The sequence below is a fragment of the Talpa occidentalis genome, unplaced genomic scaffold (assembly GCF_014898055.3).
Source record: "Talpa occidentalis isolate TD23 unplaced genomic scaffold, MPIMG_talOcc4v2.1 talOcc4.3, whole genome shotgun sequence".
NCBI classification, from domain to species: domain Eukaryota; kingdom Metazoa; phylum Chordata; class Mammalia; order Eulipotyphla; family Talpidae; genus Talpa; species Talpa occidentalis.
In genome coordinates, this window is record NW_023603184.1 from 1,014,481 (window position 1) to 1,072,275 (window position 57,795).

At 40.0% G+C, this 57,795-nt stretch overlaps 4 protein-coding genes across 4 annotated transcripts; all 4 read left to right on the forward strand.

Annotated features, from left to right (window-relative positions):
* Positions 1–9,508: 9,508 nt before the first annotated feature.
* On the forward strand, positions 9,509–10,447 carry LOC119254347 (olfactory receptor 5B3-like). Its single transcript, XM_037521456.1, has one exon. The coding sequence runs from the start codon at positions 9,509–9,511 to the stop codon at positions 10,445–10,447; it is 939 nt and encodes a 312-aa protein (XP_037377353.1).
* A 12,567-nt stretch (positions 10,448–23,014) lies between these two features.
* Positions 23,015–23,953, forward strand: LOC119254349 (olfactory receptor 5B3-like). Its single transcript, XM_037521457.1, has one exon. The coding sequence runs from the start codon at positions 23,015–23,017 to the stop codon at positions 23,951–23,953; it is 939 nt and encodes a 312-aa protein (XP_037377354.1).
* An 11,922-nt stretch (positions 23,954–35,875) lies between these two features.
* Positions 35,876–36,814, forward strand: LOC119254350 (olfactory receptor 5B3-like). The gene has a single exon (XM_037521458.1). It carries the CDS (start codon positions 35,876–35,878, stop codon positions 36,812–36,814), a length of 939 nt encoding a protein of 312 aa, XP_037377355.1.
* Positions 36,815–48,547: 11,733 nt separating this feature from the next.
* LOC119254351 (olfactory receptor 5B3-like) lies at positions 48,548–49,486 on the forward strand. Its single transcript, XM_037521459.1, has one exon. It carries the CDS (start codon positions 48,548–48,550, stop codon positions 49,484–49,486), a length of 939 nt encoding a protein of 312 aa, XP_037377356.1.
* Positions 49,487–57,795: the final 8,309 nt, after the last annotated feature.

Below are 57,795 nucleotides of genomic sequence, written 5' to 3' on the forward strand. Positions count from 1 at the left end.
TTGTTGATGACACATTATTGACCAAAGACTGTCTTGCAGATTTGGAAAAAGCTGTACTCTTCTGTGGACACACCTGAAAACGTGTGACCTGGGCTGAGCAGCACTCTGTTACAGTTCCTATTTCTTTTTAAGGTTATGAGTACAACATGCTACACTCCTCATCAAGGGACTTGCAGAATGATATATATATTGTATGGTGAAAAAACCCTGATGAGGTGGAATTTAAGGAAAATGCATAAATCAGGCTAAATTTCACCTTCCACACAACACACGTCACTGAAATGTTCTGTTTCTCACCATTCAGATATCCAGCAAACAACCAAGACCCATACATTGGCAACAATGTCTTGGTGTGTGACTGTGGGCTACTAGCGTGTAAAAGGGGCTAGAGAGTGGACCTCCTGTTCTGCCTCTCTTAGTGCGGAAGTCTCTCCCTTGATCTGTCTGCCTGACTGTGTGTATGGTCCCCTGTCTCATCATGAAAGCTCTGCAAACTCTACCCAAGGCTCCAAATTTTGTGCTCCTCTACAAGAACTGACAGTAAAACTGGCCTGGCCTAAAATGGCTGTGAGACACATGGCCTAACTCTGTAATAGCTCCCTCTACACTAGACTCTACATTCCCAGACGACTAGCAGTGACATGGTCTTCATTATAACATGATCCTTACACTTAAATATGTGTGTTGAAGAGTAGATTCTCAGTAAAATTTGACAACTGATGCATGAAATAAAGGTTGGAGTTTATTGTCCCATGTGCTGATTCTTTGAACGACTGATTATAGTACTTCCCCTATAACTTAGATCTGCCAGACTTCAATAATACTCTAAGCTATTGAACAGGATTGCTTCTTAGAAATACAGCTCAAGACTGTCATCTCAAACCACTTCATGAGCTGAACCTCATTTCATCATTAGAACTCTTCTATGAGGGTACCCAATATTATTACCCCTCCACTTATAGGTGGTATATTGAAGTGTAGAGAGATTAAACTACTTGGCCAAGATCGTCCTGTAAACCTTGTCAGAACTAGCACTGAAAGATAGTTCTCCATGACAGCGCAGCTCACACTTGTGACAACCACACTTGAATACCTTCATAAAAGCGATAATTCTGCCTGGGGTGTTGTTAGTGCGTATGCTGTGCTAACATACATGTAAAGAGGTATGAACCTATCCCCCTAAATCTTATAGTGTAGTAAACCTCAACACAGTGTTATATGTCACAGCAAAAATAATAGTAATATTAAACATTCATCTAGAAAATTAAAGATGCTGAAATGATTTTAAAAAAGAGCTAAATAAAAACTCTAAAAACATGCAAGGAGAAACCCACATGGCGAAACAGACCTCACGTGCCTTGTCAATGCTCCCCTCAGCAGTGTTCTGTCCATCTGCCTGTACTGCGCCCTTCTCTGTTTCTGGTGAATTCTCTCACACTCCCATGCCTCTGATCTGTACTCCAGGTCTTGTATAAAAATAAATAAAATCTTTAAAATTAAATAAATAAAAATATGCATAACAAGTAGTGCATTAAAAAGTGCTCATTATCACTTACCATCAGGGAAGCGAAGAATAAAACTTCCATGAGACACCAGCTCACCCCTGTGAGAATGGCCCATTTCATAAAGACCTGAAACATGTGATGATGAAGGTTTGGAAGAAAAGGGACCTCATGCAGTCTTGTTAGGAATGAGTCATCCACAGTGTTGTAAAACATTGTTACCTCAATAAGAAACACAACTTTCCTGAAGAATTTAGTGAAGTTATAGGACAAGAAGAGCTTGCAAAAATCAGATGTTCTCTTCTCAAGCAATGAACCCTGACCAAGAAATTAAGGAAGAAATTGCATTCACAATAAATCTGAAAGAGTAAATAAACCATTGAGAGATAAAATTAACCAAAGATATGATTGAACTGTACTCTGAAATTGTTGAATAATGTTGAAAAGAATTTTAATAGATCTAAATAAATTTAAAATACCTCATGTTTAAGGTAGTTTTTACTATTGTTGTGAGTTGTAGAATTTTGTTTCATAAGTTATCTAGAATAAAGACTATTCTTTGTAAGATGTAGTCTCTGAATCTGCAATTTTACCTGTGATCCTGAGTAGTGTGACAGGTATTTCTCTGAACTCCACAATTGCCTCACCATTTCCTCACTCAACATTCACTCATAAGCATTTTATGTATTTTCCAGAGTTCTAACAAATTTCATTCATAAGTTATTTGCTTGTTGTTTCAGAGATCTGTAAAGAGGTGGACCCTTGAAACATACTAATTGCTTTTTTATGCCTTTCTTTTTAAAGGACACTGATTATTACATTTGGGCTCACCAAATAATCCAGGTAAATACCTCATTGTAGTACTCTTACTCTAATTACATATGCACAGAACAAATTGATTTCTACCAAAAAATGTACAAAGACGTTCTGTCTCATGCAATATTTACAGAATCCAGGAACTGACCTGACATGTGTGAGAAAGTTTATTCAGCCCCTGCTGATTCCTTTTCACAGACTCTTCCCCATGCCCATCACCCAGGGGCCTGGCCAACTGCAGGGCTCCCTCTGGGTGCTCATGCAAGTCTATGAGGCTCCCCATCCACAGCTGCACTGTCCACACATGAAGCCTCTTCAACCCCTGTAGGGGGGGAGGGATAATGGACAGTAATAGGTCTGCTTCATGGCACCCAGAATGACACAGGCCAATTCTTTCTAAGTCCATGCTCCACAACTGAAACATGACACATTGTACCCATAAAATGCGCAGGCGCATGTAGGGAAGCAGATGTAATGTTTAAACACCACTATTTTGTGACCCACACTACAGTAAAGTTTACTCACAGTAATGAACATTTAGAACACCTGATGTGTGTTAGATACTTTCTCTGGTTTGTCTGTATGGGACCTGCAAATCTTGACAATTCATGGAGAATGCCTAATGCAATTATCTCCGTCTCACACATGAGAAGCTGAAGTTAGATGACTACATTATTTAAACAATTGATGACAAGTCACCTTTTACACAGAGCAAACTAGTAACCACCCCACACGCCTGCAGGTGGAAGCTGTGATTCTTCAGTTTGGGAGTATAAGTTTAGAGATCACTCAGAGGAAAGATTGGATCTATGGGTTTTTGTGAAAAGGAAAAAGTTTTCTAACCATGATTATAGTGGTAATGCAAATTGAATGATAAAACAAACTGTTAAAGGTACTCAATAAGACATCTTCCACAAAGATCAGAAATGAAAATAAAGTATAAGTGAAATTAAATTTTAACACAGAAAGTTTCTCGTGCTGTAATATTTACCACAACCAAGATATAAAAGAAACCCAAATGCCTCAAAAAAAGACAAATGCATGGAAAAGATGTGGAATATTTACACAATGGAATATTACTCTGCAATCAAAAAAGAAAAACTGATGCCATCCATGGCAACATGAATGGAGCTGGAAGGGATTATGCTAGCTGAAATAAGTCAGAGGGACAAAGATAAATATCAGATGAACTTACTCTTGTGGTATACAGAGGAATCAAAAAAAGTCAAGAAAAAGTCAAAACTAGCAAGCTGACCATACAACAAAGGAGAGGAATAGAGAGCATTCAGAACAGCAGAGGAAGAAGGGTAAAAACAAGGAATGGTGGTGATGGTTCATGAGTAATATGGTGGTGGGAGAACTATGGTGACTACAATGACGTAAGGAAAAAGTTTTCATTAATAATTATTTTTTTAAATAAAGAACCTAGCGCTCAAAGATGTGAAGGTTTAAATTAGAATATGTTTGCTATTGGGAATGTAAAGTTTTGAGACGCAGTTTTAATTTAGGTTTATTCACCACAGTTTCAAAAACAGCTCCCTCATGTTAACCCAATGAAATAAAAACTTATGTTTGTACAAAAATTTTAGCTAGGCTTTTATATCAGCTTTGTTTATAATCACCTGACTAGAAACAACATAAAAGGTTCTCAACAGAAGTAAGCAGAAAATATAAACATAACATTCACAACAAGGACTACTACTTTGATTTTAAAATTCTACTATAATAAGTCCTTTATCATGAGTGCTGTGTGCAAAAATTTTCTTCCAGTTAGTGGGGTTTCTCTTTGTTTTGGTTATTGTTTCTTTTGTTGTGCAGAAGCTCTTTAATTTGATGTAGTCCCAGCTTTTTATCTTTGCCTTCACTATGACTGCCTTGGGTGATGTGTCTGTAAAGATGTCTTTGAGGTGCATGTCGTGTAGTGTTTCACCTATATTTTCTTCTATGTGTTTTCTGGTTTCAGGTCTTATGTCTAGTTCTCTAATCCATTTTGAGTTGGTTTTTGTGCATGGAGTGAGGTAGTGATCAAGCTTCATTCTTTTGCATGTAGCGACCCAGTTTTCCCAGCACCATTCAATGAACAAACTTTCTTTGCTCCAGTGCATATTCTTTGCTCCTTTGTCAAACATTAGTTGACCATAAATCTGTGGGTTTATTTCTGGGTTTTCTTTTCGGTTCCATTGGTCTGTGTGTCTGGTCTGGTTCCAATGCCTACAAAGAGCTGACGAGACTCAACAGAAACAAAAAAAATAATCCAGTCCAAATATGGGCAGAAGAGCTAAAAAGAAACTTCGACAAAGAGGAAATACAAATGGCCACCAGGCATATGAAAAAACATTCAACATCACTTGCAATCAGGGAAATGCAAATCAAAACTACAATGAGATACCATCTCATACCAGTGAAAGAGGCACATATTAAAAACACTAGCAACAACAAATGTTGGCGAGGATGTGGAGAAAAAGGAACTCCCTTGCACTGCTGATTGGAGTGCAAACTGGTCCAACCACTGTGGAAAGCTGTGTGGAGATTCCTCAATCTACTGATGATAGAGCTTCCATATGATCCAGCCAATCCACTCCTATATATTTACCCAAAGGACACAGAAACATTAATTCCAAAGAGCACCTGCACCCCTATGTTTATAGCAGCCCTATTTACAATAGTTAAGCTTTAGAAACAACCCAAATGCCCAAAAATAGATATCTGGATCAAGAAGATGTAGTACATACACACCATGGAATATTACTCAGCATTCAAAAAAGATAAAAACATGCAATTTGCAGCAACATGGATGGCGCTGGAAGGGATCATGCTCAGCGAAATCAGCCAGAAAGAAAAAGAAAAATAACAGATGGTCACACTCATAGCAGGAATCAAGAAAACCTAAACAAGGGATGAGGAAAAAGAATAACTATAAGAAATAAAAAATCACAATCAACAAACAACTATGAACCAGAGACACACTATCGGGGGGCAGGGAATGGAGGGATTGGGGTCAAAATAAGGGGGTTGCAATTGTATGGGGAATATAAAAATAAAATTAAAATTAAATAAAATAAAATTCCACTAAAGATGCAGGTGACAATGTGCATGGACTTAAGGGATTTGTGTTAAGTGAAAAATGCCAGATTCATATGCTATGGATTCTAAGACTCTAGTGAAGGACATTCTTACAATGGCAAAATTATATGAAGTAAGCACGTCAGTATTTATGGCAGCACTAACATCAAAGAAGCCGAGGGACCAAAACCTTTGGAAATACATTAAGACATGAGCATACTAATATCTGCAACTGATTATTAAAAAAGAAAATAATCTGAAAGAACAATGCAAACATGTCTTTACAACATAAAATTATGTGATGTGATTACAACAGGCAGTTTAATTATTGCATCATTTGGAAAGTACAGTGAGGAGCCTCAGGTACCCACATAGGGGACGTCCCCTGAGAACATCATGTCTTTATAATCCACTCTCAGTCCCCAAGCACGGACCCGCGGTGACTTTGGTAGCCTTGTTTACAATGGCCAGACTTTGATCCAGCCCCTTTGAACATCATGTGTTCATCTGAATGCTGATGGTTTGTACATGCAGACCTTCCGCGGATCTCTGGATTTCCTACAAACTTGCAGCCATGGCCAAGGAAACACGACAAGATAAAAATGATCCTGAATAACTGAAATGAAAACCCCTAAATGTTTAAGTTGTTTTACATACATTGGTTTGTGACTTGCAAATACATTCCCTTGGCCTGCAGGAAAGAGGAAATGTTATGATGGCTATTTTATCAATAAGGAGGAAGCAGTGACCCTTCCAAAACCACAAGAGAACACATGGTAGATTCAGGACTTGAACCCATGTTAATGATTTTTCCTCCATCCTTCCTGCTCTAGAGACCTTGGAACCTGCGCCACTGCTGCACAGAGCTTCTCCAACACAGTCTGTGTGTTATTCCCTGGCTGGATTATTATTACACTCTCCGGGATTGACTGTCCTTTGCTTTCCAGCGAAAGGTACGATTCTATATTCAATATGCTTTTAATGAAAGCTGTAATTCATGCAAATGTTGTGGGGCAGATACTGTGATTTGTTGCACACACATATAAATATTTACAACAATTTCATTGAAATCTGAGATGAAACTGGGGAGTGTCAAAACTTCCACTAACACAAACTTAGATGATGCTAGGGGACCACACTGCTCCCTACAAAGAATGAGTGGAGTCGGGGGAATGTGATGCTGTGATTAGACAAAATTTCATCTAATCCACTACAAATCAACATTGACGATAAAAAGAAATCAATCCAGGATTGTGAAATGACTTGTTGAGACTGAAAAGGAACCAAAGTGAAATAGCAAAATCCAAATTGATTTCAACATTTTCTGCAGAATGGCGTCCTTACTGTTTCTGTCTTATCCGCACATGTGGACAGTGTGTAATGAAACATTGAACTTTTGATTTGGTCAAAATAACTCTGACTTGAATCTTCTGCTAGCTGTGTGATTGTAGACATGACAAAGTTAAACAAATTCTCAGTCTTTGATGGTGAAACCAAAATAAGAACGTCACCCATGACACCCAGACTTACAGGCACATATACATGCAAAGCTCTTTGCATTGTTTATTGCACATGTATGTGTTACCAGGGCTTGTGTACGTTTGCAAAGGCAACGCGTTTTGTGCTAGGCATCTGAAGTGAAGTCGCCCGGGCAGAAGCTAAGGGATCACAGACAGCATCTGAGGCGGCCCTTCCAAAGGCAGCTGAGTCAAATTCGATAAACTAAAATACTGGCCCTACAATAAAATATTCAACAACATAATATTTAGCTTAAAAAATATATGTAGCTTGGGGCCTCCCCTGTGGCACAGTGGTTGAGCGCTGGATTACGAAGCTGCCACAGCTGGTTCGATCCCCAGCTGCTCCCCGGCCACGGGGGGAGGGTCCCACATGGTGCGCAACCTCTCCTGTGGCCTGCTGCTCCCCTCAGCAGTGTACTTCCTTCCTTCTGCCTGCTCTGCCCCCCGCTCTGGCTTTGGTGAATTCAATCACCCTCCAGCGCTTCTGACTGTACCCAGTGCATGTATAAATAAAAAAATAAAATCTATAAAAAAAAAATATGTAGGTGACAGGCAAGCCACAAACTACACTTTCGTCCTCCATCTCTGAGATTCAAATATGGGAGACAGTGATGAAAACAGAATGAGTGTAAGAAAGGAGACTCCAAGGCACAGAAATTGACCATAGATCTCAGCATCCAGGAGTGATGGAGGAATTCAAGGGGAGAGATGGGGGTGGAGCACAATGGACTATGGTGGAGGACCATGATCATCCCGTGGTTCCAGAACCACCGGGACCACACCTGAGCAAGGATGCTCTATTGTGGGGGAAAAAATGAACAAGGATGTAAAACAATGGCTGTTCAGTTAAGAAAAACAGGAGACTTAGAACTGACTAAAACATGGATTCCAAGGAGTAAGTTAAGAAAGGAGTACTATATAAAAGAGAAAGCAGCCAGTGGTGCAGGGGACAAGAGTTCAGGAAGGTGTTGAACATCTGGTGCCCCTGGAGTGTGAGAAGAGGCAGATTAAAGAGGGAGGCTGCAGGACTTCAAAGCTCACTCATGCCTGACGCCCCGGGTGTTTCCCGAAGCAACACAGAGGCCATCCTTCAGGTTAATAATACTTTCTGGCTCAACCCTTAGGCTACACACTCGATATGTTAGTCATGTTTACACATCATCTCACTTAATACTCACAGTAGTACCCTGAGTTAGGTCTCATTTCTATCTTCTTTTCATAGACAGATAAAACTAAGTTGGAGGACTTAGGCTAGTGTCATTATTCCAGGTAGTATATGGGGGGCTGATAAACAACTGTTTCATGAACACAGGTTCCAGCCCAGCGCTGAGTCCTCCCTCAGAGGCTCTCCACTGCTAATAAGCACATGCCCTTCCTACACCTGCAGCCCACCACATCCTGTGCTCAGAAGTCTTCGTTACTTTACTGTGGATCCCCAAACACTGAGTTTTGCACAGTGGGCATGATGAGTAATCGTAAAACAGTTTTGTCTAATTTAATTGAAATGTAGGAAAGAGGATCAGACTTGGGAAACAATTACTCTCAAGTCTCAGTTTAAACATAAAAAAAATAAACATATTAAAGAATTAAACAGGTGAAGTGATCCACAGTGATTCCCTATTCTCCAGTTTATAATTCTAGAAAATTTATACATGAAATTCTGTATTGAAGTTCACATATTAGGTTCGGAAAGTTTGAGATACGCACCCTTGCTGTAATGAAACAATGACTGAAGTATAAAAACATTAGGTTTCCTAAATGTATCCATGGTTATCTCTCTATTCCTTTATTTGTTCTTGCTTTAGGACATCTGATTTCTAAACAACCCCCATGGTGAACACCATGGAAGTGGCCGAGTTCATCCTCCTAGGAATGACCAAAGTCACAAACCTCAGAGTCCCACATGTAATGGTCTTGACTCTTATATATGCCATAAATGTCATCGGGTAACTGGGGATGATCCTGTTGATTCTTTTGGACTCTCACCTCCAAACGCCCATGTACTTCTACTCAGTAACCTGTCTCTGATGGACTTCTGTCACTCTACAGCTGTCACCCCTATAGTCATGGCTGGGTTGTTCATAGTTTAATCTAATTAATTAAAATGTAGGAAAGAGTGTGAGACTTGGGAAACACTCCAACCAGGAACAAAATTTGACTTCCCAATGACTATATGTGGAACCATGAATAAATGACTCATTCTCTTGTACCTGACTATGAAAAGGAAATAATGACTACCCAGCCTGAGAAATTGTTGAGAGGAACCAGTGAACACAGCTGTAGCCTCCAAAGTTTGTCTAAGCAAAGCTGAGATCTCATTGTATATTCCAGAATTGCACAGTGAGACTTTTTCACTAAAATTTCATGTCTCAGTTTAAGAATGAAAAACTGGTGAGGTCATCCATGGGAAATCCTTCATCAAGTTAGAATTCTAGATAATTATAGATGAAATTATGCATTGATGGTCATGTTTTAGGTACAGAGAGTCTGGAGACACATACTCTTGCTATTATGAAATAATGACCCTGGCATATAAGCATTTATGTTTTGTTGTAATTTTGACATCTAACTCTCTGTTCCTTTATATCTGATTTCTAAACAGCTTCCATGGAGAACACTACAGAAGCAACCCAGTTCATCCTCCTAGGACTGACCAAATCCACAAAACTACAAATCCCACTTGTAATGATCTTCATTCTTATATATTCTGTAAATGTCATTGGGAACCTGGGGATGATCCTGTTGATTCTGTTGGACTCTCGTCTCCACAAGCCCATGTACTTCTTCCTCAGTAACCTGTCTCTGATGGACTTCTGTTACTCTACAGCTGTCACCCCTACAATCATTACTGGGTTATTCATAGGAGACCTGGTCATCTCCTACAATGCATGTGCTGCTCAGATGTTTATTTTTGGAGCCTTTACCTCTGGGGAACTTTTCCTCTTGGCTGCAATGGCCTATGACCGCTATGCAGCTGTGTGCAAACCCCTGCATTACACCACCATCATGCCCACAGGTGTGTGTGTAGCTCTCGCTATAGTCTGCTATGCTGGTGGTTTCCTGAATGTCTGCATCCATGTTGGGGAAACATTCAGTCTCACGTTCTGCAGTTCCAATAAGGTCCATCACTTTTTCTGTGATATTCCAGCAGTCATGTCTCTCTCTTGCTCTGATAAGCATGTTGCTGAGATGGTTCTTGTTTATGTAGACATCTTTGCTATATGTTCTCCTCTTTCAGTTATCTTTGTATCGTACATGTTCATTTTTATCACAATCTATAGGATGCCCTCTACTGCAGGCTATCAGAAGGCTCTGTCCACCTGTGCTTCTCACCTCACTGCTATCACCATCTTCTTTGGGCCAATCATCTTTATGTACTTACAGCCCAGCTCCAGCCATTCCATGGACACGGACAAAATGGCATCTGTGTTTAATACAATGGTCATCCCCATGCTGAACCCCATAGTCTACAGCCTGAGGAACAAGGAGGTCAAGAATGCATTCAAGAAGCTGGGTGAGAAGACAAAATTGTCTCTTGGATTTTGACTTTAACATTGTGTGGGGCATAATTAGCTTTCATGCCTCTCCATCATCTTCATGTACTGACTTATACTTTACAATATACCTAAGTCCTGAGGTGACGTCCTCACCATTTCTAAAGGCTAATGTCTAGAAAGCTGACAAAAATGCACGTCTAACAGAATGACACAAACTAAGGGGAAGCACAAAATGTGTGTTTCTACACTTGAAAAATACAAATTGAGGATATTTGCCTTATTCCCTTGTTCTGCATGTATTTACTCTGCCATGGGCACTAAAACCAAATGGGCACATCTAATTAGGAAGAGTTAAATGAGAGTATTATTTTTTTAAAGATTTATTTACTTGTTTATACAAGCACTGGGTACAGTCAGAAGCATGGGAGGGCGAGAGAATTCACCAGAGCCAGAGAGGGAAATAGAACAGGCAGAGTGATGAAATACACTGCTGAGGGGAGCAGTGGGCATGGCAGGAGAGGTCTGTCATGCCATGTGGGACCCTCGCCGGTGGCTGGGGATCGAACCGGCGTTGCAGAGCCTGCGGCGGGTTCGCAGCCCAGCACTCAACCGCTGTGCCACCAGGGGAGGCCCAAATGAGAGTATTATTTTTAACAAAATTAATTGAACTATTGAATTGTGATAGTGATATATAAATTATATCACAGTATGTTTAATTGAAAAGTAATATAGGACTCCTAAATTAGGGAGAAAGGGATACATTCATACTACTCCGTATTAATTTCATTGGCATAATTTATTGAGAGACTATAGACTTAATATCATACATGAATCAAAAATTCTGATTTCTTGAGTCATTTTGTGAGCTTATATTTTCTCATTATACCTTTCAAAAGGAAAATAGCCACAGCAAATACAAGGAAGAAAAGTACAAGGAAGAAAAGTACAAGCATTTGCAATTTCTTCCTAGATGACTCCTAATTTGCATACATTGAAAACATGCAGTGAAACACTAACAATGTGTTTAAAGTCTACAAGTGCTTCTGATGGTTAACCTTGCTTATAAAGCTTAATTTAGGCTGTTTCCAAAGCTTAGCTTAGCAGCCCAAATGCCCAAAAATAGATGACTGGATCAAGAAGATGTGGTACATATATACCATGGAATATTACTCAGCATTCAAAAAAGATAAACACATGCAATTTGCAGCAACATGGATGGCGCTGGAAGGGATCATGCTCAGTGAAATAAGCCAAAAAGAAAAAGAAAAATACCGGATGGTCTCACTCATAGCAGGAATCTAGAAAACTTAAATAAGGGACCAGGAAAAAGAATAACTATAAGAAAGTGAAAATCAAAATCAACAAAAACTATGAACCAGAGACACTTTTTGGGGGGTTGGGGGCGGGAGGGGAGGGATTGGGGTCAGAATGGGGGGATTGCGATTGTATGGGGAATATAAAAATAAAATTTATTAATTAAAAAAAATAAAATAAAATAAAGCTTAATTTAGTTAAGTTTCATTGTATCTTTTCACTCCTCCAGTTTGTTGCACAGCTCATTCACAATGATTTTTTTTTTCAAAATTTCCTCACAACTCAAATCAGCGATTATGCCCTTGCGATTTTGTTCTTTCTGGCTCCTAATGTGGACTGTGAAGGTTCTGCTTCAATGACATTCTATCCCAGATGTTGTCTACAATAGCCATCTTCAGTAATGTTCAGCACCCACTACATGGATTGATATTTTGTAAGGATAGTGAGAAAATCAGGCTGTTTTTTGCCTTCCACACCATAGACAGCCCATACCTGTAACCACTGGGGCACTGTCCTGGGCCACTTTAGTGCCCCTCATTACCCTGTATCAACAACCCCGATGGGGGATGTCAGGTAAATGATGTATCACTAAGTAGCCAGGTTGGGTGAAGCTGAGAGCCAACAATCCCAGAAAGAAATACAGGTAACTATTAAGCAACCAAAAAGGGTCTCAAAAAAGACAAGTAAGCCTCTTAAGGTCAGTAAGCCTCTTAAAGTTACCCATGTCCAAATGTGAGTGGATCTGCTGAGAGCCGGTGTAGGTCATGCCAAGATACATACATGACCCAATGCATACTTAGCGTTATGGATACAGGTGTGAGAGGACCAGCAGTTCACTGCCATAAGGAGGGAGCTACAGTGAAGGGAAAATCTGGGGACTCCAGGGCCCAGGCACATGACCTGTGTCTGGAGGATTATTTGCTGCCAACCCCAGACTGGAGGAGGCCCTGTGTACTTTGGATTGGATAAGGGCCAAGGGACACACCCACAGGATTGGGTGGGACTGGAGGCCACATGTGGAGCTTGCTGTCCACTGGTGCCCAACCAATATGCAAAGGGTTTTAGACTTAGTAGATATGGGGGCGAGTATACTCTGTTATATGGGAACCCAGAGAAATTTCAGACATCTACTTGTTACACCTGATGGCTATGGAGACCAGAGTGTCAAGGTGACAGCAGTGAAGTGATTCCTGGGGATTGAGCGATTATCCCCAAAGGAGTATGAAGTGTATGTGTTGCCAATCTTGGAGACATGCTGTAGGAGGATGTACTTTATGGCTTGTGACTGGAAACCACAGCTGGAGAATTTTGCCTTGGGATACGTGGGCAGAAGGATCTGTTGCACTTGCATGCGAGTGTCCACCCACACAACTGCCAGTCCAGAGGTGAGTGACCAATACTAAACAGTATCGGTTGCCAGGTGGCCACAGAGAGATTACAGGCACAATGACAGAGTTGGAGAAAGGGACATTGTGTGTGCTGCCCACAACCTCGATAATTCGCCTGAGTGGCTGGTGAAGAAACCTGACAGCTCTTGGCATATAAAAGTACATTCCCAAGGAGAAGAGAGTGGTGCTACACTTGCATGCGGCAATGTCTTCACTGGCTGAATCGATGGGCTGTCTGAGTCACGAGCTGGGCACATAGCACTTTCTAGCTTCTCGGGCTAATGATTTCTTTTCCATTACTCCAGCACCAGAGAACTAGGCCACTTTGCCTTCACTTGGGAAGTCCACAGTGGACATTCACTGAGTTTCCTCGGGGTCACCTGAAAAGTCCTACACTGTGCCAGGGGCTGGTGGCAACTGACTTGGCCTGGTGGGAGAGACCATCCTTGGTGCACTTGTTCCATCATGTTGATGACACCTCATTGACCAGAGACTGTCTTGCAGATTTGGAAAAAGCTGTACCTCTCCTGTGGACACACCTGAAAACGTGTGGCCTAGGCTGAGCAGCACTCTGTTACAGTTCCTATTTCTTTTGCAGGTTATGAGTACAGTTTGCTCCACTCCTCATCCAGGGACTTGAAGAATGAGACATATATTGTATGGTGAAAAAACCCTGATGAGATGGAATTTAAGGAAAATGAATAAATCAGGCTATTTTTTACGTTCCACACAACACAAATCCCTGAAATTCTCTGTTTCTCACCATTCAGATATCCAGCAAACAACCAAGAACCGTACATTGGCAACAATGTCTTGGTGTGTGACTGTGGGCACCAGCGTGTAAAAGGGGCTACTGAGTGGAGCTGCTGTTCTTCCTCTCTTAGTGCTGAAGTCTCTCCCTTGATCTGTCTGCCTGATTGTGTGTATGGTCCCCTGTCTCATCATGAAAGCTCTGCAAACTCTACCAAAGGCTCCAAATTTTCTTCTCCTCTACAAGAACTGACAGTAAAACTGTCCTGGCCTAATTGGCTGTGAGACACATGGCTTAATCTGTAATACATCCCTCTGCACTAGACGCTACATTCCCAGACGTCTATCAGTGACATGGTGTTCATTATAACATGATCCTTGGACTTAAATATGTGTGTTGAAGTGTAGATTCTCAGTAAAATTTGACAACTGATGCATGAAATAAAGGTTGGAGTCTAATTGTCCCATGTGCTGATTTTTTGAACGACTGATTATAGTGGTTCCCCTATAACTGAGATCTGCCACACTTCAATAGTACTCCAAGCTATTGAACAGGATTGTCTCTTAGAAATCCAGCTCAAGAGTGTCATCTCTAACCACTTCATGAGCAGAACCTCATTTCATTTTTTGAACTCTTCTATGAGGGTACACAATATTATTACCCCTCCACTTATAGGTGGTATACTGAAGTGTAGAGAGATTAAAATACTTGGCTACGATTGTCCTGTAAACCTTGAAAAAACTAGCACTTAAAGATAGTTCTCCACGAAGCGCAGCTCACACTTGTGACAACCACACTTGAATACCTTCATAAAAGCGATTATTCTGCCTAAGGTGTTGTTAGTGGGTGTGCTGTGCTAACATACATGTAAAGAGGTATGAACCTATCCCCCTAAATCTTATAGTGTAGTAAACCTCAACACAGTGTTATATGTCACAGCAAAAAATAATAGTAATATTAAACATTCATCTAGAAAATTAAAGATGCTGAAATGATTTTAAAAAAGAGCTAAATAGACACTCTAAAAACATACAAGGAGAAACCCACATGGCACAACAAACCTCTCCTGCCTCACCCAATGCTCCCCTCAGCTGTGTTTGGTCCATCTACCTATACTGCTCCCTTCTCTGTTTCTGGTGAATTCTCTCACCCTCCTGTGCCTCTGATCTGTACTCCAGGTCTCGTATAAATAAATAAATAAAGTCTTTAAAAATAAATAAATAAAAATACGCATGGCCAAGTAGTGCATTAAAAAGCACTCATCATCACATACCATCAGGGAAGCACAGACCAAAACTTCCACGACACACCAGCTCACCCCTGTGAGAATGGCCCATCTCAAAAAGACCTGAAACAAGTGATGATGAAGGTTTAGAAAAAAAGGGACATCATGCACTCTTGGTGTGAATGAGTCATCCACAGTGTTGTGAAACACTGTTACCTCAATAAGAAATACAACTTTCCTGAAGAATTTAGTGAAGTTACAGGGACAAGATCGGCATGCAAATTCAGATGTTCTATTCTCAAGCAATGACCTCTGAAAAAGAAATTCAGGAAGCAACTGCATTCACAATAAATCTAAAGAGTAAATAAACCATCGAGAGATAAAATTAACAAAAGATATGACTGAATTGTACTCTGAAATTTTTGAATAACTTTGAAAAGAATTTTAATAGATCTAAATAAATTTAAAGTACCCCATGTTTAAGATAGTTTTTCTTAGTCTTGTTGTGAGTTATAGAATTTTGCTTCATAAGTTTTCTAGAAAAAAGACTATTCTTTGTAAGGTGTACTCTCTGAAGTCTGCAATTTTACCTGTGATCCTGAGTAGTGTGTCAGGTATTTCTCTGAACTCCACAATTGCCTCACCATATTCTTCACTCAACATTCACTCATAAGCCTTTGAAGTATTTTCCAGAGTTCTAACAAATTTCATTCATAGGGTATTTGCTTGTTGTTTCAGAGATCTATAAAGAGATGCACCCTTGAAACATACTAATTGCTTTTTTATTCCTTTCTTTTTAAAGGACACTGATTATAACATTTGGGCTCACCAAATACTCCAGGTAAATACCTCATTGTAGTACTCTTACTCTAATTACATACGCATAGTACAAATTGATTTCTACCAAAAAATGTACAAAGTAGGATCTGATTTATGCAATATTTACAGAATCCAGGAACTGACCTGACATGTGTGAGAAAGTTTATTCAGCCCCTCCTGATTCCTTCTCACAGACTCTTCCCCATGCCCATCACCCAGGGACCTGGCCAAGTGCAGGGCTCCCTCTGGGTGCTCATGCAAGGCTATGAGGCTTCCCATCCACAGCTGCTCTGTCAACACATGAAGCCTCTTCAATCCCTGTAGCTGGAGAGGGATAATGACAGTAATGGATCTGCTTCACAGCACCCAGAATGACACATGCCAATTCTTTCTAAGTCCATGCTCTACAACTGACACCTGACACATTGTACCCAAATGGACAGGCACATGTAGGGAAGCAGATATAATATTTAAACACCACTATTTTATAACCCACACTGCAGTAATATTTACTAAAAGTAATATTGAATATTTCAGAAAACCCAATGTGTTTTAGATACTTTCTCTGCTTGGTCTGTATGGGACTTGCAAATCTTTTCCTAGGAGGATGCCTAGGAGGATGCCTGAGGCAATTATCCTAGGAGGATGCCTGACGCAATTATCTCCCTCTCACACATGAGATGCTGAAGTTAGATGACTGCATTATTTAAACAATTGATGCCAAATCACCTTCTACATAGAGCAAACTAGTAACCAACCCACACGCCTGCATGAGGGAGCTGTGATTCTTCAGTTTGGGAGTATAAGTTTAGAGACCACTCAGAGGAAAGATTGGATCTATGGGTTTTTGTGAAAAGGAAAACATTTTCTAACCATGATTATAGTGGTAATGCAAATTGAATGATAAAACAAATTGTTAAAAGTACTCATTAAGACATCTTCCACAAAGATCAGAAATGAAAATACAGTATAAGTGAAATTAAATTTTAACACAGAAAGTATCTCATGCTGTACTATTTACCACAACCAAGATATGCAAGAAACCCAAATGCCTCAAAAAAGACAAATGCATCAAAAAGCTGTGGAATATTTACACAAAGGAATATTACTCTGCAATCAAAAAAGAAAAACTGATGCTATCTGTGGCAACATGAATGGAGCTGGAAGGGATTATGCTAGCTGAAATAAGTCAGAGGGACAAAGATAAATATCAGATGATCTTACTTATATGTGGCATACCAAGAAATCAAAAAAAGTGAAGAAAAAGTCAAAACTAGCAAGGTGACCATAGATGAGGCATACAACAAAGCAGAGGAATAGAGAACATTCAGAACAGCAGAGGAAGAGGGGTAAAAACAAGGAATGGTGGTGATGGTTCATGAGTATAATGGTGATGGGAGAACTATGGTGACTTACAATGATGTAAGGAAAAATATTTTATTAATATTTATTTTTTTAAATAAAGATCCTAGTGCTGCAAAGATGTGAAGGTTGAAATTAGAATATGGTTGCTGTTGGGAATGTAAAGTTTTGAGACACAGTTTTAAATTATATATATTTACCACAGTTTCAAAATAAACTCCCTAATATTAACCCAAATGCAATAAAAACCTTTGTGTGCACAAAAATTTTAGCCAGGCTTTTATATCAGCTTTATTTATAATCACCAGACTAGAAACAATATGAAAGGTTCTCAACAGAAGTAAGTAGAAAATATAAACATAACATTCACAACAAGGACTACTACTTTGAAATTTAAAATTCTACTATAATCAGTCCTTTAGCATCATTGTTGTGTGCAAAAATTTTCTTCCAGTCAGTGGGGCTTCTCTTTGTTTTGGTTATTGTGTCTTTTGTTGTCCTGAAGCTCTTTAATTTGATGTAGTCCCAGCTGTTTATCTTGGCCTTCACTATCACTGCTTTGGGTGGTGTGTCTCTAAAGATGTCTTTGATGTGCATATCACGTAGTGTTTCACCTATATTTCCTTCTATGCATTTTATGGTTTCAGGTCTTATGTCTAGTTCTCTAATCCATTTTGAGATGGTTTTTGTGCATGGTGTGAGGTAGTGGTCAAGTTTTATTCTTTTGCATGTAGCAACCCAGTTTTCCAAGCACCATTCATTGAACAAACTTTCTTTGCTCCAGTGCATATTCTTAGCTCCTTTGTCAAACATTAGTTGACCATAAATCTGTGGGTTTATTTCTGGGTTTTCTTTTCGGTTCCATTGGTCTGTGTGTCTGTTCTGGTTCCAATACCTACAAAGAACGGACGAGACTCAACAGAAACAAAGAAAATAATCCAGTCCAAAAATGGGCAGAAGAGCTAAAAAGAAACTTCTACAAAGAGGAAATATAAATGGCCACCAAGCATATGAAAAAACGTTCAACATCACTTGCAGTCAGGGAAATGCCAATCAAAACTACAATGAGATACCATCTCACACCAGTGAAAGTGGCACATATTAAAAACACTAGCAACAACAAATGTTGGCGAGGATGTGGACAAAAAGGAACTCTCTTGCACTGCTGATTGGAGTGCAAACTGGTCCAACCACTATGGAAAGCTGTGTGGAGATTCCTCAATCTACTCAAGATAGAGCTTCCATATGATCCACCCAATCCACTACTAGATATTTACCCAAAGGACACAGAAACATCAATTCCAAAGAGCACCTGCACCCCTATGTTTATAGCAGCACTGTTTACAATAGCTAAGCTTTGGAAACAACCCAAAGGCCCAAAAATAGATGACTGGATCAAGAAGATGTGGTACATATACACCATGGAATATTACTCAGCATTCAAAAAAGATAAACACATGCAATTTGCAGCAACATGGATGGCGCTGGAAGGGATCATGCTCAGTGAAATAAGCCAGAAAGAAAAAGAAAAATACCGGATGGTATCACTCATAGCAGGAATCAAGAAAACTTAAATAAGGGACCACAAAAAAGAATAACTATAAGAAAGAAAAAATCAAAATCCACAAACAACTATGAACCAGAGACACTCTATGACCGGGGCGGGGAAAGGAGGGATTAGGGTCAAAATAAGGGGGTTGTAATGTATGGGGAATATAAAAATAAAATGTAAAAAAATAAAATAAAATTCCACTATACATACAGGTGACAATGTGCATGGACTTAAGCTGAATTATGTTCAGTGAAAAATGCCAGATTCATATGCTATGGATTCTAAGACTCTAGTGAAGAACATTCTTACAAAGGCAAAATTATATGAAATAAGCAGGTCAGTAATTATGGCAGCACTGACTCCAAAGAAGCTGAGGGACCAAAACCTTTGGAAATACATTAAGACATGAGCATACTAATCTCTGCAACTGGTTAATTAAAAAAGAAAATAACCTGAAAGAACAATGCAAACACATCTGTACACCATAAAAATGTGTGATGTGGTTACCACAGGCAGCTAGATTATTGCATCATTAGGAAAGTAGAGTGAGGAGCCTGAGGTGCCCACATAGGGGACATCCCCTGAGAACTTCATGTCTTTATAATCCACTCTCAGGCCCAGTCCACAGACCCGCGGTGACTCTGGTAGCCTTGTTTACGATGGCCAGACTTTGGTCCAGCCCCTTTGAACATCATGTTTTCATCTGAATGCTGATGGTTTGCACATGCCGACCTTCCTCGGATCTCTGGATTTCCTACGAACTTGCAGCCATGGCCAAGGAAACAAGACAAGGTAAAAAGGATAGTGAAGACATGAAATGAAAACCCTTAAATGTTTAAGGGGTTTTATAGACATTGGTTTGTGACTTGCAAATACATTCCCATGGCCTGCAGGAAAGAGGCAATGTTATTATGGCTATTTTATCAAAAATGGGGAAGTAGTGACCCTTCCAAAACCACAAGAGAACACATGGTAGATTTAGGACTTGAACCCATGTTAATGATTTTTCCTCCATCCTTCCCTGCTCTAGAGACCTTGGAACCTGCAGCACTACTGCACAGAGCTTCTCCACCACAGTCTGTGGGTTATTCCCTGGCTGGATTATTATTACACTCTCCGGGATTGACTGTCCTTTGCTTTCCAGCGAAAGGTAAGATTCTATATTCAATATGCCTTTCATGAAACCTGTAATTCATGCAAATGTCATGGGGCAGCTACTGTGATTTCTTGCACACAATGTAGGTATTTTCAACAATTGCCTTGAAATCTGAGATCAAACTGGAGAGTGTCAAAATGGCTTAGCGGTTGAGCGCTGGGTTGCGAGGCTGCCCGCAGCCTCAGCAGAGCCAGTTCCATTCCCGAGCACAGGCGAGAGCACCACAAAAAAAAAGAAAAAGAAAGAAAGAAAAGAAAAGAAAACTTCCACTAACATAAACTTATATGATGCTATGGACCACACTGCTCCCTACAAAGGGTGAGTGGAGTGGGGGGAATGTGATGCTGTGATTAGACAAAATTTCATCTAATCCACTACAAATCAGCATTGGTGATAAAAAGAAATAAAACCTGGATGGTAAAATGACTTGTTGAGGCTGCAAAAGGAACCAAAGTGAAATAGCAAAATCCAAATTTATTTCAACATTTTCTGCAGAATGGCATCCTTACTGTTTCTGTCTTATCCGCACATGTGGACAGTGATGTAATGAAACATTGAACTTTTGATTTGGTCAAAATAACTCTGAAACTTGAATCTTCTTCAAGCTGTGTGATTGTAGATGCGACAAAGTTAAACAAATTCTTGGTCTCTGATGGTGGAACTGAAATGAGAACATCATCCATGACACCCAGACTACACACACTTATATATACAAAGCTCTTTGCATTGCATATTGTACATGTATGTGTTAACAGGGCTTGTGTAATTTTGCAAAGACAACATGCTTTGGGCAAGGCATCTGATGTGAAGTTGCCAGGACAGAGTCTAGGGAAACGCAGACGTCATCTGAGCTGCCCTTTCAAAGGCAACTGAGTCAAATTAGATGAATTAAAATACTGGCTCTACAATAAAATATTCAACAACATAATATTTTGCTTAAAAAAACTGTGTAGGCTAAAGGCAAGCCCCAAACTGCACTTTCATCCTCCATCTCTGTGATTCAAATATGGGAGACAGTGATGAAAACAGAATGAGTGTAAGAAAGGAGACTCCAAGGCATGGAAACTGACCATAGATCTCAGCATCCTGGAGTGATGGAGGAATTCGAGGGGAGAGGTAGGGGTGGAGCACAATGCACTATGGTGGAGGATCATGATCATGCCGTGGTTCCAGAACCGCCGGGACCACACCTGAGCAGCGATGCTCTATTGTGGCGAAAAAAAATGAACAAGGATGTAAAATAATGGCTGTTCAGTTAAGAAAATAAAAAGAAGACTTAAAACTGATTAAAATATGGATTCCAGAGTAAGTTAAGAAAGGAGTACTACATGAGAAAGGAGTACTACATAGAATGGGAAAGCAGTTAGTGGTGCAGGGGACAGAGAGTTCTGGAAGGTGTTGAATATCTCAGTGACCCTGGAGTGTGAGAGGAGGCAGATTAAAGGGGGAGGCTGCAGGACTTCAAAGCTCACTCATGCCTGACACCCCGTGTGTTTCCCGAAGCAACACAGAGGCCATCCTTCAGGTTAATAATACTTTCTGGCTCAACACTTAGGCTACACAATTGCTATGTTAGTCATGTTTACACATCATCTCGCTTAATACTCACAGTAGTACCCTGAGTTGGGTCTCATTTCGATCTTCTTTTTGTAGACAGATAAAAAACTAGCTTGGAGGTCTTAGATTAGTTTAATTATTCCTGGTAGTAAAAGGGGGGGGCTGATAAGCAGCTGTTCCATGAACACAGTTCCAGCCCAGTGCTGAGTCCTCCCTCAGAGGCTCTCCACTGCTGACACACACATGCCCTCCCTACACCTGCAGCCCACCACATCCTGTGCACAGAAGTCTTAGTTACTTCACTGTGGAACCCGAAACACTGAGTTTTGAGCAGTGGACATGATGAGTAATCGTAAAGAGTTTTGTCTAATTTAATTGAATTGTAAGAAAGAGGATCAGACTTGGGAAACAATTAACTCCAAGTCTCAGTTTAAACATGTTAAAGAATTAAACAGGTGAAGTGATCCACAGTGATTCCTGATTTACCAGTTTAGAATTCTAGAAAATTTATACATGAAATTCTGTATTGAAGTTCACATATTAGGTTCGGAAAGTTTGAGATACACACCCTTGCTGTAATGAAACAATGACCGAGGTATATAAACATTAGGTTTCCTAAATGTATCCACGGTTAACTCTCTATTCCTTTATTTGTTCTTGCTTTAGGACATCTGATTTCTAAACAACCCCCATGGTGAACACCACAGAAGTGACCGAGTTCATCCTCCTAGGACTGACCAAAGTCACAAATCTCAGAGTCCCACTTGTAATGGTCTTCACTCTTATATATGTCATAAATGTCATCGGGTAACTGGGGATGATCCTGTTGATTCTTTTGGACTCTCATCTCCAAACACCCATGTACTTCTACTCAGTAACCTGTCTCTGATGAAGTTCTGTCACTCTACAGCTGTCATCCCTACAGTCATGCTTGGGTTGTTCATAGGAGTTTAATCTAATTAATTCAAATTTAGGAAAGAGCACCAAACTTGGGAAACACTCCACCCAGGAACAAAATTTGGCTTCCCAATGACTATATGTGGAACCATGAATAAATGACTCATTCTCTTGTGCCTGGCTATGTAAGGAAAATAATGACTACCCAGCCTGAGAAATTGTTGAGAAGAATCGGTGAACACAGCTGTAGCCTCCAAAGCTTGTCTAAGCAAAGTTCAGCTCTCATTGTAAATTCCAGAATTGCACATTAAGACTTTTTCACTAAAATTTCATGTCTCAGTTTAAGAATGAAAAACTGGTGAGATGATCCATGGCAAATCCGTCTTCATCAAGTTAGAATTCTATATATTTATACATAAAATTATGCATTGATGGTCATGTTTTAGGTACAGAGAGTCTGGAGACACATACTCTTGCTATTATGAAATAATAATCCTGGCATGTAAGCATTTATGTTTTGTTGTAATTTTGACATCTAACTCTCTGTTCCTTTATATCTTATTGCTGGAAGACAACTGACTTCTAAACATTCTCCATGGAGAACACCACAGAAGCAACCCAGTTCATCCTCCTAGGACTGACCAAATCCACAAAACTACGAATCCCACTTGTAATGATCTTCATTCTTATATATTCTGTAAATGTCATTGGGAACCTGGGGATGATCCTATTGATTCTGTTGGACTCTCGTCTCCACAAGCCCATGTACTTCTTCCTCAGTAACCTGTCTCTGATAGACCTCTGTTACTCTACAGCTGTTACAGCTACGGTCATAGCTGGGTTGTTCATAGGAGACCTGGTCATCTCCTACTATGCATGTGCTACTCAGATGTTCGTTTTTGCAGCCTTTACCACTGGGGAACTTTTCCTCTTGGCTGTAATGGCCTATGACCGCTATGCAGCTGTGTGCAAACCCCTGCATTACACCACCATCATGCCCACAGTTGTGTGTGTAGGTCTCGCTATAGTCTGCTACACTGGTGGTTTCCTCAATGGCATCATCCATGTTGGAGAAACATTCAGTCTCACTTTCTGCAGCTCCAATAAGGTCCATCACTTCTTCTGTGATATTCCAGCAGTCATGTCTCTCTCTTGCTCTGATAAGCATGTTGCTGAGATGGTTCTTATTTATGTAGACATCTTCGTTATATGTTGTCCTCTTTTGGTTATCTTTGTATCGTACATGTTCATTTTCATTGCAATCTATAGGATGCGCTCAACTGCAGGCTATCAGAAGGCTCTGTCCACCTGTGCTTCTCACCTCACTGCTATCACCATCTTCTTTGGGCCAATCATCTTTATGTATTTACAGCCCAGCTCCAGCCATTCCATGGACACGGACAAAATGGCGTCTGTGTTTTATACTATGGTCATCCCCATGCTGAACCCCATAGTCTACAGCCTGAGGAACAAGGAGGTAAAGAATGCGTTCAAGAAGTTGGGTGAGAAGACAAAATTGTCTCTTGGATTGTGACTTTAACATTTTGTGGGGCATAATTAGCTTTCATGCCTCTCCATCTTCTTCATGTACTGACTTATACTTTACAGTACACCTAAGTCCTGAAGTGATGCCCTCACCATTTCTAAAGACTATTGTCTAGAATGAGGAAAGCTGACAACAATGCACGTCTAACAAAATGACACAAACTAAGGGGAAGCACAAAATGTGTGTTTCCACATTTGAAAAATACATATTGAGGATATTTGCCTTATTCCCTTGCTCTGCATGTATTTTCTCTGCCGTGGGCACTACAACCAAATGGGCACATCAAATTAACAAGAGGTAAATGAGAGTATTATTTTTAACAAAACTAATTGAAACATTGAATTGGGATATTGATATATAAATTATATCAGTGTGTTTAAAAATAATCTACAACTCATAATTTAGGGGGAAAGAGATACACTCATAGTACTCTGTTTTATTTCATTGGCATATTTTATTGAGAGACTATAGACTTAACCTCATACATGAATCACAAATTCTGATTTCTTGAGTCATTTTGTGAGCTAATATTTTCTCATTATATATTTCAAAAGGAAAATAGCCATTACAAATACAAGGAAGAAAAGGACAAGCTTTTTCAATTTCTTCCTAGATGACTCTTTGTTTGCACACTTTGAAAACATGTAGTGAAACACTAACAATGTGTTTAAAGCCTACAAGTGCTTCTGATGGTTAACCTTGCTTATTAAGCCTTAATTTGGTTAAGTTTCATTGTATCTTTTCACTCCTCCTGTTTGTTACACAGTTCATTCACAATGATATTTTTTCAAAATTTCCTCACAACTCCAAGCAGCGATTATTTCCTTGCAATTTTGTCCTTGCTGGCTCCTAATTTGGACTGTGAAGGTGCTGCTTCAATGACATTCTATCCTAGATGTTGTCTGCATTAGCCATTTTCAATAATGTTCATCACCCACTACATGGATTGATATTTTGTAAGGATAGTGAGAAAATCAGGCTGTTTTTCGCCTTCCACACCACAGACAGCACATGCATGAAATGCTCAGGTGGGACCATAAAACCATTGGGGCTCTGTCCTGGGCCATATAGTGCCCCTCCCTGCCCTGTATCAACAGCCACCCTGTGAGATGTCAGGTAAAAGATGTCCTCACAAGGTAGCCAGGTTGGGTGAAGTTGAGAGCCAACATTCCGGAAAGGAATACAGGTAACTATTAAGCAACCAAAAAGGGTCTCAAAAAGACAAGTAAGCCTCTTAAGGTCAGTAAGCCTCTTAAAGTTACCCATGTCCAAATGTGAGTGGATCTGCTGAGAGCCGGTGTAGATCATGCCAAGATACATACATGACCCAATGCATACTTGTTAGAGTTATGAATACAATTGTGAGCTGACCAGCAGTTCACTCCATAAAGAGACAGGCTACATTGAAGGGAAAAGCTGGGGACTCCAGGGCCCAGGCAAATGACCTGTGCCTGGAGAATTATTTGCTGCCAACCCCAGCCTGGGAGGAGGCCCTGTTTGCTTTGGATAGGATAAAGCCAAGGGACACACCCAAAGGTTTGGGTGGGGACAGGAGGCCACATGTGGAGCTTGCATCCACTGGTCCCCAAGCAATATGCACAGGGTTTTGTACTTAGTAGATTTGGGGAGGAGTGTTGTATGGAAACCCAGAGAAGTTTCAGAAATCTGCTTGTTACACCTGATGGCTATGGAGGCCGGAGAATCAAGGTGACAGCAGTGAGGTGATTCCTGGGGATTGGGCGATTATCTCCAAAGGAGTTTGAAGTGTATGTGTTGCCAATCTCGGACATGCTGTGGGAGGATGTACTATATGGCTGGTGACTGGAAACCACAGCTGGAGAATTTTGCCTTAGGATACGTGGGCAGAAGGAACTGTTGCACTTGCATGCGAGTGTCCACCCACACAACTGCCAGTACAGAGGTGAGTGACCAATACTAAACAGTATCGGTTGCCAGGTGGCCACAGAGACATTACGGGCACAATGGCAGAGTTTGAGAAAGGGACATTGTGTGTGCTGCCCACAACCTCTATAATTCACCTGAGTGGCTGATGAAGAAACCTGACAGCTCTTGGCATATAACAGTACATTCCCAAGGAGAAGAAAGTGGTGCTGCCCTTGCATGCGGCAATGTCTTCAATGGCTGAATCGTTGGGCTGTCTGAGTCACGAGCTGGGCACATAGCACTTTCTAGCTTCTCGGGCTAATGATTTCTTTTCCATTACTCCAGCACCAGAGAACTAGGCCACTTTGCCTTCACGTGGGAAGTCCACAATGGGCATTCACTGAGTTTCCCTGAGGTCACGTGAAAAGCCATACAGTGTGCCACCAGATAGTGGCAGTTGATGTGGACCTGTGGGAGAGACCATCCTTGGTGCGCTTGTTCCATCATGTTAATGATACCTCATTGACCAGAGACTGTCCTGCAGATATGGAAAAAGCTGTACCTCTCCTGTGGACACACCTGAAAATGTGTGGCTGGGCTGAGCAGCACTCTGTTACAGTTCCTATTTCTTTTTCAGGTTATGAGTATAGCGTGCTCCACTCCTCATCAAGGGACTTGCAGAATGACATATATATTGTATGGTGAAAAAACCCTGATGAGATGGAATTTAAGGAAAATGAATAAATCAGGCTATTTTTTACCTTCCACACAACACAAATCCCTGAAATGTTCTGTTTCTCACCATTTGGACATCAAGCAAACAACCAAGAACCGTATATTGGCAACAATGTCTTGGTGTCTTGGTGTGTGACTGTGGGCACCTAATGTGTAAAAGGGCCTAGTGAGTGGAGTTGCTGTTCTGCCTCTCTTAGTGCTGAAGTCTCTCCCTTGATCTGTCTGCCTGATTGTGTGTATGGTCCCCTGTCTCATCATGAAAGCTCTGCAAACTCTACCAAAGGCTCCAAATTTTCTTCTCCTCTACATGAACTGACAGTAAAACTGGCCTGGCCTAAAATGGCTGCAAGACACATGGCCTACCTCTGTAATAGCTCCCTCTGCACTGGACTCTACATTCCCAGACATCAGTGACATGGAATTCATTATAACATGATCCTTGGACTTAAATATGTGTGTTGAAGTGTAGATTCTCAGTAAAATTTGACAACTGATGCATGAAATAAAGGTTGGAATCTAATTGTCCCATGTGCTGATTCTTTGAACAACTGATTATAGTGTTTCCCCTATAACTTAGATCTGCCAGACTTCAATAATACTCTAAGCTTTTGAACAGGATTGCTTCTTAGAAATCCAGCTCAAGACTATCATCTCAAATCACTTCATGAGCAGAACCTCATTTCATCTTTTGAACTATTCTATGAGGGCACACAATATTATTACCTCTCCACTCATAGGTGGTATACTGAAGTGTAGAAAGATTAAACTACTTGGCCAAGACGTTCCTGTAAACCTTGACAGAAGCAGCACTGAAAGATAGTTCTCCACAACAACACAGCTCACACTTGTGACAACCACACTTGAATACCTTCATAAAAGTGATAATTCTGCCTGGGGTGTTGTTAGTGCATGTGCTGTGCTAGCATACATGTAAAGAGGTATGAACCTATCCCCCTAAATCTTATAGTGTAGTAAACCTCAACACAGTGTTATATGTCACAGCAAAAAATAATAGTAATATTAAACATTCATCTAGAAAATTAAAGATGCTGAAATGATTTTTAAAAAGAGCTAAATAGACACTCTAAAAACATACAAGGAGAAATCCACATGGCGCAACAGACCTCTCCTGCCTCGCCCAATGCTCCCCTCAGCAGTGTTTGGTCCATCTGCCTGTACTACTCCATGCTCTCTTGCTGGTGAATTTTCTCGCACCCTCCTGTGCCTCTGATCTGTACTCCAGGTCTTGTATAAATAAATAAATAAAATCTTTAAAAATAAATAAAAATATGCATGGCCAAGTAGTGCATTAAAAAGTGCTCATCATATCTTACCATCAGGGAAGCAAAGAACAAAACTTCCATGAGACACCAGCTCACCCCTGTGAGAATGGCCCATCTCAAAAGTCCTGAAATATGTGATGAAGAAGGTTTGGAAGAAAAGGGACCTCATGCACTCTTGGTGGGAATGAGTCATCCACAGTGTTGTAAAACATTGTTACCTCAATAAGAAATACCACTATCCTGAAGAATTTAGTGAAGTTATAGGAACAAGATCGGCATGCAAATTCAGATGTTCTATTCTCAAGCAATGAACCCTGAGAAAGAAATTAAGGAAGAAGTTGCATTCACAATAAATCTAAAGAGTAAATAAACCATCGAGAGATAAAATTAACCAAAGATATGACTGAATTGTACTCTGAAAATTTTGAATAATGTTGAAAAGAATCTTAATAGATATAATAAATTTAAAGTACCCCATGTTTAAGATAGTTTTTCTTAGTCTTGTTGTGAGTTGTAGAATTTTGTTTCATAAGTTTTCTAAAACAAAGACTATTCTTTGTAAGGTGAAGTCTCTGAAGTCTGCAAATTTACCTGTGATCCTGAGTAGTGTGACAGGTATTTCTCTGAACTTCACAATTGCGTCACCATATTCTTCACTCAACATTCACTCATAAGCCTTTGAAGTATTTTCCAGAGTTCTAACAAATTTCATTCATAGGGTATTTGCTTGTTGTTTCAGAGATCTATAAAGAGATGCACCCTTGAAACACACTAATTGCTTTTTTATGCCTCTTTTTTTAAAGGACACTGATTATTACATTTGGGCTCACCAAATACTCCAGGTAAATACCTCATTGTAGTACTCTTACTCTAATTACATATGCAAAGTACAAATTAATTTCTACCAAAAAATGTACAAAGTAGGTTCTGACTCATGCAATATTTTCAGAATCCAGGAACTGACCTGACATGTGTGAGAAAGTTTATTCAGCCCCTGCTGATTCCTTTTCACAGATACTTCCCCATGCCCATCACCCTGGAGACTGGCCAAGTGCAGGGCTCCCTCTGGGTGCTCATTCAAGGCTATGAGGCTTCCCCATCCACAGCTGCACTGTCAACACATGAAGCCTCTTCAATCCCTGTAGCAGGAGAGGGATAATGGATAGTAATGGGGCTGCTTCATGGCACCCAGAATGACTCATGCCAATTCTTTCTAAGTCCATGCTCTACAACTGACACCTGACACATTGTACCCATAAAATGTGCAGGCACACGAGGGAAGCAGATGTAATGTTTAAACACCAATATTTTGTGACCCACACTGCAGTAATGTTTACTAACAGTAATATTAAACATTTCAGAACACCTGATGTGTGTTAGATACTTTCTCTGGTTTGTCTGTATGGGACCTGCAAATCTTGACAATCCTAGAAGGATGCCTCATGCAATTATCTCCCTCTCACATGAGAAGCTGAAGTTAGATGACTACATTATTTAAACAATTGATGACAAGTCACCTTTTACATAGAGCAAACTAGTAACCACCCCACACGCCTGCAGGTGGAAGCCGTGATTCTTCAGTTTGGGAGTATAAGTTTAGAGACCACTCAGAGGAAAGATTGGATCTATGGGTTTTTGTGAAAAGGAAAACATTTTCTAACCATGATTATATGATTATAGTGGTAATGCAAATTGAATGATAAAACAAATTGTTAAAGGTACTCAATAAGATATCTTCCACAAAGATCAGAAATGAAAATAAAGTATAAGTGAAATTAAACTTTAACATGGAAAGTAACTTGTGCTGTACTATTTACAATAACCAAGATATACAAGAAACCCAAATGCCTCAAAACAGATAAATGCATCCAAAAGATGTGGAATATTTACACAATGAGATATTACTCAGCAATCAAAAAAGAAAAACTGATGCCATCCGTGGCAACATGAATGGAGCTGGAAGGGATTATGCTAGCTGAAATAAGTCAGAGGGACAAAGATAAATACCAGATGATCTTACTTATATGTGGTATACCGAGAAATCAAAAAGAGTCAAGAAAAGGTCAAAACTAGCAAGCTGACCACAGATGAGGCATACAACAAAGGAGAGGAATAGAGAGCATTCAGAACAGCAGAGGAAGAGGGGTAAAAACAAGGAATGGTGGTGATGGTTCATGAGTAATATGGTGGTGGGAGAACTATGGTGACTACAATGACGTAAGGAAAAAGTTTTCATTAAAAGTTATTTTTTAAATAAAGAACCTAGTGCTGCAAAGATGTGATGGTTTAAATTAGAATATGTTTGCTGTTGGGAATGTAAAGTTTTGAGACACAGTTTTAAATTTAGGTTTATTCACCACAGTTTCAAAAACAACTCCCTGATGTTAAACCAAATGAAATAAAAACTTATGTTTGCAAGAAAATTTTAGCCAGGCTTTTATATCAGCTTTGTTTATAATCACAAGACTAGAAAAAACATAAAAGGTTCTCAACAGAGGTAAGAAGAAAATATAAACATAACATTCACAATAAGGACTACTACTTTGCAATTTAAAATTCCACTATAATCAGTCCTTTATCATGAGTGTTTTGTGCAAAAATTTTCTTCCAGTCAGTGGGGTATCTCTTTGTTTTGGTTACTGTTTCTTTGCTGTGTAGAAGCTCTTTAATTTGATGTAGTCCCAGCTGTTTATCTTGGCCTTCACTATCACTGCTTTGGGTGGTGTGTCCATAAAGATGTCTTTGAGGTGCATGTCATGTAGTGTTTCACCTATATTTTCTTCTATGTATTTTATGGTTTCAGGTCTATGTCAAGTTCTCTAATCCATTTTGAGTTGGTTTTAGTGCATGGTGTGAGGTAGTGGTCAAGTTTCATTCTTTTGCATGTAGCGACCCAGTTCTCCCAGCACCATTCAATGAACAAACTTTCTTTGCTCCAGTGCATATTCTTAGCTCCTTTGTCAAACATTAGTTGACCATAAATCTGTGGGTTTATTTCTGGGTTTTCTTTTCGGTTCCATTGGTCTGTGTGTCTGGTCTGGTTCCAATACCTACAAAGAACGGACGAGACTCAACAGAAACAAAGAAAATAATCCAGTCAAAAAATATGCAGAAGAGCTAAAAAGAATCTTCTCCAAAGAGGAAATACAAATGTCCTCCAGGCATATGAAGAAACATTCAACATCACTTGCAATCAGGGAAATGCAAATCAAAACTACAATGAGATACCATCTCACACCAGTGAAAGTGGCACATATTAAAAACACTAGCAACAACAAATGTTGGCGAGGATGTGGACAAAAAGGAACTCTCTTGCACTGCTGATTGCAGTGCAACCTGGTCCAACCACTATGGAAAGCTGTGTGGAGATTCCTCAGTCTACTCAAGATAGAGCTTCCATATGATCCAGCCACTCAACTCCTAGGTATTTACCCAAAGGACACATAAACATTAATTCCAAAGAGCACCTGCACCCCTATTTTTATAGCAGCCCTATTTACAATAGCTAAGCTTTGGAAACAACCCAAATGCCCAAAAATAGATGACTGGATCAAGAAGATGTGGTACATATACACCATGGAATATTACTCAGCGTTCAAAAAAGATAAACACATGCAATTTGCAGCAACATGGATGGAGCTGGAAGGGATCATGCTCAGCAAAATAAGCCAGAAAGAAAAAGAAAAATACCAGATGGTCTCACTCATAGCAGGAATCAAGAAAACCTAAACAAGGGATGAGGAAAAAGGAATAACTACAAGAAAGAAAAAATTAAAATCAACAAAAAACTATGAACCAGACACACATATCGGGGGACAGGGAAAGGAGGGGTTGGGTTCAAAATAAGAGGGTTGCAATTGTATGGGGAATATAAAAATAAAATAAAATAAAATTCCACTATAGATACAGGTGACAATGTGCATGGACTTAAGCTGAATTGTGTTTATGTGAAAAATGCCAGATTCATGTGCTATGGATTCTAAGACTCTAGTGAAGGACATTCTTACAAAGGCAAAATTATATGAAGTAAGCAGGTCAGTAATTATGGCAGCACTGACTCCAAAGAAGCTGAGGGACCAAAACCTTTGGAAATACATTAAGACATAAGCATACTAATCTCTGCAACTGATTAATTAAAAAAGAAGATAATCTGAAAGAACAATGCAAACAGGTCTTTGCAACATAAAATTATGTGATGTGGTTACCACAGGCAGTTTAATTATTGCATCATTTGGAAAGTAGAGTGAGGAGCCTCAGGTGCCCACATAGGGGACGTCCCCTGAGAACTTCATGTCTTTATAATCCACTCTCAGTCCCCAACCACAGACCTGCAGTGACTTTGGTAGCCTTGTTTACGATGGCCAGACTTTGATCCAGCCCCTTTGAACATCATGTGTTCATCTAAATGCTGATGGTTTGCACATGCAGACCTTCCTCGGATCTCTGGATTTCCTACGAACTTGCAGCCATGGCCAAGGAAACACGACAAGGTAAAAATGATCCTGAATAATTGAAATGAAAACCCCTAAATGTTTAAGTTGTTTTACATACATTGGTTTGTGATTTGCAAATACATTCCTGTGGCCTGCAGGAAAGAGGAAATGTTATTATGGCTATTTTATCAATAAGGGGGAAGCAGTGACCCTTCCAAAACCACAAGAGAACACATGGTAGATTCAGGACTTGAACCCATGTTAATGATTTTTTCTCCATCCTTCCCTGCTCTAGAGACCTTGGAACCTGTGCCACGACTGCACAGAGCTTCTCCAACACAGTCTGTGTGTTATTCCCTGGCTGGATTTTTATTACACTCTCCGGGATTGACTGTCCTTTGCTTTCCAGCGGAAGGTAAGCTTCTATATTCAATATGCTTTTAATGAAAGCTATAATTATGCAAAAGTCATGGGGAAGCTACTGTGATTTGTTGCACACACATATAGATATTTACAACAATTTCATTGAAATCTGAGGTGAAACTGGGGAGTGTCAAAACTTCCACTAACACAAACTTAGATGATGCTAGGGGACCACACTGTTCCCTACAAAGGATGAGTAGAGTGGGGGGAATGTGATGCTGTGATTAGACAAAATTTCATCTAATCCACTACAAATCAGCATTGGCGATAAAAATAAATAAAACCAGGATTGTGAAATGACTTGTTGAGGCTGCAAAAGGAACCAAAGTGAAATAGCAAAATTCAAATTTATTTCAACATTTTCTGCAGAATGGCATCCTTACTGTTTCTGTCTTATCCGCACATGTGGACAGTGTGTAATGAAACATTGAACTTTTGATTTGGTCAAAATAACTCTGACTTGAATCTTCTGCTACCTGTGTGATTGTAGACATGACAAAGTTAAACAAATTCTCAGTCTTTGATGGTGAAACCAAAATAAGAACGTCATCCATGACACCCAGACTTACAGGCACATATACATGCAAAGCTCTTTGCATTGTTTATTGCACATATATGTGTTAACAGGGCTTGTGTATTTTTGCAAAGGCAAAGTGCTTTGGGCTAGACATCTGAAGTGAAGTCGCTGTGGCAGAGGATAAGGAATCACAGACAGCATCTGAGGCTGCCCTTTCAAAGGCAGCTGAGTCAAATTAGATAAACTAAAATACACGCCCTACAATAAAATATTCAACAACATAATATTTAGCTTAAAAGCAAATATGTAGGTTGGGGCCTCCCCTGTGGCGCAGTGGTTGAGCGCTGGGTTGCGAAGCTGCCAACAGCTGGTTCTGTTCCCGGCTGCTCCTCGGCCACTGGAGGAAAGTCCTACATGGTATGCAGACCTCCCCTGCCTCCCACTTCTCCCCTCAGCAGTGAACTTCGGTCTTTCTGCCTGCTCTGCCCCGCGCCCTCCCACGCTTCTCACTTTACCCAGTGCTTGTATAAATCAAAAAAAAAAATCTTTAAAAAAAAATATGTAAGTGAAAGGCAAGCTACAAACTACACTTTCATTCTCCATCTCAGTGATTCAAATATGGGAGACAGTGATGAAAACAGAATGAGTGTAAGAAAGGAGACTCCAAGGCATGGAAACTGACCATAGATCTCAGCATCCGGGAGTGATGGAGGAATTCAAGGGGAGAGATGGAGGTGGAGCACAATGGACTATGGTGGAGGACCATGATCATCCCGTGGTTCCAGAACCACCGGGACCACACCTGAGCAGGGATGCGCTATTGTGGGGGAAAAAAATGAACAAGGATGTAAAATAATGCAGTTCAGTTAAGAAAAACAAGGAGACTTAGAACTGATTAAAATATGGATTCCAAGGAATAAGTTAAGAAAGGAGTACTATATAAAAGGGACAACACCAGTGGTGCAGAGGGCAAGAGTTCAGGAAGGTGTTGAACATCTGGTGCCCCTGGAGTGTGAGAAGAGGCAGATTAAAGAGGGAGGCTGCAGGACTTCAAAGCTCACTCATGCCTGACACCCGCTGTGTTTCCCGAAGCAACACAGAGGCCATCCTTCAGGTTAATAATACTTTCTGGCTCTACCCTTTGGCTACACACTGGATATGTTAGTCATGTTTACACATCATCTCATTTAATACTCACAGTAGTACCTTGAGTAAGGTTTTGTTTCTATCTTCTTTTTGTAGACAGATAAAACTAGGATGGAGGGCTTAGGATAGTGTAATTGTTCCAGGCAGTAAATGGGGGAGCTGATAAGCAGCTGTTCCATGAACACAAGTTCCAGCCCAGCGCTGAGTCCTCCCTCAGAAGCTCTCCACTGCTGACACACACATGCCCTCCCTACACCAGGCAGCCCACCACGTCCTGTGCACAGAAGCCATAGTTACTTCACTGTGGATCCCCAAACACTAAGTTTTTCACAGTGGACATGATGAGTAATCGTAAAAGAGTTTTGTCTAATTTAATTGAAATGTAGGAAAGAGGATCAGACTTGGGAAACAATTAACTCTCAAGTCTCAGTTTAAACATATTAAAGAATTAAACAGGTGAAGTGATCCACAGCGATTCCTTATTCACCAGCTTGGAATTCTAGAAAATTTATACATGAAATTATGTATTGAAGTTCACATATTAGGTTCGGAAAGTTTGAGATACACACCCTTGCTGTAATGAAACAATGACCGAAGTATATAAACATTAGGTTTCCTAAATGTATCCACAGCTAATTCTCTATTCCTTTATTTGCTCTTGCTTTAGGACATCTGATTTCTGAACAACCCCCATGGTGAACACCGCAGAAGTGACCGAGTTCATCCTCCTAGGACTGACCAAAGTCACAAATCTCAGAGTCCCACTTGTAATGGTCTTCACTCTTACATATGTCATAAATGTCATCGGGTAACTGGGGATGATCCTGTTGATTCTTTTGGACTCTCATCTCCAAACGCCCATGTACTTCTACTCAGTAACCTGTCTCTGATGAAGTTCTGTCACTCTATAGCTGTCATCCTTACAGTCATGCTTGGGTTGTTCATAGGAGTTTATTCTAATTAATTCAAATTTAGGAAAGAGCACCAGACTTGGGAAACACTCCACCCAGGAACAAAATTTGGCTTCCCAATGACAATATGTGGAACCATGAATAAATGACTCATTCACTTGTGCCTGGCTATGTAAGGAAAATAATGACTACCCAGCCTGAGAAATTGTTGAGAGGAACCAGTGAACACAGCTATAGAGTCCAAAGTTTGTCTAAGCAAAGCTGAGATCTCATTGTAAATTCCAGAATTCACAGTGAGACTTTTTCACTAAAATTTCATGTCTCAGTTTAAGAATGAAAAACTGGTGAGGTGATCCATGGCAAATCCTTCTTCATCAAGTTAGAATACTAGATAATTATACATGAAATTATGCATTGATGGTCATGTTTTAGGTACAGAGTCTGGAGACACATACTCTTGCTATTATGAAATAATGACCTGGCATGTAAGCATTTAAGTTTCATTGCAATTTTGACATCTAACTCTCTCTTCCTTTGTATCTTAATGCTGTAAGTCATCTGTTTTCTAAACAGCTTCCATGGAGAACACCACAGAAGTGACCCAGTTCATCCTCCTAGGACTGACCGAATCCACAAAACTACGCATTCCACTTGCAATGATCTTCATTCTTATATATTCTGTAAATGCCATCGGGAACCTGGGGATGATCCTGTTGATTCTGTTGGACTCTCGTCTCCACAAGCCCATGTACTTCTTCCTCAGTAACCTGTCTCTGATGGACTTCTGTTACTCTACAGCTGTCACTCCAACAGTCATAGCTGGGTTGTTCATAGGAGACGTGGTCATCTCCTACAATGCATGTGCTGCTCAGATGTTCATTTTTGCAGCCTTTGCCTCTGGGGAACTTTTCCTCTTGGCTGCAATGGCCTATGACCGCTATGCAGCTGTGTGCAAACCCCTGCATTACACCACCATCATGCCCACAGGTGTGTGTGTAGCTCTTGCTACATTCTGCTTCGCTAGTGGTTTCCTGAATGCCTGCATCCATGTTGGGGAAACATTCAGTCTCACGTTCTGCAGCAACAATAAGGTCCATCACTTCTTCTGTGATATTCCACCAGTCATGTCTCTCTCTTGCTCTGATAAGCATGTTGCTGAGATGGTTCTTGTTTATGTAGACATTTTCATTGTATGTTCTCCTCTTTTAGTTATCTTTGTATCCTACGTGTTCATTTTTATCGCAATCTATAGGATGCCCTCTACTGCAGGCTATCAGAAGGCTCTGTCCACCTGTGCTTCTCACCTCACTGCTATCACCATCTTCTTTGGGCCGATCATCTTTATGTACTTACAGCCCAGCTCCAGCCATTCCATGGACAAAGACAAAATGTCGTCTGTGTTTTATACTATGGTCATCCCCATGCTGAACCCCATAGTCTACAGCCTGAGGAACAAGGAGGTCAAGAATGCATTCAAGAAGTTGGGTGAGAAGACAAAATTGTCTCTTGGATTTTGACTTTAACATTGTGTGGGGCATAATTAGCTTTCATGCCTCTCCATCATCTTCATGTACTGACTTATACTTTACAATACACCTAAGTCCTGAAGTGACACCCTCACCATTTCTAAAGGCTATTATCTAGAATGAGGAAAATTGACAACAATGCACGTCTAACAGAATGGCACAAAATAAGGGGAAGCACAAAATGTGTGTTTCTACACTTGAAAAACACATATTGAGGATATTTGCCTTATTCCCTTGTTCTGCATGTATTTTCTCTGCCATGGGCACTAAAATCAAAAGGGCACATCAAATTAGCAGGAGGTAAATGAGAGTATTATTTTTAACAAAACTGATTGAACTATTGAATTGGGATATTGATATATAAATTATATCACTTGTGTTTAATTGAAAAATAATCTGGGATTCCTAATTTAGGGAGAAATGGATACACTCATTGTACTCTGTGTTAATTTCATTGGCATAATTTATTGAGAGACTATAGACTTAAAATCATTCATGAATCACAAATTCTGATTTCTTGAGTCATTTTGTGAGCTTATATTTTCTCATTATACCTTTCAAAAGGAAAACAGCCACAACAAATACAAGGAAGAAAAGTACAAGTATTTTCAATTTCTTCCTAGATGACTTCTAATTTGCACACATTGAAAAAATGCAGTGAAACACTAACAATGTGTTTAAAGTCTACAAGTGCTTCGAATGGTTAACCTTGCTTATAAAACTTAATTTAGTTAAGTTTCATTGAATCTTTTCACTCCTCCTGTTTGTTACACAGTTCATTCACAATGATTTTTTTCACAATTTCCTCACAACTCCAAGCATGATTAAGTCCTTGCGATTTTGTCCTTGCTGGCTCCTCAATGGGGACTGTGAAGGTTCTGCTTCAATGACATTCTATCCCAGATGTTGTCTGCAATAGCCATCTTCATGGATTGATATTTTGTAAGAAAGTGAGAAAATCATGCTGTTTTTCATCTTCCACAATACAGACAGCCCATAACTGAAATGCTCAGGTGGTGACCAGTAAACCATTAGGGCACTGTCCTTGGCCATTTTAGTGCCCCTCATTGCCCTGTATCAACAGCCCCTATGTGGGATGTCAGGTGAATGATGTATCACCAGGTAGCCAGATTGGGTGAAGTTGAGAGCCAACACTCCGGAAAGGAATACAGGTAACTATTAAGCAACCAAAAAGGGTCTCAAAAAAGACAAGCAAGCCTCTTAAGGTCAGTAAGGTCTTAAAGTTACCCCTCCAAATGTGAGTGGATCTACTGAGAGCCGGTGTAGGTCATGCCAAGATACATATATGACCCAATGCATACTTGTTAGAGTTATGGATACAAGTGTAGGAGGACCAGCAGCTCACTCCATAAGGAGACAGGCTACAGTGAAGGGAAAAGCTGGGGACTTCAGGACCCAGGCACATGACCTGTGCCTGGAGGATTATTTGCTGCCAACCCCAGCCTGGAGGAGGCCCTGTGTGCTTTGGATAGGATAAGGGCCAAGGGACACACCACAGGGTTGGGTGGGGACCGGAGGCCACATGAGGAGCTTGCTGTCCACTGGTTCCCAACCAATATGCAAACGGTTTTGGACTTAGTAGATATGGGGGCGAGTGTACTCTGTTATACAGGAACCCAGAGAAGTTTCAGACATCTGCTTGTTACACTTGATGGCTATGGAGGTCGGAGTGTCAAGGTGACAGCAGTGAGATGATTCCTGGGGATAGGGCGATTATCCCCAAAGGAGTTTAAAGTGTATGTGTTGCCAATCTCGGACATGCTGTGGGAGGATGTACTATATGGCTTGTGACTGGAAACCACAGCTGGAGAATTTTGCCTTGGGATATGTGGGCAGAAGGAACTGTTGCACATGCATGCGAGTGTCCACCCACACAACTGCCAGTACAGAGGTGAGTGACCAATACTAAACAGTATCGGTTGCCAGGTGGCCACAGAGAAATTACAGGCACAATGACAGAGTTGGAGAAAGGGGCATTGTGTGTGCTGCCCACAACCTCGATAATTCGACTGAGTGGCTGTTGAAGAGACTTGACAGCTCTTGGCATATAACAGTACATTACCAAGGAGAAGAAAGTGGTGCTACCCTTGCATGTGGCAATGTCTTCAATGGCTGAATCGATGGGCTGTCTGAGTCACAAGCTGGGCACATAGCACTTTGTAGTTTCTCTAGCTAATGATTTCTTTTCCATTACTCCAGCACCAGAGAATCTAGGCCACTTTGCCTTCACTTGGGAAGTCCACAGTGGACATTCACTGAGATTCCTTGGGATCACCTGAAAAGTCCTACACTATGCCACGGGATGGTGGCAGCTGACTTGGCCCGGTGGGAGAGGCCATCCTTGGTGTGCTTGTTCCATCATGTTGATGACACCTCATTGACCAGAGACTGTCTTGCAGATTTGGAAAAAGCTGTACCTCTCCTGTGGACACACCTGAAAACGTGTGTCCTGGGCTGAGCAGCATCTATTACAGTTGGTATTTCTTCTGCAGGTTATGAGTAATGGGTCCTCCACTCCTCGTCAAGAGACTTGCAGAATGACACAATATTGTATGGTGAAAAAACCTTGATGAGGTGGAATTTAAGGAAAATGAATAAATCAGGCCATTTTTCACCTTCCACACAACACACATCCCTGGAATGCTCTGTTTCTCACCATTCAGATATCCAGCAAACAACCAAGAACCGTACATTAACAATGTCTTGGTGTGTGACTGTGGGCACCTAGCGTGTAAAAGGGGCTAGTGAGTGGAGCTGTTGTTCTGCCTCTCTTAGTGCGGAAGTCTCTTCCTTGATCTGTCTGACTGACTGTGTGTATGGTCTCCTGTCTCATGATGAAAGCTCTGCAAACTCTACCCAAGGCTCCAAATTTTCTTCTCCTCTACATGAACTGACAATAAAACTAGCCTGGCCTAAAATGGCTGCGAGACACATGGCCTAACTCTGTAATTGCTCCCTCTGCACTAGACTCTACATTCCCAGATGTCTATCAGTGACATGGTGTTCATTATAACATGATCCTTGGAGTAAAATATGTGTGTTGAAGAGTAGATTCTCAGTAAAATTTGACAACTGATGCATGAAATAAAGGTTGGAGTCTAATTGTCCCATGTGCTGATTCTTTGAACGACTGATTATAGTGCTTCCCCTATAACTTAGATCTGCCAGACTTCAATAGTACTCCCAGCTATTGAACAGGATGGCTTCTTAGAAATCCAGCTTAAGAGTGTCATCTCTAACCACTTCATGAGCAGAATCTCATTTCAATTTTTGAACTCTTCTATGAGGGTACACAATATTATTACCCCTCCACTTATAGGTGGTATAGTGAAGTGTAGAGAGATTAAACTACTTGGCTACGATTGTCCTGTAAACCTTGACAGAACTAGCACTGAAAGATAGTTCTCCACAACAACATAGCTCACACTTGTGACAACCACACTTTATACCTTCATAAAAGTGATAAGTCTGCCTAGGGTGTTGTTAGTGCGTGTGCTGTGCTAACATACATGTAAAGAGGTATGAACCTATCCCCCTAAATCTTATAGTGTAGTAAACCTCAACACAGTGTTATATGTCACAGCAAAAAATAATAGTAATATTAAACATTCATCTAGAAAATTAAAGATGCTGAAATGATTTTAAAAAAGAGCTAAATAGATACTCTAAAAACATACAAGGAGAAACCCACATGGTGCAACAAACCTCTCCTGTCTCGCCCAATGCTCCCCTCAGCAGTGTTCTGTCCATCTGCCTGTACTGCACCCTTCTCTGTTTCTGGTGAATTCTCTCACCCTCCTGTGCCTCTGATCTGTACTCCAGGTCTTGTATAAATATAAATAAAATCTTTAAAAATAAATAAATAAAAATATGCATGGCCAAGCAGTGCATTAAAAAGTGCTCATCATATCTTACAATTAGGGAAGCACAGACCAAAACTTCCATGAGACATCAGCTCGCCCCTGTGAGAATGGCCCATCTCACAAAGACCTGAAACACGTGATGATGAAGGTTTGGAAGAAAAGGGACCTCATGCACTCTTGGTGGGAATGAGTCATCCACAGAGTTGTGAAACATTGTTACCTCAATAAGAAATACGATTATCCTGAAGAATTTAGTGAAGTTACAGGGAAAAGATCGGCATGCAAAATTCAGATGTTCTATTCTCAAGCAATGAACACTGACAAAGAAATTCAGGAAGCAACTGCATTCGCAATAAATCTGAAAGAGTAAATAAACCATTGAGAGATAAAATTAACCAAAGATATGACTGAATTGTACTCTGAAATTTTTGAATAATGTTGAAAAGAATCTTAATAGATCTAAATAAATTTAAAGTACCCTATGTTTAAGATAGTTTTTCTTAGTCTTGTTGTGATCTGTAGCACTTTGCTTCGTAAGTTTTCTAGAAAAAAGACTTTTTTGTAAGATGAAGTCTCTGAATCTCCAATTTTATCTGTGATCCTGAGTAGTGTGTCAGGTATTTCTCTGAACTCCACAATTGCCTCACCATGTTCTTCACTCAACATTCACTCATAAGCCTTTGAAGTATTTTCCAGAGTTCTAGCAAATTTCTTTCATAGGGTATTTGCTTGTTGTTTCAGAGATCTATAAAGAGATGCACCCTTGAAACATACTAATTGCTTTTTTATGCCTTTCTTTTTAAAGGACACTGATTATTACATCTGGGCTCACCAAATACTCCAGGTAAATACCTCATTGTAGTACTCTTACTCTAATTACATATGCAAAGTACAAATTGATTTCTACCAAAAAATGTACACGTAGGTTCTGACTCATGCAATATTTACAGAATCCAGGAACTGACCTGACATGTGTGAGAAAGTTTATTCAGCCCCTCCTGATTCCTTCTCACAGACTCTTCCCCGTGCCCATCACCCTGGAGACTGGCCAAGAGCACCCTCTGGGTGCTCATCCAAGGCTATGAGGCTTCCCATCGACAGCTGCACTGTCAACACATGAAGCCTCTTCAATCCCTGTAGTGGGGGAGGGATAATGGACAGTAATGGGTCTACTTCATCGCACCCAGAATGACACATGCCAATTCTTTCTAAGTTCATGCTCTACAACTGAAACATGACACATTGTACCCAAAAAGGGCAGGCACATGTAGGGAAGCAGATGTAATATTTAAACACCACTATTTTATAACCCAAACTGCAATAATGTTTACTAAAAGTACTATTGAACATTTCAGAACACCTGATGTATGTTAGATACTTTCTCTGGTCTGTCTGTATGGGACCTGCAAATCTTATCCTAGGAGGATGTCTAGGAGGATCCCTATGCAATTATCCTAGGAGAATGCCTGATGCAATTATCTCCCTCTCACACATGAGATGCTGAAGTTAGATGACTGCATTATTTAAACAATTGATGCCAAGGCACCTTTTACATAGAGCAAACTAGTAACCACCCCACACGCCTGCAGGTGGAAGCTGTGATTCTTCAGTTTGGGAGTATAAGTTTAGAGACCACTCAGAGGAAAGATTGGATCTATGGGTTTTTGTGAAAAGGAAAACATTTTCTAACCATGATTATAGTGGTAATGCAAGTTGAATGATAAAACACATTGTTAAAGGTACTCAATAAGACATCTTCCACAAAGATCAGAAATGAAAATAAAGTATAAGTGAAATTAAATTTTAACATGGAAAGTATCTCATGCTGTACTATTTACTGCAACCAACATATAAAAGAAACCCAAATGCCTCAAAAAGATAAATGCAACTAAAAGCAGTGAAATATTTACACAATAGAATATTACTCAGCAATCAAAAAAGAAAAACTGATGCCATCCGTGGCAACATGAATGGAGCTGGAAGGGATTATGCTAGCTGAAATAAGTCAGAAGGACAAAGATAAATATCAGATGATCTTACTTATATGTGGTATACCAAGAAATCAAAAAAAGTCAAGAAAAAGTCAAAATTAGCAAGCTGACCATAGATGAGGCATACAACAAAGGAGAGGAAAAGAGAGCATTCAGAACAGCAGAGGAAGGGGGTAAAAACAAGGAATGGTGGTGATGGTATATGAGTAATATGATGGTGGGAGAACTATAGTGACTACAATGATGTAAGAAAAAAGTTTTCATTAACAGTTATTTTTTTAAATAAAGAACCTAGTGCTGCAAAGATGTGAAGGTTTACATTAGAATATGTTTGCTGTTGGGAATGTAAAGTTTTGAGACACAGTCTTGAATTTAGCACAGTTTCAAAAACAACTCCCTGATATTAACCCAAATGAAATAAAAACCTTTGTTTGCACAAAAATTTTAGCCAGGCTTTTATATTAGCTTTGTTTATAATCACCAGACTAGAAACAATATGAAAGATTCTCAACAGAGGTAAGAAGAAAATGTAAACATAACATTCACAACAAGGACTACTACTTTACAATTTAAAATTCCACTATAATCAGTCCTTTATCATTAGTATTGTGTACAAAAATTTTTCCAATCAGTGGGGTTTCTCTTTGTTTTGGTTGCTGTCACTTTTGCTGTGCAGAAGCTCTTTAATTTGATGTAGTCCCAGCTGTTTATCTTTGCCTTCACTATCACTGCTTTGGGTGATGTGTCTGTAAAGATGTCTTTGAGGTGCATGTCATGTAGTATTTCGCCTATATTTTCTTCTATGTATTTTATGGTTTCAGGTCTTATGTCTACCTCTCTAATCCATTTTGAGTTGGTTTTTGTGCATGGTGTGAAGTAGTAGTCAAGTTTCATTCTTTTGCATGTAGTGACCCAGTTTTCCCAGCACTATTCATTGAACAAACATTCTTTGCTCCAGTGCATATTCCTTGCTCCTTTGTCAAACATTAGTTGACCATAAATCTGTGGGTTTATTTCTGGGTTTTCTTTTCGGTTCCATTGGTCTGTGTGTCTGTTCTGGTTCCAATACCTACAAACAGCTGACGAGACCCAACAGAAACAAAGAAAATAATCCAGTCCAAAAATGGGCAGAAGAGCTAAAAAGAAACTTCTCCAAAGAGGAAATACAAATGGCCACCAGACATATGAAAAAAACGTTCAACATCACTTGCAGTCAGGGAAATGCAAATCAAAACTACAATGAGATACCATCTCACACCAGTGAGAATGGAACATATTTAAAAAACTAGCAACAATAAATATTGGTGAGGTTGTGGAGAAAAAGGAACTCTCCTAGATTGCTGGTGGGAGTGCAAACTGGTCCAACCACTATGGAAAGCTGTGTGAAGAACCTCAACCTACTAAAGATAGAGCTTTCATATGATCCAGCAATTCCCCTCCTAGGTATTTACCCAAAGGACACAGAAACATCAATTCCAAAGAGCACCTGCACCCTATGTTAATAGCAGCCCTATATACAATAGCTAAGCTTTTGAAACAACCAAATGCCCAAAAATAGATGACTGGATCAAGAAGATGTGGTCCATATACACCATGGAATATTACTCAGCGTTCAAAAAAGATAAACACATGCAATTTGCAGCAACATGGATGGCGCTGGAAGATATCATGCTCAGCGAAATAAGCCAGAAAGAAAAAGAAAAATACCGGATGGTCTCACTCATAGCAGGAATCTAGAAAACTTAAATAAGGGACCAGGAAAAAGAATAACTATAAAAGAAAAAATCAAAATACACAAACAGTTATGAACCAGGGACACACTATGGGAGTGGGGGGCGGGAAAAGGAGCGATTGGGGTCAAAATAAGGGGGTTGCAATTGTATGGGGAATATAAAAATAAAATTTTAAAAAATAAAATAAAATTCCACTATAGATACAGGTGACAATGTGCATGGACTTAAGCTGAATTATGTTTAAGTGAAAAATGCCAGATTCATATGCCATGGATTCTAAGACTCTAGTGAAGGACAGTCTTACAAAGGCAAAATTATATGAAATAAGCAGGTCAGTAATTATGGCAGCACTGACTCCAAAGAAGCTGAGGGACCAAAACCATTGGAAATACATTAAGACATGAGCATACTAATCTCTGCAACTGATTAACTAAAAAAGAAAATAATCTGGAAGAACAATGCAAACACATCCGTACACCATAAAAATATGTGATGTGGTTTCCACAGGCAGTTAGATTATTGCATCATTAGGAAAGTAGAGTGAGGAGCCTGAAATGCCCACATAGGGGACATCCCCTGAGAACTTCATGTCTTTATAATCCACTCTAAGTCCCAGTCCACAGACCCACGGTGACTCTGGTAGCCTTGTTTACAATGGCCAAACTTTGGTCCAGCCCCTTTGGATATCATGTGTTCATCTGAATGCTGATGGTTTGCACATGCAGACCTTCCTCGGAACTCTGGATTTCCTACGAACTTGAAGCCATGGCCAAGGAAACACGACAAGGTAAAAATGGTAGTGAAGACATGAAATGAAAACCCCTAAATGTTTAAGGTGTTTTAAGGAGATTGGTTTGTGACTTGCAAATACATTCCTGTGGCCTGCAGGAAAGAGGCAATGCTATGACGGCTATTTTATCAATAAGGGGAGGCAGTGACCCTTCCAAAACCACAAGAGAACACATGGTAAATTCAGGACTTGAACCCATGTTAATGATTTTTCCTCCATCCTTCCCTGCTCTAGAGACCTTAGAACCTGCGCCACTACTGCACAGAGCTTCTCCAACACAGTCTGTGTGTTATTCCCTGGCTGGATTATTATTACACTCTTCAGGATTGACTGTCCTTTGCTTTCCAGTGAAAGGTAAGATTCTATATTCAATATGACTTTAATGAAAGCTGTAATTCATGCAAATGTTGTGGGGCAGCTACTGTGATTTGTAGCACATAGACATAGATATTTTCAACAATATCCTTGAAATCTGAGGTCAAACTGGAGAATGTCAAAATGGCTCAGAGGTTGAGCGCTGGGTTGCGAGGATGCCCACATAAAAAAAAAAAGAATAGAAAAGAAAACTTCCACTAACACAAAGTTATATGATGCTATGGACCACACTGCTCCCTACAAAGGATGAGTGGAGTGTGGGGAATGTGATGCTGTGATTAGACAAAATTTCATCTAATCCACTACAAATCAGCATTGGTGATAAAAAGAAATAAAACCTGGATAGTAAAATGACTTGTTGAGGCTGCAAAAGGAATCAAAGTGAAATAGCAAAATCCAAAATTATTTCAACATTTTCTGCAGAATGGCATCCTTACTGTTTCTGTCTTATCCTCACATGTTGACAGTGATGTAATGAAACATTGAACTTTTGAATTGGTCAAAATAACTCTGAAACTTGAATCTTTTTCAAGCTGTGTGATTGTAGACATGACAAAGTTAAACAAATTCTCAGTCTCTGATGGTGGAACTAAAATGAGAACGTGATCCATGACACACAGACTACACACACTTATATGTACAAAGCTCTTTGCATTGCCTATTGCACATGAATGTGTTAACAGGGCTTGTGTAATTTTGCAAAGGCAACACACTTTGGGCAAGGCATCTGATGTGAAGTCGCCAGGGCAGAGGCTAGGGAAACGCAGACAGCATCTGAGCTGCCCTTTCAAAGGCAGCTGAGTCAAATTAGATAAATTAAAATACTGGCCCTACAATAAAATATTCAGCAACATAATATTTTGCTTAAAAAACTGTGTAAGGCTAAAGGCAAGCCCCAAACTGCACTTTCATCCTCCATCTCTGAGATTCAAATATGGGAGACAGTGATGAAAACAGAATGAGTGTAAGAAAGGAGACTCCAAGGCATGGAAACTGACCATAGATCTCAGCATCCGGGAGTGATGGAGGAATTCAAGGGGAGAGATGGGGGTGGAGCACAATGGACTATGGTGGAGGATCATGATCATCCTGTGGTTCCAGAACCACCGGGACCACACCTGAGCAGAGATGCTCTATTGTGGGAAAAAAATGAACAAGGATGTAAAATAATGGCAGTTCAGTTAAGAAAAAAAAGGGGACTTAGATATGATTAAAACATGGATTTCAAGGAATAAATTAAGAAAAGAACTACATAACAGGGAAAAGCACCAGTGGTTCAGGGGACAGAGAGTTCTGGAAGGTGTTGAACATCTGGAACCCCTGGAGTGTGAGAGGAGGCAGATTAAAGAGGGAGGCTGCAGGACTTCAAAGCAACTCATGCCTGACGCCCTGTGTGTTTCCCAAAGCAACACAGAGACCATCCTTCAGGTAAATAATACTTTCTGGCTCAACCCTTAGGCTACACACTTGATATTTTAGTCATGTTTACACATCATCTCACTTAATACTCACAGTAGTATCCTGAGTTAGGTCTCATTTCTATCTTCTTCTCATAGACAGATAAAAGTAGGTTGGAGGGCTTAGGCTAGTGTCATTATTCCAGGTAGTAAATGGGGGGCTGATAAGCAACTGTTTCATGAACACAAGTTCCAGCCCAGTGCTGAGTCCTCCCTCAGAGGCTCTCCACTGCTGACACGCACATGCCCTCCCTACACCAGGCAGCACACCACGTCCTGTGCATGGAAGTCTTAGTTACTTCACTGTGGATCCCCAAACACAGAGTTTTGAGCAGTGGACATGATGAGTGATTGTAAAAGAGTTTTGTCTAATTTAATTGAAATGCAGGAAAGAGGATCAGACTTAGGAAATAATGAACTCTCAAGTCTCAATTTAAACATATTATAGAATTAAACAGGTGAAGTGATCCACAGTGATTCCTTATTCTCCAGTTTATAATTCTAGATAATTTATACGTGAAATTTTGTATTGAAGTTCACATATTAGGTTCGAAAAGTTTGAGATACACACCCTTGCTGTAATGAAACAATGACCGAGGTATATAAACATTAGGTTTCCTAAATGTATCCTCAGTTAACTCTCTATTCCTTTATTTGTTCTTGCTTTAGGACATCTGATTTCTAAACAACCCCCATGGTGAACACCACAGAAGTGACCGAGTTCATCCTCCTAGGACTGACCAAAGTCACAAACCACAGAGTCCCACTTGTAATGGTCTTCACTCTTACATATGCCGTAAATGTCATCGGGTAACTGGGGATGATCCTGTTGATTCTTTTGGACTCTCATCTCCAAACGCCCATGTACTTCTACTCAGTAACCTGTCTCTGATGGACTTCTGTCACTCTACAGCTGCCATCCCTTTAGTCATGGCTGGGTTGTTCATAGGAGTTTAATCTAATTAATTAAAATGTAGGAAAGAGCATGAGACTTGGGAAACACTCCACCCAGGAACAAAATTTGGCTTCCCAATGACTATATGTGGAACCATGAATAAATGACTCATTCTCTTGTGCCTGGCTATGTAAGGAAAATAATGACTACCCAGCCTGAGAAATTGTTGAGAGAATCAGTGCACACAGCTGTAGTGTCTGAAGCTTGTCTAAGGGAAGCTGAGCTCTCATTGTAAATTCCAGAATTGCACAGTGAGATATTTTCACTAAAATTTCAAGTCTCAGTTTAAGAATGAAACACTGGTGAGGTAACCCATGATGATTCCTTATTCATCAAGTTAGATTTCTAGATATTTATACATGAAATTATGCACTGATGGTCACGTTTTAGGTTCAGAGAGTCTGGAGACACATACTCTTGCTGTTATGAAATAATAATCCTGGCATGTAAGCATTTATGCTTCGTTGTAATTTTGGCATCTAACTGTCTGTTCCTTTATATCTTATTGCTGTAAGTTATCTGATTTCTAAACATCCTCGATGGAGAATACCACAGAAGTGACCCAGTTCATCCTCTTAGGACTGACCAAATCCACAAAACTACGCATCCCACTTGTAATGGTCTTCACTCTTATATATTCTGTAAATGTCTTCGGGAATCTGGGGATGATCCTGTTGATTCTGTTGGACTCCCGTCTCCACAAGCCCATGTACTTCTTCCTCAGTAACCTGTCTCTGATAGACCTCTGTTACTCTACAGCTGTCACCCCTACAGTCATAGCTGGGTTGTTCATAGGAGACCTGGTCATCTCCTACAATGCATGTGCTGCTCAGATGTTCATTTTTGCAGCCTTTACCACTGGGGAACTTTTCCTCTTGGCTGCAATGGCCTATGACCGCTATGCAGCTGTGTGCAAACCCCTGCATTACAGCACCATCATGCCCACAGGTGTGTGTGTAGGTCTTGCTATAGTCTGCTACGCTGGTGGTTTCCTCAATGGCATCATCCATGTTGGGGAAATATTCAGTCTCATATTCTGCAGCAAAAATAAGGTCCATCACTTTTTCTGTGATGTTCCAGCAGTCATGACTCTCTCTTGCTCTGATAAGCATGTTGCTGAAATGGTTCTTGTTTATGTAGACATCTTCGTTGTATGTTGTCCTCTTTCAATTATCTTTGTATCCTACGTGTTCATTTTTATCGCAATCTATGGGATGCGCACTACTGCAGGCTATCAGAAGGCTCTGTCCACCTGCGCTTCTCACCTCACTGCTATCACCATCTTCTTTGGGCCAATCATCTTTATGTACTTACAGCCCAGCTCCAGCCATTCCATGGACAAAGACAAAATGGCGTCTGTGTTTTATACTATGGTCATCCCCATGCTGAACCCCATAGTCTACAGCCTGAGGAACAAGGAGGTAAAGAATGCATTCAAGAAGTTGAGTGAGAAGACAAAATTGTCTCTTGGATTGTGACTTTAACATTGTGTGGGGCATAATTAGCTTTCATGCCTCTCCATCATCTTCATGTACTGACTTATACTTTACAATACACCTAAGTCCTGAAGTGACACCCTCACCATTTCTAAAGGCTATTGTCTAGAATGAGGAAAGCTGACAATAATGCACGTCTAACAAAATGACACAAACTAAGGGGAAGCACAAAATGTGTGTTTCTACATTTGAAAAATACAAATTGAGGATATTTGCCTTATTCCCTTGCTCTGCATGTATTTTCTCTGCCGTGGGCACTACAACAAAATGGGCACATCAAATAAACAAGAGGTAAATAAGAGTATTATTTTTAACAAAACTAATTGAAACATTGAAATGGGATATTGATATATAAATTATATCAGTGTGTTTAAAAATAATCTACAACTCATAATTTAGGGGGAAAGGGAAACACTCATAGTACTCTGTTTTATTTCATTGGCATAATTTATTGAGAGACTATAGACTTAACATCATACATGAATCACAAATTCTGATTTCTTGAGTCATTTTGTGAGCTTGTATTTTCTCATTATACCTTTCAAAAGGAAAATAGCCATAACAAATACAAGGAGCTACAAGAGCATGTGTAGGTCATGCCAAGATACATACATGACCCAATGCATGCTTGTTAGAGTTATGGATACAAGTGTGAGAGGGCCAGCAGTTCACTGCCATAAGGAGACAGGCTACAGTGAAGGGAAAAGCTGGGGACTCCAGAGCCCGGGCACATGCCCTGTGTTTAGAGGATTATTTGCTGCCAACCCCAGCCTGGGAGGAGGCCCTGTGTGCTTTTGATAGGATAAGGGTCAAGTGACACACCCATATGTTTGGGTGGGAACCAGAGGCCACATATGGAGCTTGCTGTTCACTGGTCCCCAAACAATATGCAAACACATGGGGGCGCGTATACTCTGTTATGTGGGAACCCAGAGAAGTTTCAGACATCTGCTTGTTACACCTGATGGCTATGGAGGCCGGTGTGTCAAGGTGAATCAGTGAGGTGATTCCTGGGTATTGGGCTATTATCCCCAAAGGAGTATAAAGTGTATGTGTTGCCAATCTCAGAGACATGCTGTGGGTGGATGTACTATACGGCTTGTGAATGGAAACCACAGCTGGGGAATTTTGCCTTAGGATACATGGGCAGAGGGAGTGTTGCACCAGCATGCTAGTGTCCACCCACACAACTGCCAGCCCCGAGGTAGTAACCAACCTAAACAGTATCGGTTGCCAGGTGGCCACCGAGAGATTGTGGGCACAATGGCAGAATTGGAGAAAGGGGCATTGTGTGTGCTGCCCACAGACTCTATAATTCGCCTGAGTGGCTAGTGAAGAAGCCTGATGGCTCTTTGCGTATACCAACATTCCTGAGTTGAAGAAAGTGGTTCCACCCTTGCATGCGGCAATGTCTTCAATGGCTGAATTGATGGGCTGTCTGAGTCTTGAGCTGGGCACATAGCACTTCGTAGATCCTCTAGCTAATTTCTTTTCCATTATCCCAGCACCAGAGAGTCTAGGCCAGTGGACATTCACTGAGTTTCCTTGGGGTCACCTGCACAGCCCTACTCTGTGCCACAGGTTGGTGGCAGCTGACTTGGTCCGGTGGGAGAGGCCATCCTTGGTGCAATTGTTCCATCATGTTGATGACACATTATTGACCAGTGATTGTCTTGCAAATTTGGAAAAAGCTGTACTTTTCCTGTGGACACACCTGAAAACATGTGGCCTGGGCTGAGCTGCACTCTGTTACAGTTCCTATTTCTTTTGCAGGTTATGAGTACAGTGTCCTCCACTCCTCATCAAGGGAACTGGCAGAAGAATGACACATATATTGTACAGTGAAAAAATCCTGATGAGGTGGAATTTAAGGAAAATGAGTGAATCAGGCTATTTTTCACCTTTCACACAACTCACATCCCATGTCTGAAATGCTCTGTTTCTCACCATTCGGACATCTAGCAAACAACCAAGGGCCGTACATTGGCAACAATGTCTTGGTGTGTGACTGTGGGCACCTAGTGTGTAAAAGTGGCTAGTGAGTGGAGTTGCTGTTCTGCCTCTCTTAGTGCTGAAGTCTCTCCCTTGATCTGTCTGCCTGATTGTGTGTATGGTCCCCTGTCTCATCATGAAAGCTCTGCAAACTCTACCAAAGACTCCAAATTCTCTTCTCCTCTACAAGAACTGACAGTAAAACTGGCCTGGCCTAAAATGGCTGCGAGAAACATGGCCTAACTCTGTAAGAGTTCCCTCTACACTAGACTCTAAATTCCCAGACATCAGTGACATGGAATTCATTATAACATGATACTTGGACTTAAATATGTGTGTTTAAGAGTAGATTCTCTGTAAAATTTGATAACTGATGTGTGAAACAAAGGTTGGAGTCTAAGTGTCCCATGAGTTGATTCTTTGAATGACTGATTATAGTGCTTCCCCAATAACGTAGATCTTCCAGACTTCAGCAGTACTCCAAGCTATTGAACAGGATTGCTTCTTAGAAATCCAGCTCTAGAGTGTCATCTCAAACCACTTCATGAGCTGAACCTCATTTCATCTTTTGAACTCTACTATGTGGGTACCCAATATTATTACCCCTCCACTTATAGATGGTATACTGAAGTGTAGAGAGATTAAACTACTTGGCCAAGATCGTCCTGTAAACCTTGACAGAATTAGCACTTAAAGAGAGTTCTGCTGCCCACGCCAGGCCCCTTCTGGCCTACAGTCCGAGCCCAGAGGAGAGTGGCACCCACCACCAGGGCAGACCGGGTGCACAGGGGAGTGCGTCCCCACATCGGCATTTTAGAACAGGGACCTTTCTTCAGTAAAGACTGCTTGAAACTGGCAGAAGCCTCCCGGAGGAGCCAGAGGTGAGCTGGGAAGTTTGCCCAAGATGCCGGCCAGTACCAGCAACACAGTGTCCCAAGGAATACGACAAATTAGAAACAGGCAGTACGGAGTAGAAAAACCACATGCAATCCAGAAACTCCTCAGGAAAGAAGCACACCACAAAAAAAAAAAACACCTACCAGATTGCAACGACAGTAACTTGGAAGAACTTCTGAACCCTCCAAAATGAGAATTTAAAATTGCCTTGATTAAAAAACTGACAGAAGTCATAAAGGAAAACAATGATAAGGGAAAAATAATTAACAATCAGAAAAATGAAATTGAGTCCCTAAAGAGGGAAGTAAAAGAAATGCAGGAGATCAAAGAATTATTGGAGGCACTAAAGAACTCTGGGAAAAGCAATGAAAGCAGAATAGATGAAATGGAAGAATGAACAAGTACTCTTGAAGACACAGAAATAAAAAGAACTAAAACATAAAAGGAAAGAGAAGTACGAAGGAAAAAGACCAAAGAAAGACTTCGGGAACTATCTGACTCCATGAGGAAAGGAAATATAAGAGTTACAGGAGTCCCAGAAGGAGTGGAGAGAGATGTAGGAACAAAGAAATTATTCAAGGAAAAAAATTGAAGAGAACTTCCCAAATGTGAAGGAGCTGAAAATTGATATACAAGAAGCAAGAAGAACACCAAACTTCCATGATGAAAGGAAAAATACAGCAAGACACATAATAGTAAAGCTCCCAAGAATCCAAGACAAGGGAAAAATAATGAAGCTGACAAGAGGGAAGAAATAGATAACATTCAAAGGAAAACCAATCAGACTGACATCAGACTTCTCTGAAGAAACACTACAGGCAAGGGGAATGTGGAGGGACATAGTCAACAGACTCCAAGAAAACAGATGCCAACCAAGAATATTCTATCTCCAAAGCTCTCCTTCCTTTATGAAGAAAGAATAAGGACCTTCCCAGAAAAACAGAAACTCTGGAATTTCATTACAAATAAACCCCCACTCCAAAAAAATACTACAAGGAGTCCTAAAGCCAGAACCTCAGAGGGATGAATAACAACAAAAGAAGGCCAAAAAAAAGTTATTAAAATAATAAATAAATGAAATCAAAGGAAAGACAAACACAATGGCAAATACAGATGCTAACATATCAATATTAACTCTAAATATGAATGGACTAAACTCTTCAATAAAAAGACACAGAGTCGCAGGCTGGATTAAGAAACAAAACCCAACTTTTTGCTGTCTCCAGGAAACACATTTAGCTACAAAAGATAAAAATAGACTCAAAGTTAAAGGATGGAAAGCAATCCTACAAGCAAATGGACCAAAAAAGAAAGCAGGAACAGCTATACTTACATCAGACAAAACAGATTTCAAACTCAAAAAGATAAAAAGAGACCCCAACGGTCACTACATTATGATCAAGGGGACAATACTTCAAGAAGAAATAACACTCATTAACATATACTCACCAAACGAAGGAGCACCAAAATATATCAGACAACTACTGCCATCTTTGAAAACAGACATCAGAGAAAACACATACATAGTGGGAGACTTCAACACACCACTATCAACAATGGATAGATCAACGAGACAAAAAAATAAGTAAAGACACTAAAGCTCTAAATAAGGATCTAGAGAGCTTGGGCTTAACAGACATCTATAGAACACTAAACCCAAAAAAATCTGAGTACACATTTTTCTCAAGCGCACACGGATCATTCTCCAGGATCGATCACATACTGAGACACAAGACAAACATCGACAGATACACCAAGATTGAAATCATACCAACCATCTTTTCTGAACATGAAGGCATCAAACTAGAAATAAATCATAAAAAGAAGGCAAGGTACTCTCCTACCTCATGGAGATTGAAACCCACACTTCTGGAAGACCACTGGACTAACAAGGAGATCAAAGAAAAAATTAAAAAATTCTTTGAATTGAATGACAAGGAGGACACCAATTTCCTAAATGTATGGGATGCAGCAAAAGCAGTAATAAGAGGAAAATATATAGCAATAGAGGCTCACATCAAGAAACAAGAAAGAACTCAAAGAAACAACCTAATCTCGAAGCTCAAAGATCTAGAAAAAATACCCAAAACCAGTAGAAGAAAAGAAATAATAAAAACCAAAGCAGAAATAACTGAAATCGAAACTAAAAAAACAATCCAAAAGATCAATGAAACCAAGAGCTGGTTGTTCGAATAAATAAATAAAATAGACAAACCCCTAGCCAGGCTCACAAAGGAAAAAAGGGAGAAAGCACAAATAAACAGGATCATAAATGAAAGAGGAGAAATCACAACGGACACAGCAGAAATCAAAAGGATAATCAGTAACTACTATGAACAGTTATATGGAAACAAGTTCAACAATCTAGAGGAGATGGACAAAGTCCTACAACTCTACAATCACTCAAAGCTAGATAAAGAAGAAATAGAACACCTAAACAGACCAATTACAAGCAGCGAAATTGAAATGGTAATCAAAAACCTCCCCAAAAAACAAAAGCCCAGGACCTGATGGATTTACAAATGAATTCTACCAAACATTCAGAGACGAATTAGTGTCTATCCTTCACAAACTCTTCCAAAAAATTGAGAAGAAAGGGATAATACAAAACACGTTCTATGAAGCCAACACTAATACCAAAACTGAACTAGGACAACACAAAAAAAGCAAACTAAAGGCCAATCTCCCTAATGAACACTGATGCAAAAATTCTCAATAAAATTTTAGCTATCAGAATCCAACAATGTATCCATAAGACAAAGTGCAACACCCATTCATGATAAAAGCCCTTGAAATTCTTGGGATACAAGGAACATACCTCAACATCATAAAGGCCATCTATGACAAGCCAACAGCCAGTATCATTCTCAATGGTGAAAAGCTGAAAGCAATTCCATTAAGATCTGGAACAAGACAAGGATGTCCACTCTCACCACTGCTTTTCAATATAATACTGGAAGTCCTAGCCAGAGCAATAAGACAAGAGAAAGACATACAAGGAATCCAAATAGGAAAAGAAGAAGTCAAACTATCACTATTTGCAGATGATATGATAATATACATAGAGAACCCCAAAATCTCCACAGAAAAACTAATTCAACTCATCAATCAATTCAGTAAAGTGGCAGGATACAAAATCAACATGCAAAAGTCAGTAGCCTTCCTATACACGAACAATAAATCTGAAGAAGAAGAAATCAAAAAAACCACCCCTTTTATTATCGAAACAAAAAAAATCAAATATTTGGGAATAAATCTAACAAAAGAGGTAAAGGACCTATACAAAGAAAACTATAAAACACTGTTAAAAGAAATAGAAGAAGACACAAAGAAATGGAAAGACATCCCCTGCTCATGGATTGGAAGAATAAACATTATTAAAATGGCCATCCTACCAAAAGCAATATACAGATTCAATGCTATTCCAATCAAAATCTCAATGGCATTCTTCAAAGAAATAGAACAATTATTGATGAAATTCATATGGAATCACCAAAAACCCCGAATAGCCAAAGCTCTACTGAAAAAAAAAGAAGGAAATGGAGGCATCACACTCCCAGACTTCAAACTATACTACAAAGCCATAATCATCAAAACTGCATGGTATTGGAACAAGAACAGACATACAGACCAATGGAATCGAATAGAAAATCCAGAAATAAACCCACAGATTTATGGTCAACTAATCTTTGACAAAGGAGCAAAGACTATGCATTGGAGCAAAGAAAGTTTGTTCAATAAATGGTGCTGGGAAAACTGGGTCGCTACATGCAAAAGAATGAAGCTTGACCACTACCTCACACCATACACAAAAATCAACTCAAAATGGATTAAAGAACTAGACATAAGACCTGAAACCATAAAATACATAGAAGGAAATATAGGCGAAACACTACGGGATTTGCACATCAAAGACATCTTTACAGACACATCACCCAAAGCAGTGATAGTGAAGAGAAAGATAAACAGCTGGGACTACATCAAATTAAAGAGCTTCTGCACAGCAAAAGAGACAATAACAAAAACAAAGAGAAACCCCACCAACTGGGAGAACATTTTTGCACCCAACACTAATGATAAAGGACTGATCACAAAAATCTGCAAAGAGCTGATGAGACTCAGCAACAACAAAGAAAATAATCCAGTCAAAAAATGGGCAGAAGAGCTAAAAAGAAACTTCTCTGAAGAGGAAATGCAAATGGCCAACAGACATATGAAAAAATGTTCAACATCACTTGTAATCAGGGAAATGCAAATCAAAACTACCATGAGATACCATCTCACACCAGTGAGAATGGCACATATTAAAAAAACTAGCAACAACAAATGTTGGCAAGGATGTGGAGAAAAAGGAACTCTCCTGCACTGTTGGTGGGAGTGCAAACTGGTCCAACCACTATGGAGAGCTGTGTGGAGATTTCTGGACCTACTAAACATAGAGCTTCCATATGATCCAGCAATTCCACTCCTAGGTATTTACCCAAAGGACACAGAAACATCAATTCCAAAGAGCACCTGCACTCCTATGTTTATAGCAGCACTGTTTACAATAGCTAAGCTTTGGAAACAGCCCAAATGCCCAAAAATAGATGACTGGATCAAGAAGATGTGGTACATATATACCATGGAATATTACTCAGCATTCAAAAAAGATAAACACATGCAATTTGCAGCAACATGGATGGCGCTGGAAGGGATCATGCTCAGCGAAATAAGCCAAAAAGAAAAAGAAAAATACCGGATGGTCTCACTCATAGCAGGAATCTAGAAAACTTAAATAAGGGACCAGGAAAATGAATATAAGAAAGTGAAAATCAAAATCAACAAAAAACTATGAACCAGAGACACTTTTTGGGGGGTGGGGGGCGGGAGGGGAAGGATTGGGGTCAGAATGGGGCGTTTGCAATTGTATGGGGGAATATAAAAATAAAATTTAATATTTAAAAAAAAAAGATAATTCACCATGACCAAGCAGGATTCATGCCAGGGACACAAGGATGGTTCAACATCCGAAAATCAATCAACACTATCCAACACATCAACAAAAAGAAATATAAAAACCATATGATAATATCAATCGATGCTGAGAAAGCTTTTGACAAAGTACAACACCCATACACAATAAAAGCCCTTGAAATTCTTGGGATACAAGGAACATACCTCAACATCATAAAGGCGATATATGACAAGCCAACAGCCAGTATCATTCTCAATGGTGAAAAGCTGAAAGCATTCCCATTAAGATCTGGAACAAGACAAGGATGTCCACTCTCACCACTGCTTTTCAATATAATGCTGGAAGTCCTAGCCAGAGTAATAAGACAAGAGAAAGACATACAAGGAATCCAAATAGGAAAAGAAGAAGTCAAACTATCACTACTTGCAAATGATATGATAATATA

Coding starts and splice junctions, on each gene's coding strand:
- LOC119254347 (XM_037521456.1), top strand. CDS start 9,509: ATGGAGAACACTACAGAAGCAACCCAGTTCATCCTCCTAGGACTGACC.
- LOC119254349 (XM_037521457.1), top strand. CDS start 23,015: ATGGAGAACACCACAGAAGCAACCCAGTTCATCCTCCTAGGACTGACC.
- LOC119254350 (XM_037521458.1), top strand. CDS start 35,876: ATGGAGAACACCACAGAAGTGACCCAGTTCATCCTCCTAGGACTGACC.
- LOC119254351 (XM_037521459.1), top strand. CDS start 48,548: ATGGAGAATACCACAGAAGTGACCCAGTTCATCCTCTTAGGACTGACC.